A 72,089-nucleotide genomic window follows, 5' to 3' on the forward strand; every position below is an offset into this window, starting at 1 on the left:
CGATATACTCTATGCACAAATCAAAGATTGAGTATGCTGTTTGATCTGCCCTCGGCTTCTCTTTTCTGTCAGATTGAGTTGCTCCCTATGCAACCATACTCATTTGGATGTTCGGCGGCAAGCACCAAGCAGGACTATTGAGCTATGATCGCAAGATGGATCTAGGAGAGAGAAGAGGAGAGGACAGAGCAGCGAGTCACCCTGGTGGGTTCTACACGGAGCAAAGGGAGTGAATGAAATGAATCAAGGGAGACTACGAGAGGGATAAGAACGAAGGGGGATAGAGTCGGACGTGAAAGGATAGATAAAACTGGGGTGCATAAAATATTCAGGCCCATTCCTTTCCTCTCCTTGTTGTGGGCCCGATGGAGCGTTCGACGCATGTTTCTCATCGGACGTTCAACTCTTAAGCATTTCCATTTTTTTTTTTGCTTCAATTGGTTTGGTGTTGTTTGGTTCTTCATGAAATTATGTTGCCTTTCTTATAATTAATTTTTAATGTAACCTAATATCTAAAAATCTTGCCATTTGTTTGTATTAGCGGCAATGTTTTACATGCAATATAATGGTCCGTTTTATCAACAGTACCTTTTGTTAGATACTACTCGATCGGTGAACAATGAAATCCAAATAAAATAAAGCTGGTCCTAAAATTGATTGTGTTTAGATTGAAATAACGATTAGCTAGAAAGGGTAACTCATGATAAAGTCTTATGCGCTACAGAAAATATTAGCGCTAGCTTGTCATTGATGGCTGAGACCAGGGCTGTCCTGGACCTGTGCGTATCCTAGGGTCCCTAAGTCCCAGTGCCTTCCTTCTCAGCCTAATGAGTGCAGCAGCTGATCCTCGTATGACCCCAATCACTCTGCCCTTGTGACCCCAGCCCAGTAGCTACGGCCCAAATCAACTTGTTTGCCCATATTCAGCCTAATCTCACAAATACATCGGTGATCAAAGTTACCTAACGCAACACGAAGCACGCTGCCGCCCTCTCGCCTTCTTGGTTTCTTCCCTGACGTGAAGAACGCAACATGTGGCCGTCGGCGCGTCGCCGAGCATCCAGCAAGCAGAATCGGACCAATTGTAATTGCAAGTAACTACTGATTCAATGATTTGCCCCAAAGCCGAACATCCTTCCAATTTCTAGTCAAAAGAACCAGTGAGGATATTGTGATTGATTATTAGGATTAGGATTATGGAAACAATCTTTTTCTTGAGCTCCACAGGACCACAAATCATTAGGATTAGGGAAATGATCTTTTTTAATTGAAGGATCTTGCTGACTTGCTCACAGGCAGATGAAAGATTTGCAAAACTGAACATTGTTACTGAACTTGTTAAGGTGATGGTTGATACAAATAAACATATTGCCTCCCCATTGGTTTATCAACTCCTGAAGCTTGTACCTGTTTATCAATTTTGCTTTCTCCTATTGTTACTTATTTACTTATTTTATTGAATAATTATATTGATGAGTGTACATGTGCATCTAGCGTCCGTTAATTTTGTTCTTTTTATCTTTTGTGTACATGTACATCAGTTGATCTAGTGTTTCAACTTGCAAGTCATGTTTTCTGCAAATCGGGTTAGAAAATATGATTCTGATCATCAAAAGCATAAAAAGAAATAAAGAATAGAGGATCTAACTCAATTTGAGAAAGGAGCCATGGATATGTTTATTATAAAAGAATTACAAGTTCCTTTTGATTAGACACTTGATCAGAGCCCTGCACTTGATATTAATGTTGCCAATGATCCTAATGATGGTGAGACAGAGACACAAAACATGGTTGAGGGTGATATGCTGGAGAAGATTGATTATGAATATATCATTGAAGATTTTATTTCAAAGAACACTAAAAGAATGATGATTTTCAAGTGAAGATTATGCAATAGGTATAATCATTGGTCTATCCTATTACTATGTAATACATTTACATTATATTATATATTGTTATTATTTTATTTTGGTATTTAAGTTTAGCCCTCAGTTTAGAGTTTGGCACAGGGTCTCGGAATTTTCCGGGATGCCCATCCTGGGGCCATCAGGCGAATCTCATTTGATACACTATACATACACAACAATTGACAAACTACTTATGTTGCTATTAATTTGTAGAACAAGAACATAAACTAAGCATAAAATATCACGTGAAATATTCATAGCTGTGTTCTTGCTGTCTACATACAGATTTTAGAAGAAGTTTGATCAGTTCAGCCCTGAACTCGCATTACTATCCAGCTCCGTCTGCAATAGATTGTTCGGTTCTGAGAGAGAGAGAGAGAGAAGAAATATGGTAGTATTAAAAGTTGATTTGTTCCCTCGAATTATTACGTTTGACAATTAACCCCATGAACAGTTTTTCATCTCACGCACGCCTCAAACTACTATAACCGGGCCAGTATAGTCTGTAATGACATTAGTTCTTTTTGTTTATCCTTATACGAGTTTAATTTAAAAATTTTGTGCGGTGGTAAATGACATCATACGCTACGTTACAAAATAGTTTAAGAATTTTTCATGACTTATTTGCATATATAAGTTATGAGATTTGGGGTCATTGCATCGATATTTTGCTTAATGCTTCTCGTGTATACATGCGAATCTACTGCTACTAATTAGTGGCAAACTGGGCTCCCAATGATATGTTTTATTATGTATCTCCAGATGTTTGCTAAATCTAGCTGCGGTGGAATTAGTAACTACTGTCGGATTCTTTTCAAGTCCTTTTGTGGATGAATGATGATGCTAGTCCTTTTGTGGATTCTTTTCAAGTTCTTTTGAGCAATTTGATGATCGTCTCCGTTGGAGTTTCAGATCGACTAGCGCGCAACGCTTTGTAGTTTTTAAAGATGCAGTAGTCTAATGAAAGTTGAACTGCCAATTGGTCCTAAATAAGATTTCCAACACAGAAGGCTTCCAAATCATAGGGTTCATTGCAGAGTAATCCCCAACAAACTGTAAGATTGACGAAGTTGCGTCTGTTCTACATATAAGAAAGTGTATCCCCTCAGGTGGCGTTTGGATAAATGTTGGGAAAGGGATATGGAAATGTGGTTGGATATGAAGTGCTGGGTTTGGGTTTAGAAAATAAGTTTTTAACCCTATCTTTTGTTTGGATCAATCGGGTTTGGGACTGGCATATAAAATCTTCCGGACCAAATTGCCCCTCATCCCAATAGACTTCATCAGCAAACCTCTCCAACGAGCAACAATTGAGCAGCTATGTCCAAGTTTCATATCCCAGCCAAACCCACCTCCCCACTGGGTTACGATCAGTGGGATATGAGCCCCTCATTTTCCTTTCCCTAACCCAGCTCTTATCCCATCCCCTCTAAACAAACATGGCTTTAGATGTATCCCAATACTCATATCCCTTTCCCACCCCTCATTTCCCTGTATCCAAACGCCACCTTAGTTATCATCTCCCAGAGTGAGGCAACCGAAGCAGGAGGAAGAGGCAAACTTACATGTGGTTTGCAGCCGCTACAGTGCCCATATGGGACGCACCAAGGCTCAACAAAACAGAGAGACCCTCCAAGTCCCGAACGGACGAAAAGCTCCCAGCGAGCAGCAAACCGACGTCGGCCGTGCACGTTGGTGAGCGCGGGGTTGGGGCGCAGGAGGGTTGAGACTCGAGAGAGGCGGTCCCGGATTTTGACGGTTGATTCGCATCTGTGGCGACCAGCGAGCGGTGCGGCACAAATCAGCGCGTTCATTTAGCTCAGTCGGTTAGGTTCGGGGACGGCGGCACGCTGATGGCCAATTTGCCAGAAAATAGGCCGCAACGCACGCACTTGGGCCTCGATGTTAGCTGGGTCGATATGGGCCGCGCGGGGCACATGGAACGTAGTTGGGCGGGAGCCTCTATTTCTTTTTCTTTTTTCAGAATCAAACCATGAGCATTCATTAACTCATAACATAAATACAATCCTATTCATTACAACGAAGGACTATTCCAGGCACACTCTGAAGTAGAAGAAGTAAATTTAGCAAGTTTATGAGCTGCTTCATTTGCTTCCCTTTTAACATGACAAATTTTAAAACAATTGCATCCTTCAATAAGCTCTTGGATTTGATTTATAATCGGTAGAATACTAGCTCGATGGTTCTTGGATTTCCAAAGTGATATAAATACCATGAAATCTGTTTCCATTACAACTTGAGATATGCTCCAAATTTTCATCAATTTTGCTCCATCTCTAGAGGCATATGCTTCGGCTGTCAATACATCAGAGACAAATTCATGCCAAACGTTGCTTACCGCCACTATGTGCCCCTAGTCATCTCTTATTATTACTCCAGATGCCCCCATTCATTTTGTCTGCATTATAAGCAACATCAACATTTGTCTTATAGAAACCTTCCTGTGGTCGTTACCAGTGAACTTGAGTTTTCATTTTCCCACTTGATTGAGATGCTCTTGCACTCAGAATGAGATCTGTTGCTGTATCATGTACCCATCTACATGCTTGATGTAATTTGCTTGAAGACCCACCATGTAGTCAAGCATTGCGTGCATTCCATACCACCCACATGCCACATTATATATAACTAGCTTTTCAGCTTCACAAATGGAGGTGTCTAAAATATCTTGTGCCCACGTTAATTGATGTAGTTTGGGAGCTTTATTTTGTAGAGGTCCTTGAACATTCTCCATAAATTGCATGCATAAGAGCATTCCACAAGAGCATGAAAGATAGTATTCTCAGTAGCTCCACATTCTACACATTTACTTTGCATTTCAATATGTCTCTTATGCAGTATAGCCCGAACTGGAACAAAACCTTTAATGCCACGCCACCAGAAAGTACGGACTTTTAGAGGGAGTGAGATGCTACACACCTTCCTCTAGATTCTATTGTTTTCAGAATCAGAGCGCAATGCAGTATTTCTTCCATGGTGGTCATCATACCTTGATTGGTTTGCTAGTAGCCTATAAACCGACTTGACTGTATACATTCCATGTTTTTCTTCATTCCAAGCCCAAAGATCATGATTGAGCTTCCCCAAGGGAATTTTTAGAACATCATTGGCATCTATGGGTAACAAATTGTTGTTTACCTTATGGACATCCCATTAATCCCTTTCTGCATTCAGAAGTTCGGATTCCATTGTTACATTTGCTCCTTCTCTTTTGCAAATGGGTTTACCACCTGGAACAATTGGTATCCATCTATCTTCCAAGATATTAATTGAGTTCCCACCTCCAATTCTTTTTATTAAGCCCAGTTGTAGTGTTGTTTTCCCTTTTAAAATTGCTTGCCACACGTGTGAACTGTTCTTCTTCTTTTTTTTTTGCCCTCATAAAATCTGTGTTGGCCAGAACCCTAGCACATAAAGAGCTTGGTTTGTCAATAATTGTCACGAGCCCGACGGCGTGATGGAGAAGAGAGAGAGAGAGAGAGAGAGAGAGAGAGAGAGAGAGAGAGAGAGAGAGAGAGAGAGAGAGAGAGAGAGGAGAAGAGGAAGAATGATGAGGTCTAGAGGACGGAGGAACTGTATTAGGAGGGTTTCAGAGTTTAGTTTTGTTCATGTCTACCTCTGCCTCACACATTCTACCCGGTTATAACACACCTCAGGTTCAGATCATCAACTACAAGCTTATTACACAACCCATTCGAAACTTGGGTAATGGGAGTTGGGCTGGCGTGCTCTTGGTTCATTCTTGCGGCTCATCAACGTGTTCACGCCACAGCTCATAGCTTCATACCTCTTAGTGCCTTCATGTTAGGTCTGAATGTCACTGTGACATCCACCCACCCCCCCCTCCCTTCTGGAGAATCGGCTTGTCCCCAAGCCGCAGCTGTCGGAAAGCGGTGACGTAGTTTGACTTCATCTTCCCAAGTAGTCAGGGCTATAGACATGCCTTCCCATTGAATAAGTACTTGCTTGGCGGCTTTGAACCTCGACGGTAGAGGTGATGTTGCAAGACCTGTGCTGGACCTACTGCCACATCGACTTCTTCACCTCAAATGTCCGGCAATGAAGCATGTATGGAAGTAGTAAGAGGCACACCACACTTGAGCTGCGACACATGGATGACAGAACTAATACGGCTTGCCTAAGGAAGCTTGAGCTTGTACGCCACCTCTCCAATACGTTTATTCACTTGAAATGGTCCATAATATTGAAAAGACAAGTTGTGGTTAGTGTGATTAGCAATAGATGTTTGGATATACAGCTGCAATTTCATGTAGACCTAGTTGCCAGCTTCAAATGATCATTCAGATCATTTCTTGTCCGCTTGGTCCTTCATTTGCTGTCATGCCCTCTCCAAGTGGTGTTTCAATTGATTGCTCTTCAGCTGCCTTTCTTGGATCCACTGCTTTAAATCCGGCAAAGCACAGGTAGAAGTATTTTCAATACCAAAGTGTCGAGGTGAATGACTGTATAAAGCCTCAAATAGCGACAAAACCGAGTGTTGAATGCAAAGTTGTGTTGTACCAATACTCAGCGAGGCCCAGCCAAGAGTACCATTTCCTGGGACAAGTATGAACAAAACAGTGCAAATACCCTTCTAGGCATCGGTTGATGCGCTCGGTTTTCCTGTCATTGTGGATGATATGTTGAACTCAAGTAAAGTTTAGTGCCAGCCAAACGAAACGATTCTCTCCACAAGGTGCTGGTAAACATACGTTCACAGTCTGAAATAATTGACTGAGGCATTCCATGCAATTTATAAACATGTTTGAGATAAAGTTAAGCAATCTGACCTGCTGTAAATGGACGAGTAACAACCAAAAAATGGGCATACTTAGTCAATTTATCAACCAACACCACCACACAATCATACCCAGCTGAACGTGGCAACCATTCGATAAAATCCATAGAAACTATCTGCCATGCAATGTTGGGGACTGGTAGAGGTTGTAACAAACCTAGGTAACACACACGTTCTTTTTGGATTGGAGACATATTGTGCATCCAATAATAAAAGCCTTGATCCCTTTCTTCATTGCTGGCGAGGCAAATAGCTTTCGCACTCGAGCATATGTTGCTTGGAATTCTGAGTAACCATCCAAAGCACTCGAATGAAGCATTGTAATGATAGTGTGTTGCATAGCAGTGTTATTACCTACCCAGACACGACCCTTATACCTCAACAAACCATCTTTGAGGTGAAAACCTTTGTATGATGTCCTGGTGGTTGACAGCCGAGCCAATATATCTTGAGTAATTGAATCTTCCTTGTAACCTTTAGCAATACTAGCCAACCAGGTAGGAATGATAGTAGAGATTGCATTTACTTCAGGTGTGGATGGTGAAATACAACGAGAAATAGAATCAACAGCCTTATTTTCTAGGCCCTTTTTGTACACTAGCCTGAATTGCAATCCTAACAATTTAGTCATGAGCTTCTACTACCAAGATGTGGTTAAACGCTGATCTTTTAAATGAACCAAGCTTCTCTAATTAGTACACAGCAAGAACTCACCATTTAGCAGATATTGCCTCCAATAATGTACCGCCATTATAATAGCCAATCCCTCTTTTTCATAAGTAGATAACCCTTGATTTTTTGGTCTTAGAGCTTTGCTTAAAAAGGCCAAAGGATGCCCTTGCTGCATGAGGACTGCTCCAATGCCCTTATCAGAGGCATCAATCTCAATAACAAATTACAGAGAAAAATTTGGCAAAGCTAATATTGGAGCAGTGATAAGAGCTTGCTTCAGTGCTTGAAAAGTCTCTTGATGTGTGTGTGTGTGTGTGTCCCAAGGAATATTGAGTGCTTTTTAAGGAGATCAGTCAAAGGCTTGCATATTATACCAAAACCACGCACAAATTTGTGGTAATAACTAGATAAACCCAAAAAACCTCTAACTTCTCTCACATTAATAGGTGGCGGCCAATCTGTCACATTCTGAATATTTTTAGGATTTGTACTCATACCTGCAGCACTAATCACATGGCTTAAGTATGTGAGACTATCCTTGGCAAAGGTACACTTGGACCTTTTTATCTTCAAGTTGTGTGATTGCAATATATGAAATACTTGTTGCAATAGTTGATAGTGACTTTCCAATGATGTGCTATAGACTAATATATCATCTATAAACACTAAGACCCCTTTTCTAAGCAATGGAGACAAAATGATGTTCATAATGCTTTGGAAAGTAACAGGTGCTCCAGTGAGACCATAAGGCATTACCTTGAACTCACAGTCACCATGATGAGTCTTGAAAGTAGTTTTGGCTTCATCCTTTGGATCCATGCGAAATTGATGATATTCATCTCGCATATCGAGACTATAAAACATGCAAGCACCAGCTAGTTCATCAAACAACTCATCTATGGCAGGTAGAGGAAATATGTTTTTGATTGTGATAGCATTCAATATCCTATAATCTACACAAAATCTCCAAGTATTATCCTTCTTTTGTACTAACAAGACAGGTGAAGCAAAAGGACTGTTATTCCTTTGCATGATCCCTTGTTCCAACATATCTGTGACTTGCCTTTCTGTCTCATTCTTTTGAGCTGGGCTATATCTGTAAGGTTTGAGATTAACTTGTTGTGCTCTGGAAGCAGTGGGATCTGATGGTCATATGGTCTTTGTGGAGGAAGCCCTTCTGGTTCAGCAAAGAGGTCCACAAAGTTCTGAATAATGATAGCAATTGTCTGTGGAAGCCTTTCAGACTGCTCTAGTGATTCAATGATGCATAGCTGCACTATGTGGGCAATAGCATCTCTCCTCATCATATTGTAAAACTCACTAGTAGTGATCATATGGCAATCTCTATCTTCTAATTGATTCCCTTGCAGAGTGACCCATGTACCATTGTACTCAAATGACAAAAGCTTGTGCTTCCAATGAACTGTCATTGGGTTGTGAGCTTCAAGCCACTCCACACCTAAAATTACATCATAACCCCCAATAGGTAAAACATTGAGAATAGTACAGAAGGAGACACCTTGGACCCATCATTCACATTGAATCATTTCTTGTCGACAATGTAGAGTGACCTCATTTGCAATTCGAACAGTCATTGGTGACAAACTATTTCTGTTGACGGACGGATTCCCAGCGAAATGCTCACTCACAAAATTGTGGGAACTCCCCGAGTCAATCAACATTAATACTTCTTTCTTCTATATCATACCCCTCAAACGCATGGCCCAGGGTCCTTCAACCCCATTGATCGCAGCCACAAAGAGAGATATCATATTACCTTCAGTATCTTGAGATTGTTCATCATCTGAAACTGGGTTGTAATGCTCTTAGCCACTCCAGAAATCTAACATCTCCTCAACAACATGTAACTGCACAGATGAAGAACAACGATGATCTCTGCCCCACCGTTCTCCACACTTCATGCACAGGCCTTGAGCTCGTCGGTGAGTGCGCAGTGCAGCAAGCCTGTCTTCACTTGTGGCTGCCTGTGCGCCCTCAACGCCCTAGCGGTCATCAACCTGTGGTGCTCTAGGCTCGTGCATTGGTGATGGTAGGGGCAGTCCTGTTCGCATGTGAGCCTTAGACATATGAGAGTCCAATCATCGATAATCCTTTAGTTTGAAAGCATCCACCACCTCTTCCTCCAAACATGCCAAAGACATAGCAGTATCTTGGCTGATGTAAAATTACTGGGGGTATAATCTCTTCACTAAGACCATCCAAGAATTGAGTGACAAAAAACTGAGGATTCCATGAGGGGTGATGAGCGACTAGGCTATGCATCAGATTATTAAACTTCTCTGTATATTGTGCTACAATACCTACTTGTCTAAGATGTGAGAATTATCTTAGAACACTCTAGAACTCTCCCTTCCCAAACTTCTCACACACATCATACACAAAATCTTGCCACTCCTTGTCCCTGATTTGAGGATTAGACTGAATCCACAGAGCAGCACTACCCCCATAAGGCAAAATGGCGATGCTAACCCAGAGGTCTTCATGAACATTGAACACCCTGAAATAAGCTTCGCAATTGAGTTGCCACGCCCGTGGATTGTCTCCATCGAATTGGGGAAAATCCATATGGGGTGGTGTGACAGGTGAATACCCTTGCCCAAATCGATATGATCCATCCCCTCGAGTATTAGAACCACGATGAGATTTCGGCAAGAAACACATACCCTTCTTAAGAGGAGAAATTAGGGAAATTTTTCCTCCAATTGTCATCCCCTGATTCCCAATATCATATCGGTGGCCGTCCAGCGTAGGCGCTTGATTCACCATGTGGACGAGATGATCTCCCTCTTTTTGCCACCCAATTGGCGTGGGAGGTTGTAGTGGAGTGGGTAGCAACGGAGGATTCATGCTCAGCGATGGATTCTTGATGATCTGATCCACTTGCGTGCGCAGGGCCCCGAGTTCATCCCGCACCTCGTCCACCGCTGCTTCCACTTTTGGCTTCCACCCCATTAGGTCTTGAATCGATTCCAGAATGGTCTTGTTCGACTCTTGAAGAGTGACCAAGGCCTTCAAATTGATCTGATTCAAATCCTGGAGAGCGGCCAAGGTCTTCGAGATCTCCATCAGTTGCTTGTCCGACTCCATGGCCCATCGCTGCTCGCGCGTATGGTATTGTGGCTTCTTGAGGTAATCCGGCGGCTCCAGGACATTGCCTCTAATACCATATGTCATGAGCCTGGCGGTGTGACGGCAAAGAAAGAGGGAGAGAGATCAGAGAAGAGGAAGAACAATGAGGTTTTAAGAACGGAGGAACAATATTAGGAGGGTTTAAGAGTTTTGTTTTGTTCATGTCTGCCTTCGCCTCACACATTCTTCTTGGTTATAACACACCCCGGGTTCAGATCACCAACTACCAGCCTATTACATAGCCCATTCGGCACTTGGGTAACAGGAGTTGGCCTGGCACACTCCTGGTTCATTCTTGTGGCCTGTCAACGCATTCCCACCATGGCTCCCAGCTTCAAACCTCTTGGCACCTTCAATGTCAGGCCTGGGTGTCACTGTGACAATAATCTCCATCCTTGCTTCCGCAACATGCCTATGTTGAATAGATGTATTTCTCTAAACCTCATACCTCCTACTTTCTTTGGTTGTGCTATTTGTTCCCATCTTCTCCAATGCATTTTTTGTTTATCTCCATCTCCTCCCCACCAAATCTATTTCGATGTCACCCTCAGATGCCCGCCACGTGGTGCTCCCTTCTTCCTCCTCCACCTCCATAACTTTGGTGCACAAATGCGTTTGGACCAAAAAAATCGCCTGAGGGTGGTAACTGTGCAGTAATTTGATGAACCGCACAATAATTCGGTGGAATTCGATAGAAAATGATCAAATCTTGTTAAATTTTTTATTTTTTTTAATTTTGAATTTGAGTTTGGTCGATAACCGCTTGGTTTATGAATGTGGTGCGGACCGAATCTTCCAGCAACCACGATAATCGAGTTGCTACCGATGATAAATTGAACCCTGGTGACTACTCGAGCTTTCAGACCAAAAACTTCTGATTCAGACTAGAACACTTCCAAAGCTTTCGATTTGTGAGCAGCAACTTTCAATTCGAAGTCAAAATCTTCCAATTCGGAGTCAAAACTTCCAATACAGACCAAAACACTTTTGATTCAAAGGCCCAAAACTTATTGAATCTAGCCAAAAAGTTTTTTGTTTGGAGAATAACTTTCAGTCTAGGGGAAATATTCGATTTGGGGAAAGGCTTTCAATTATTGATGAATAACTTTTGATTCAAATCCAAAAGCTTTTGATTCGGGCTATGAAGTTTCAATTGAGGCGAGCAAGCTTCCGATTTGGGGTAAAATTCCTATTCACAATCAAAACTTTAGAAATCGGGGAAGGGGAGGAGATGGAGAGGGAAGGCTAAGGGCCGCGAGTGAGGGAGGCGTCACTGGGGTGTAGGACACTGGAGGGATGGAGCGGGAGGTGGCTCGGAGGGGACACAGCGGTGCCAACGCTACACGGTTGAACTTGACGCGAGCGGGAGCGATAAACCAGAAGGCTCCACGTGTTGGCATTATGTTTTATGTGGGGAGGTTTAGGTACGACGTGTCAATGTTGTTGTTGTGCGGTGTCAGCTAGATAGGCTTCTAGGGGGTGACCTCAAAATAAGAAATATGTAGTTGGGCTGTGCCGCGAGGAAGATCATCGGCTGAGAGAGGGCACGTGATTCGTATGGGCCTGCAGACACTAGATACATACTGAGCAATAGAGATATCCCTCACGGATAAAAAAAAATAGAGATATAATAATATTTCCCTAAAACATAGACATACATATATATCTTCCAAACAAGGAGCAATAGAGAGCAATAGAGATATCAAAAACAATACAAGTTCAACGTAATAAATACCAATCGACTTCCAGTACATCAATAGAAGCTCAGAGTTCACACTTCTGATTTCTAATGAGAAGAATAGTGCGCTACAAAAAAAAAAAAAGAGCAGTAGAAACATCCAAGTTTTGCAATCAGGACAACCCATGGCACAACGCTCATCAGAGTTTAGCTTTCAGCACCGGTATCTGGCTTCTCGACGGGGTGGTGGTTGCTACATCCAAATACAGTCAATCTGACTTGCCCTCCTGCGCACCGACCTCCTGTAGGTAGTGCTCAGCGTCCAAAGCGGCCATGCACCCTGCACCATCCACATGTAGATACAGAATTATATGTTGGTCACAAAAAATTATATATTTGCTCAGCCGAAACCACTAAGTGCCAGCTTCCTAGGATGATCTTGTCAAGAGACAGTAAGACACTGAGACACAACCACCATTCATAGACTGACGGCTCTAGCAATAGGATCAGAGGTCAGAGTTTTAATCGCACTTCTGAAACTGCCAGCAAGAATTCCTCACGGATGCACAGCTATATTCGCACACACACAGAACTTCATGCTAGTATGCTACCATGCTGAACATGGATCAAGTAACACCAAATATTGGGTAAAATTCAAACCATAAGCAGACACATGTACAAAACAGATGCATCTCATATGCAGACTTTTTTTTTGGACTAAATAGGAAACCGTTAACTCTTTCTGAAGTGCAGGAGACACTGCACTGGTTTTATTCCCTACTTCGACAAATCAATCATGCATCAAGTAGATATTCGCAAAGAATAATCCTTTTTCGCTTTTCCCATTATTCGAGTTTACAAACCACATAAGTAAAGAGACAGAAGTAGACGATACAAGAAGCAACAGAACAGCGATTCGACAGCCTCATATCAAAAGGCTAAACCTAGACACAGAACTAGGAGACCACCCACAGTTGTGCAGGTATAATCAGTTCTCTTTTTAATTTGGAATCAGTAGATATAATCAGTTGTGCAGTTCATGAATAACATCAATGCCTCAATGGAGCACTTTGACGAGTAGATTTCATCATAATTCCAGTCCTTCAATTTAAAGCTTATGCACTAAAATCCAGCTTCATTATCTCATATGATTTACATGACGATGTGACTAGGCATCCCTGAAAAATCAACGCAAAAGAAATACAATACCATCTATCCTATATATGTTAATATGAGACTGTCAACTTAGAATGGCCACTGCCTTGAGATCACAATAACACTCTCCAGTTGTTCAGTTGCTCGATATTTAGGAATATTTGGTTAAGTACAGCTCTGAAATAAAAAGTACAGCATCGCAATCATAGTTATCATGGTGTTGCCATATCGTCGCCATAACGACGATATGGCGGCGTGGCGGTATTTTGGGCCTCGCCACGGCGCCGGCGTCTATGGCGTCCGCCATATCGGCATGGCGTCGCCATGGCGTCTATATGGCGTAGTTTGGTGTCCAATGGAATGTGGCGGGCGCCATAAAATCCAGTGGAGGGGATTAGAAGGGGAGGAAAGATCGAGTGGGTCCGAGAGTTCCAGACCTAGCGATAGGCGAGACCGTGCGCCGTTCGCCGTCCACCGGTCGTGCTCCTCGTCATCGTCGACTGGCCCGTCTCCGTCGGCCCGCCTGGACATCCGCACTCCGCAGCGGCGCCGCCTCCACCTCCGCCTCCGCCGCCTCCACCCTCTGCTTCGGCTGCCCTTCGCCTGGACGTCCTCCGCGGCGCCGCCTCCGCCCGGAAGTCCTCCGCGCCCCTCTGCTCCAGCTGCCCTTCCCCGGGTTCGTCGCCCATCTGCTCCGGCTGCCCTTCCCCGGGTTCGTCGCCCCTCTCCTCTCCTCTCTAATGTGTGCAGTGTGCTGACTGATGAGTTAGGCTGAGCTAGTGCCGAGTGCCGACTGATGAGTTAGGCTGAGCTAGTGCCGACTGATGTGTTGCCCTATGAACTTGCTAGCAATATGCAAAGGAAATAGCAACACTTCAAAGTTAAAGTGCTAAGTGCTGACTGCTCTAGCCTCTAGCTGTTGCATTTCATCTTGCTCTAGTTGCTGAAGTGTTGAGTGCTAACTGATTCTAAGTTGTTGCCACTTTTTTTTCAGAACATAGCTACTCAAGGGACTAGAAGTGCGGAGGCCTCGGACGCCACATCAAATTATGATCCAAAGACTGATCCAAAGCAGAAGTCGAAAAGGTCAAATGATCCTGGATGGAAATATGCATTTTGGCGGACTATTGGTAATAGAGATCTCTTGCAGTGTTGCTTGTGTGATAGAACTGTAACCGGAGGAATTACATGGCTCAAGGAGCATCTTGTGGGTGGTTATGGAGATATTCTGAAGTGTGGCAAAACCACACCAGCTATCGCTCAAGAGATGCAAGCTGCTTTGAAGGGCAAGAAGAGACCACTTCTGCTTGATGATGAAGGAGGGCTTCAAGGAGAAGATGATGATGTGATTGATGTGACAGAGGAGTCCCAAGATGTTACTAGAAGCATTGTGCATCCTAGTTCAGGGACAGCTGCCAAAAGGAAACAATCTACCTTTTTGAAGTTCAATGCACCAAAAGAGCCCAACACAAAGTCAGTCGCTTCAATGCTTAGGAGAACTTCAAAAGAGGTTGTGGAAGAAAGAGATTCGAATGGTCCTTCTCAGATTAGCATCCAAGCTAGCATGAGGACAAAAGAAGAAAGAGATGCTGTCAACTTGGAGTGGGCCAGGTTCTTTTATGAGTGTGGCATACCATTCAATACCGCAAATTCTAGGCAGTTTGAGATTGCTATAGAGGCCACTACACAATATAGTTCTGGGTACAAGCCTCCTACCTACCATGAGCTTAGGGAGCCATAGCTCAAGAAGGTTGTTAAGGAGACGGATGATTTGAGGAAGAGGCATGAGGATGCATGGAAGCAATATGGTTGCACATTAATATCAGATGGATGGACGGATAGGAGAGGGCACCATTTGATCAACTTCCTAGTCAATAGTCCGGAGGGGACTTTCTTCTTAGAGTCGATTGATGCATCAAGTGAAGTTCATGATAAGTGATGCTAGCTGATTTGTTAGAGAAGAGAATAAGCGACATTGGCGTAGATAAAGTTGTGCAAGTTGTCACTAACAATGGGGCTAACTCTAAGGTAGCGGGCAAGCTTCTCATGGAGAGGTTTCCTATGCTTTTTTGGATACCTTGTGCTGCACATTGCTTGGATCTTATGTTGGAAGATGTAGGAAAGTTGAAGGCATTCAAGAAGCCTATCTCACGTACCCGGCATGTCACTACTTTCATCTATAGGCATGGAAGACTTCTTAGTGCAATGAGGGAGAAGACAGGTGGTAGGGATCTTGTGAGACCAGCAACAACTCGGTTTGCTACCACATTTCTCACCTTGCAAAGTTTGCACAAGCACAAAGATGCACTGAGATATCTATTTACCTATAATGATTGGACTAGTTGCAAACTAGCAAAGACAGAGATCGGGAACAAAGTGTATAATATTGTGCTTTCTAAGGAGTTTTGGAACTCCGTTGAGGATTGCCTTAGAGCTTCTCTACCACTTATCATTGTGTTGAGGGTGGTTGATGGTGATGAGAGGCCTGCCATGCCAGAGGTTGCTTCTCTCATGAATCATGCAAAAGAGAGGATAAAGGCTGACTTCTGTACTGAAAACAAGAGAAGCTTGCTCAATAAGATCTTACAAATTATTGAGGGTCGTTGGGATAGGCACTACTCTATGGTGCTGCCCTCTTTTTGAACCCGGAAAATTCTATGCCATCCAAAAAGAGAATGATGAATATGTTGGGCACCTAAGGGGTTGCTTTAATGATGTGCTTGCACGAATGGTGGAAGATGAGACCCTTCGAAACAAAATTGAAGAACAATCCATGCTCTACGAAGATCAACGTGGAGGCATCTTCAAGAATTGTATGGCCCTCCAAACTATGAAGTCAAAAAACCCTCATAAGTGATTTAAAATTTTAATTACAGCATGTTATTTAAGGCTTAATTCGTAATATATGCATGTTTATTGTCAATTTAGTTGATTGGTGGCGTGCATATGGTGGCTGATCCACTGACTTACAAAGATTTGCTAAGCGTATTGTTAGTCTTTGTGCTTCATCATCTGGTTGTGAGTGTAATTGGAGCACTTTTGAATTTGTAAGTGAAGTACTCAAGTTCCACATTTCAATTAGCAAAATTAATAATATATTTTTGTCAACTTTGCTTGCTTTTATGGTTGCTTGTAGATTCATACAAAGAAGAGAAACCGGCTAGAGCATAAAAGATTGAATGATTTAGTTTATGTTGCCTACAATCGAAAAATGACTAGTAGGTTCCAAAAACGTCGTGAGGAAGCGGGTAAAAGCGATGATCCTTTGGTTATGAAAGACTTTGATTGGGAAAATGAATGGGTTGACCCAACGGCCCAACCTCAATGTTCTAGTGCTTTGGACATCACATGGGACCAAGTTGATGAAGCAATTGGTGCATCACATGAGCTTCGAGGTCGTAACCTTCCTTAGGACCTACGCTCGTCATAACCTTCAAGAGTGGTTGAAGATGATGAGGAGGAGGGAGAGGAAGAAGACATCATTGTGGATGATGTTGATGTTGATGATTTTGGTGACAAACCAATGGATGCTACTGAAGATGATGCGGAGAACGTGGATGCTTCTAACGATTTTGATGAGTTTGCATTGGATGACTTTTGAGAGATGAGAGATTTGAAACTTTGAATGATGAGAGAGTGCTATGTCTTTTGTGCTACATTTACATTGCTATTTGTCTTTTGTGCTACATTTACATTTCCTAATATCCTAGACTATAACTATTGGGCTACATTTACATTGTCATTTGCTAATATCCTATACTATAATGTTTATATTCACCACGTGTGTATGGCGTCGCCACGCCACGCATCATGTTGGTGTAAAGTTGTGAAGGTGATGGGTCGCCGCGCCTCGCCATGCCGCCGTAACAACCATGCTCGCAATCCTTTTTCTTTGATTTTTTTTAAGTTCTTTGATGTTTTAGAAACCGTGCAGTCAAATATTCTGAAATTGGACCATTGATATGTGTAATATTATCATGATTGGAAACCACATTGCCATTAAAATACTTTATAGTATTATTTTATTATTAATTCATAATATTTTAAAATTATAGAAATAATGATAAAGTTCACATCTTAGAGAACGTAAAAGTCAATAACTACAGCTAAAAAAGAACGGGGTAATCTCACATGACCAGAATGGAGTCCATTTCTTTGTTCCTACAAATACATAAAGACACCATAAACTACCTACATGAACATCCCATTTTTATGACAAAAGCTTCAAAATAGTGACAAGGGAAAAATCACTTCTAGTTCAACAACTCCTTGATCAGATATGAATTAACAGTAACTGTATCCGGTCAAGTTGGAAGACAATCTTAGTTTATATAGTTTATATGCACCTGCACCATGATTTAGATTCTGTAATCAACCTCCGATGCCGTTGCTTGAAATAAGTAAGGTATTATACATATTCACACGGTAATGGGCAGCAACATCCGAGAATGTCTCAGTCTCAGTTGCCAATAGTGCTGCAATTGTTAAATATAGTCCGGTTTTTAAATGTCTAATACAACCAGTCAACCACTAGGATGTATTGCAGTGAGCAGAAAGCCTCTTATTAGACATTTCCGAATAGGATGTATATTGGCTCCTCATCTTTCATACTGAATTGGAATATAGCTGACACACAAGGAACTAGTCATGTTGTGCTATATAAATAATCAAACTCAAGAAACTGAAATGCTTCAAATCCTCAAACACATCTGATTGTCACATGGAAAGCAAGACTAATTCACTGAAGTGCAATGGTTTCTAGGAGGAGCAACCTGTCTGGAATAGCTAGGGTTGTATCTGGTAGTTGTTGATCAGTTCAGTTTCTGTTTCTGTGTTCAGGAAATCGGTTGCTGTAATGTCTGTAATTTAAGTTACAATGCTTAGGGTGGTTGTTGTAATTCTGCTATATGCAGCTCCCGTGCTCTTGAGAACAAAAAATGTCCTATTTTAAACATCAATACATGCTCACTCCAGGGCCAAAACCAAAACTAAACTACTGAACGTTGAAGTTCATGATTTCTACTGCAATGCACACAAGCAATAGAAGCAACTAATCCCTCATGCATATGTATGAACACTGATCATCCCTGATGCATATGTAACTCAAAATCATCTATTCATATAGCAGTAGAATAATACCTGATCCAGCGGCAGTAATGGCCTGGCGATATTTCTTATCCTGCACGTCCCCAGCAGCGAAGACCCCCTTCACACTGGTGTGCGTGGAGCCCGGCTTGGTTGCCACATATCCATCAGAATCGAGTTCGAGCTGCCCACCAAGGAACTTGGTCGCCGGCTCGTGCCCGATGGCGAAGAAGAGGCCGGCCACCCGAAGATCCGAGACCTCACCGGTCACCACGTTCTTGACCTTGACGCCAGCCAATGGACCGCCGCCCGCGCCGCCGTATGCCTCGACGACCTCAGAATCCCATACGACCTGGATTTTAGGGTTGTCAAGCGCCCTTGCCTGCATGATCTTGGAGGCGCGGAAGGTGTTCCGGCGGTGGATGATGTAGACGTGGGAGCCGTACTTCGTGAGGAAGTTGGCCTCCTCCATGGCGGAGTCGCCGCCGCCTATGACGGCAATGGGCTTGTTCCGGAAGATGGGGGCAGCGCCGTCGCAGACGGCGCAGGCGGAGATGCCCCGGTTCCAGTAGGCGTCAGAGCCGGCGAAGTGGAGGCGGCGCGCGACGGCGCCGGTGGCGATGACGACGGCGTCGGCGAGGACCGTGGTGGAGTCGGAGGCGATGCGGAAGGGGCGCGCGGAGAAGTCGACGGCGGTGACGGTCTCGGAGAGGATATTGGTCCCGAAGCGGAGGGACTGCGCGCGGCAGCGGTCCATGAGGTCGGCGCCCATGATGCCGTCAGGGAAGCCCGGGAAGTTCTCGACGTCGGTGGTGGTGGTGAGCTGCCCGCCCGCGGCGATGTCGTTGGCCATCCAGCCCTCAAAGAGCACGGGCTTGAGCTCCGCACGGGCGGCGTAGATGGCCGCCGTGTGCGCGGCGGGGCCGCTGCCGATGATGCAGACGCGCGTGCGCAGCGGCGCGGCGGCAGATCCGTCCATGGCTGCTCGGCTCGGCTTAGCGGCGGCGGTCAAAGGGGCGCTTGGAGACTCTGAATTCTGAGGCTGAGGGTTAATTTTTTTTTTTTTAGTATACGGACTTAACAAATGACACATACTCGAGCTGCAGTTTCCGAATGACAACCGGTCCCCACGGGACTTTCTCATTGCCACTCGATTTTCGGCGTCACCTGGCAACTTTTTTTGCGTTTTCCAAGCTGTTCCGACGTGGCATATCAAGCAAAATGACGCCCATGCCCCCTATTCTTCCCCTTGTTCTTCCAATGCGCCAAGCTCTTCTCTTTTAGCTGCCTTTCAAATATTTATTATTTTGACATAGATGTTATTGATACAATTAGCCTTATATGTTATTGAGAAAGGGGTGATATTTTATTGGAACGTAGTTAAATTAGTAACAACAGAGCAAATCTCCCTAATCCACCAAGGGGTCCCCATCTCCGCACTCCCTAATGAGCTCGTCTCCGAGTGTCTCAACCATGTCTCACGTGCCTCCCTCCCGCTGCTCCCTGGCATCTACTGATGCTTCGTGCCTATGGTTGCCTCTGTCTCTTCCTCCATGCCATCTTTGTCGTGGATGTGGAGGAAGAGCTCAAAGCTAGCGTCATGTTACAGCTTCTCGTCGACGTATGCTACGGCCTTGAGCACGGAGGCACACTCCTCACTGGTGAGCCCCAGGCCCGAGCTAGCTCTAGAGTGTTGTTCTCCTTCTCGGTGTCCCTCTTGATTGCAACGGTGGCACCGCAGAGGGTGGAGATGGTGATAGGGAGGTCTCACAACCGTAGCCTCCCGATGGGCGACTCCCACAACACTGTGTACTGCTAGACATAAAAAAAACCTCGTTGCTCAATTGTGTTGCCGCCGTCTTCACCCACTGCGTCACCCGCCTTGCTGACCAACATCTCAACTTCATCTCCCTCGAGGACAACCTCTTCTCCCTTGCCCAACCCCACTCCTACGTTGCCCACAATGACCCTACCAACACCGTCGACGCCCTCGTGCTTGGACTCTTCTGCGTTGCCACCACGCTCGATATCGTACCTGTCATCAGGTGCCCACACAACATCCTTGTAGATATGGTCATCGCCGCCTGCCTCTGTGACCATCTCCTCGCTAAGCCCAACCTCTTCATCGAGGTTGTCTCCACCTCCTCGTGCTCCGCCTCTTTGACAAGAACTTCGAGCTCTCTGTGGGATACAATAGGACTTGGGAGGAAGAGGATAGAATCAACATTTCACATGAACTGCTATGTCGAGAACAATAAAATGCTAAATGGTGGGGAAAATATGTTCAAAGTGGCAAACGAGCAAAGTTAGGTATCATTTAAAAACTGCAGCTTGAATAGGTGCCATTTAGAAAGTTATCTGAAAGAGTGACAAAAAATTAATTAACACAGAATTCTGAAATTACATTTCGCACCTTGTCGCTGGTCGGACTGATATTACTCTTTCAGGAAGCCAATCAGCAGCCACGTTGAGTCATCGACACCAATGTTGATCCCGCATATGCTAGCATCAAATAAAATAATTTCTTTTGATTGAAATGCCACTAAATCAACAATTCGAAATTTTGATTGAAATGGCACTAAATCAACTACTACTGCTTGTTACGACTGTTCATTCTGACACCGTCTCCGTGCACCGCTGGTTACGAGGATCAGTGGTGCTTCCTTCGTCGTTCACTTTGAAATCCAACGAGTCAACGATTGGAAGCTTCCACTGCGTGGTACTCCACAAAGCGCACGCTCAGATACTTATCATTGTTCTTGTGATCCGTTTGCGCGCTTTATTATGATAATGGCGTACGCGGTTGTTTATTTTGAATTGTGCCTTCTAATGATGCCCTGCAACTTTGTTGAACGAAGTAGCTCGTCGATCTTTTTTTTGTTTCAGACAGGAGAAACACAGACACACGCATAGGAACACGCTGCCGACTGTCCACTATCCTTTTTGCTAGTGGAGCAGGATTGCTTTATGTTTGTTCGCACTGATAGTTCAGAATTCAGGTGCAGTGAGAACCATGTGGTGATAGAGTAGGACTCCACCTGTGGTGTCTCACGTGTGAGTTTTTGAACGGTATTATTTGTAGTGATGTGATGGGAACGCACTTGCATGTATGGATATGGTGTATATGTGTAGTGATGTGTACACGTTGTAATCACAAAAACAGAATCAGATGCAGCGTTTTGTTCAAATGGTCAGGATAAAAAAAGGCGATCCCCTGCGCCCATTTGTAGATTGCTCCTAGCTAATCCACGATACGAGTTGTGCACTGGGCTTTTTCTATTACCTGTGGGCCTGAACTCGTGACCCATCTGATGTTCGGCTTTTTTTTTATCAGGGGTGGATTAGTTTGCATATTTACCATGCGTTTAGCCCTACTTATCGTGGAAACATGATAACATTTTTACATTATTGTTTTCTGGAATGACACAATGGCGCCTAATGAATCATGCCAAATTGCCAGCGAGAATCATGATGCACTGGTGACCAATAGAGATCGAGTAGCTAGGACCAATGACAAGCCAGTATTATCCACAACACTCGCAACTAATCATTTGATTATTCAAGAAACCGGTAAGAAAACAGAGTACTCACAGGTGTGACGCAAAGCTCTGTTAGGCCAGACTTGTTATTTGTTTCTGGAATTTGTTGGAAACCACCCCATTGCTAGCTCGGCACAAAAAAAATAAAATAAAGAAGCTTCGTCAAACTCACTCTCATCGCTGCTTGCTTTCAGCGAACGAAAAGAAAAAACACACCGGATAAGAGGAAAACCAAGAAATGGCACCAGCATCGATCGTACTATCTCCTTTTATATCTTTGAGCAAATCTTGTTTGAATATTCATCGATTATTCTTGTCCCGTCCTTTTCTCTCAAATTAAATCCCTGAGACCTAAACTGTGGCTCGCTGAAATAGCACACATACAAGGTCTACTCTTTCTTCTTCTGAGATCTCAAGGTCTACTCTGACATGGGATTAAGCACGGCAAATGGAAAATGTGGTACGGTGCACCAAGGAACATGTCAAAAAAAAAAAATCAAAATATGTACCGGGGGGGGGGGGATTCAACAAACGCAACTCGAATTCCACACACCGTGTCACATCCTTGCGGACGTGCGTGTATCAGCACTACTAGTTTCACATCTTTAAGTTCCATTTGGGACACGTTACACTCAAATTTTGTAGCAACAGTTTTTCCTTGTTAAAAAACGGAGCCTCTAATTAAGGCCTATGATCTCCTGGCGCTGACGCTGCGGTAGTCTTCAACCGGCACGGAGTTGCGCTTGATGAACTCGAGGCAGTCGGCGATCGCCTGCGCGTAGAACGAGTTGGACCGCACGAACGACGGCGCCTCGTTTGCCGCCGCCGAAGCCGCGTCTTTCCCAGCCCCGACGAGAACCTTTCTGCTGCCGCTCCGTGAGCAGCTGTTCCTGCCGCTGCCGCCGCGGCGCGACAGCCTCCTCACGAGCAGGCGCACGTACCGGCCGACGATGCCCAGGAACGTCAGCAGCTCGGACCGCAGCCGCCGCACGGAGAACCGGTTCCTCGGGCACAGCCGGAACCCCCTCGCCCCACGCCGCCACCGCCGGCCCTGCAGCCTCACGTAGCTCTCCCGCGAATGCAAATAACCCATCCTTGCTTGCTTCTTGCTTAGCTTTGTCTCGCCTCACTCGCACGCACAGCAGCTGCGTTCGTGTGTACCGTGCGCGACAGCTGCGCGCGTTGGTGTGCGTTTCTGCTCTCCTGGCCTGCGTGAGTAGTGCGTGCGTGCGGCTGGTGGGTATATATAGAGCGTGCTCGGGGCCAAGGGAACGAGGCCGGAAGGTCGGTAGGTTTGGATCGGGCCTTTACTGGTCGTGACGGGGGATCCCGGGACATGACAGGATTAGCCTAAGGGACTAACGCCATGGGGTGCCGGGGCGAGCGCGTTACGGACATGCAAAGGCCAGGGACAGTGGCCTGGCCATGTAAAATGTGAAACGGGCGAGTGCACTGCCACTGCGCCAGGGTGCCGTATAGCTCCTTCCGCGTCATTGGTAGGGCGATCGACCAAACAGGCACCGAGCAGTGGCACAGTAGAGGACATGTATGCATGCGCCCTGCTCGATCAGTAGTGGCTTGTACGTACCGGCAAGGACTCTACGTAACTGCATTACGTATTGAACAGTGTTGCAATTTATCGTTCGTTTGCGTAGTAAAAGGCAGAGTACTGGATTAATGAAGTAGGAGTGCGTGCTGAAGTAACTTCAGTGTGCTAGCAGCGAGTTGGCAGAAAGTTTGTGTTGGCACAGTTTTTTTGCGCAACGCTTTAATATTCAACCTTCAATTTGCAAACAGTGACGAACAGTATTCGGAATGTAGCACAACCGCATTTAATCCCCAGGGGCGCGCAGGACTGTATCGGCATTGTAGCACAGCCGTATTGGCCGTGCTACTGTAACATCAGATACGCCAGACCGTATTTGATTGGTTTCCAATAGGAAAAAGTAAATATATGTCATATCGGTCACATCTGCATATAATATTTGATCTGCTAAATTTTGTTACCAACACATGTTCTCTTGCTTTTTTGGTAAAGATTATTTACCAAAAAATACATGCATCTCAAAATACCTCCAAGCAATGGAGTATTGATCATTGTACATTGTCTTAGAGTGATGATTAATCCCATCGGTCATATTGCTTCTTATGAAAATGGTAAATAAAATATCGGCCATATAATTTATGTTTCTTTGGACGATGGTAAACAAAATATTGGCTATATAATTTATGTTTCTCGTGATGATGGTAATCAAAACATCGGCTATATAATTTATGTTTCTCTGGACAATGATAAACAAAACATCAATCATATAATTTATGTTTCTCAGGACAATGGTAATCAAAACATCAGCCATATCACTTATTTATTAAGCTTACAACATCATAATGCTAAGTAGAGCTGCAGAAACCATGTGTATAGACATATGTATAAAATCATATTTAGTAACACTAAGATAATCATAATAAAAAATCTAAACCTGACAAACATTGTATATTATCGTGCTACCAATCAGCTGAAGCATCAGCCAAAGTAACATAAGTCGATGTGTCTGCTTGAACAACTTCCATATCATCATCGATCCATTGTACTAAAGTATGATGCAAACACAATAATTTGCATGTATCCAATCACGTCCTAATAAAATATTGTGATTACCTTGTACGTCAATGATGAAGAAAGTCGTAGGTAATATCTTAGTCTCAACAGTAAGCTCCATAGAAATAACACCCTTGACTTGTGTATGATCACCCGTGAAGTCATTAAGCATCAAGTTAGTCTTCATAAGATCACTGTACTCTCACCTTAGCTTCGTAAAAATTGAGTATGACATCAAATCTATAGTAGCTTCACCATCAACCAACATCCTAGAAATCGGCATTCCATTGAGATACCCTTTAACATATAATTGTTTCAAGTGTCGACTCAATTCATTAGATTTTTTAAAAATAGCCTCTTTAGTACCAAGACCCTCATCGACAACTCGGAGCTTCTAAGGTAATGTAAACACCATATTTATGTCCAGATCTTTGGGCGGTGGAGTGCCATATATAATCATTATAGATCCATCATAATCTAACATATCATCCTCATCATCACTAGGTACCTAAACTGATGTTTCAACTGACTTTACTTTCTACTGTTTTCGGACAGACACCATAGGTTTTATCTCATTAAATATTTTTTTCTCCCACCGTCCCCACTTTAGCCTCTCTAAGTTATTGCATGCGTCCGCTGTAACCTTCTCTTTTATGAATGAAAAAGACCGAGAGGACACCACTAGAGATGTGGCTTTGCCCCGAGCACCAAGAACATCTTGCTCCTGACTCACTCCACGCCAGAACCACTGCTAGGTTCGGCCATAACTGATGTTCCCACTACTTTTGGTGCCGTGTGCTGCGCCAACTCTTTGATGGTCACATGAGCATACAATTTCCTCTCCCTTGCTAGTAGCTGAACCAACACTAATTGATTCTTTTTGCTCCTCTTCTTTCCCAATAGTCAACTTCTTTTCTATTGAATTCAGATCTGAATTTTCATTTGAATTGTCCACTTCTTTGACACGATAAACTTTTTTCACTACTTTATAATTAAATCGATTTCTTGGCCCAAATCGGTCAGAGTTAAAATTAACAATCTAAACATTGGCTTTCTTGGAGCTGTCCAACCTGGATGGAATGGTCCAAAAGACATAATAGGTGGCGGTATCCATGGATCGCACCATCCCGATGGTGGACAAGGAGGAAAACGACAGGAAGAGGTCCCCATGGCATGGGCATTGGCAGCCCGAAGGGAGGATATGGTGTTGCTGCATAAAAACTCTCATGTCGATGATACCAACCATCAAACTCTTGCTTTGGAGGTGATCTTGGTCCCTTAAAATTATTAAACCTACTAACACCTTTTTGGCTAGCCTTACCATCCTCATACTTAGCCATAAGCTCCTTAAATGTGGGATTCGGCTTTTCAACCTTTTTGACAGTCTTGCTTCTACCTTCATTAAATCTCCAAAGATCAACTTATGGGCTTTTTGATTTGATCATATTTGGCCTAATACTTTGCATAACCCTAGATTCGACGTTCTTGTGCCCCCCCCCCCCTCTTCTACCACCACCTCTTGCCCTTTTTGTAGATTTGGCCTGAGATGGTTGAACAAGCACTTTCTTATTCTCAAAATCAATCACATTGACATGAAAGGGATTGTGGTCTAGCTACTCTTTTTTGTACTTTTAGCAAATTTTAATTATCCTTCATTAATGGTTGATTGAACCTGTCGATAAAAATATTACAATTATTAGTAGCATGAGAATAAGAATTATGCCATTTACAATGTGCACGCTTTCTTAATTCTTCAGGTGGTGGTATAACATGCTTATTGCAATCTAATTTATTTTTCTTGTAGTAAATAATTAAAGATTCCATCATATTTAGTAACATCAAAAATATATTTAATTTCTTCTTGATGATTTTTTTGTAAAACCGACTTTAAAGCTGAACAAATGAATGGTTTAGATTTTGAAGCCCATACCCATTCTACTACATACACATCAACACTCTCATTATCCTATGACTGGGAATCATATTCTATTAGATTAACACCGGATTGAACAACCTTATTCTTCCCATTAAACTTTCTAAAATCCCTAGAGTCTTTAGCATGCCTTTTTGAGCTAAAGCTTTTTGTAAAACTTGATTAACATCTAGGAATTTTTGTCGTTCTAACCTTTCTTTAAGAAGTGAAAGTAATCAAGAAAAGTTACCTTAGCAAGATCCTTATCAAAAATCACTAAATTAAAATATCGGTTTTTTTATCTTTAAACCTTCTAACATAATCAGCAACAGGTTCGTTGTACTTCTGCATAACTGATGTCAAATGTGATAATCTCATTTTAGTATCACCAGTATAAAAATATTCATGAATTTTGTTCTCTAACTGAGATCATGTATGAATAGAATATGGTGCATGAACGGTAAACTAAGTAAATGCAGTGGTAGATAACAATTAAGGAAATTATTTTAATTTCAAAGCATTAGTAGCATCAGCTTTACCGCATTGTGCAAGAAATTAACCAATATAGTTGTACCATCTTCCTCAGTAAATTTAACAAAATTAGGAATTCTAAATCCACGAGGTATAAAATTGTATCACAAAAATCATGATATGACTTTTGATATGGTGTGCCCTCCCTCCCCGTAGGCTCTACTCCAAAATGCTCTCTCAAAACACTAATTATTTATTCCATAATTTTTTCATACATTAAAAGTTTCTTAGCCATAGGCCGATTAGATGACACATTACCCTGTTGTATCATAAGTGTTGCATCATAAGCGTGTGACACAATATACTGCATATATGGAGTATGTGCTGATGGTGCATTAAAATAATTGTGTGGTAATTGACCATAAGCAATTACCAACCCTTAGGGTGGTATAGGAGGCACACTATATGTTGCAGTGTTATATAAAGGTACAAATATATTTGTTTAATTTTCATTTACTCATCTATGTCAATTAATTGCATGTGGAACTGAGCTAACTATATTGGGCACATTATTTGGCAATGGAAAAGTAAGCGGTGCAACATCTAGTTTACCATCATTTAGTGCACCAAATATTGGTATTATAGCGTTAGCTAAACCTGCAACATTAGTTCAGCTACGAATTTGATGCATCAGCACACCCTATTACATAGGCATATGTGGTATAAATATTGATGATGTATTAAATGGTGTGAATTCTAGCTGAATTTTACTATCGTTATTAGAATTTGAAGCACTGGCATCATGCAATAAATGTTGATTTTGATCCTTTTTCATTTTGCAGTTAAAGAAATATAGTCCTAACACGACTAGTCAACGAATGATCAAGATCCTTCACTAGTCTTTTAAAATTATTATATATAGTAACACCAACGGATTGATCAACTATATGAGTAAGTTGTTCTTGAGTAATAGATGAGCTACTTACAACGAGTTTTACCTTAGACTTGATATAGATAGGTGACAATGCACATTCCTTTAGGAAGTTTGCGCTTGTCTTCTGTAAGTACAATAACATCATCTTGTCAAATTTTAGTTTATGCTTATTGTATTCTTGATGTTACTCATTGGGCAGCTCACCAATAATAAGCAGTTTGTGTTTCTCGTGCTTATCTTGTTGAATTCCTATTTGCGCTTCTTGTACTCTTGATGGTACTCTTGGGGCAGCTCTTCAAGATATGTTGCAACATATCTTCTTTTAGAATGACACCTTATCTTGTCTTCTAGAAGCATGATAACATCATCTTGTCGAATTCCAGTTTACGTTTCTTGTACTTTTGATGGTACTTCTCGGACAGCTCATCAATATTAGACGTAATAATATTGTCAAGATTAATCTTAGATCTGTCCTTAGCCATAATTAGATCACTTCGATTTTTCAATAAAGTCGCTAATTTGTATTGGCATAGTTTTTTCCAACACCTTAATATTCAAGTTCCTATTTACAAACAATGATGAACAGTAAATACATAATCTCTACATGTACGCACTACTGTACTGACACTGTAGCACCGTATGCGTAGCACGGCACCAGGCGGTTGACTTCCCTGCCACACGGTCACATTAGGCCTTCACGTGATGTTTGGGTCCCACAGCAACAGTACCTAGGAGGCTTGCGATTTTCTTCTTGTGACGGACGTTGGCACTAAAGCCGAACCAACTGCACCGTGACTAACGGATCGACACAAGTCCCGTTACTGACGGCCTGGCCTAAACACAACATGGCTCAGCTAAGCGCCGCTCGTCCTGCGGCCCGCCCGCCGTTCTGCTCGCCCCGCCACCACGTCGCTCCTCCGCCCTACCCTCGCAGCCACCCTGTTACGCTGCCACCGTGCTATGTGGCTCAGGAGCCGTCTCGTGGGCCACGTCTCTAACACGTAGGTCAGCATGGGTCTAACAGAGCCAGGCCATGTCTAGCCAGAACCGTAACGGGCTGGCCTGTTAGGCTCCGTTGGCCATGTCTGGTTAGCACAGCTGCGCGCAGCACGTCGGCAATAGTAGCATCAACAGTACGTGTTTTGATGAAGAGATATGCCGCGGATAAAAAGGAAAACGGCCTCCTGTTCACATCGAGCTTTTGCTAGACGAAGGACCCGGAGACCTGGCAACGCAGCAGGGCGCGCGGATCTAGGCGATGAACACCGGCGGCGCGTGGTTGATTGGTAAGAAGAAAAAGAAAACAAACTACTCTAGCCTAAACCTGATGCAAAAAAATAAAAAAATAATTCTGTTTATTTATGCGCATGTGAATTGGCCGTGCTCATGGACTTATATAAAAGATTAGTCTGCGTCGAATCATATTGGGATTGTTTTCTAATCAGAAAAAAAATAAATATCTATCATATCGGTTCTAACTGGACATAATATTTGACCTGCCAAATGTTGTTATCAACAGCTTATTTGGTGGCTGACCAGTTATACACAATTAACTAGTGCAAACCATGGGGATCTGTCACGAAACAGCTGGGCATACGGTATATGAGGACGTGGTTTTGTGCTGAGAAAGAGGAGTGTTCTTGTTTGCAGCATCCTGCTGCAGATAATTGGATTCCCTTGCCTCTCAGGAACTGATAAATTAGAACGAGGAGTTAGTATGTGATGAAGCGGTGTGTACCGATACACACTATCTAGCTGGTTTGACTTTAAGGAGATTCTATGATTTAGAGCTAAATAACTTATCACGTTTCTTATATGTTATCGTTGTATCAATAATATATAAATTCAGTTCTTATATACTGTGAATTTATCGAACCAAATTTTTTGATGTGATGGACATTCGACGCTGCTGCTGCATGCCCTCGGTCTCATATACATGTTCTGCTCAACGAATTTGTTTTTCTCCAGGGTACGGGAGAGAACTGCTCAACGAATTTGGCACCAACCAACGCCTCGTCGGGTACACAAAATCACTCTTATTGACATTTGACACCCGCTCTAGAATTTTCAAGCACATTGCAAATCCCACGCTAAACTAACCTTAATCCAAACTGGTAGTCTGGAGGTCACAGGGGAGCCACACTGACCACTGCCACTGCCACGGGCGCCCACCGTCCGTAACAGCGTGGCCGCTCGCGCGATCAGAGTTGTCCCAAAAGGGTGGGAGGGGGGTTTGGTACGGCGAGGCGTGAACATCTGAACAAGTGGCGCCCAGCGTGCGAGCGTGCCCCGCACGCAGGCGTGGCGAGCGCGAGGGATTTCTTAAGCCGAGACGACTACGATACGAGGAGGCACGCGAGATTTCTCTCCTCGGGGATCGCGCTGCTTCCCAGGCGCTGCGCCGAAATCTCGCGGTTCGGCACGACCGCGCGTGTACCGCCGGCCGCTCACCTACGACTGCGCGCGCGCACCTTCGTGTGAAGGGGCACGCCTTCTAGGAGAGGGGGGAAAAAAGAGCACCGAAGAAGTGAGGGGGGGCTCGTGCGGTGGTGGCGCCACGTTTGCCTTTCGTTCGGGTGGGTTGTTGCATTGTTGGGTTAAACTGTTGTTAACGCGAAACAAAGCACCACCTGTTTCTCTGGCGACGGATGGTTCAGGAATCAGTGCAGTTCAAATGGTTGTCTACTGGATCCATCCAAAACACGATATTATACATACGACTCAAACATGACACAGCTCGAGAGTAGATGGGTTGGATCGATACGACTAGTCGTGTCGTGTCTGATCAATGTTTTGACAAGCACAACCTAGTTTAGACAGGTCAGCCATCCCACCTCGTCACTCGACCTCTTCGTCCGCACACCACCGCCTCGCCTCACCATCCTGTTGTTGTACCAGCCCACCCCCAGCCTCCCCGTGTTGCCCCGCCCTCCCCGCCATCGCGCCACCCTACCCCCGGCCTCCCACCTCGCCCCGCCGCCGGGTTGCCCCACCCTGCCGCCATGCTGTCCTACCTCACCTTGCGCCACCGTATGGTCGCCTCGCCCTGTTGTGCCTGCCAGGCCTCTAAGCTAGCCGTGCTGCAACAATGCTCAGACTGGCATGTTATGGCACGATGACTGACTAGTCGCGTCGTGACCATACCCTAACACTGTATGACCCGTTAAAATTACCGGACCTATTGGGTCGTGTCGGGCCAACCCGATATGCCCATTTGAATAGCTTTATTCAGGACTTTAGCTGAACCAGTAGGCAACTTATGGTTGCCACGTTTTGCATTTCTAAACCATTTGGTCAGAATTTTAGAGCCAGGGACGTATCTTTTTAAGTAACGAAGCAGCAACTCGGCTGTTTCAATTAAGTAGGAGCAGAGGAATACAAAGATGCTGCACAGGCAGAGACTTCTTCTTTTTTTGAGAAGAACCGGGTCTGGTTTTCAGTTATGAAGCATAAGCATTACAGCACAGTTACAAAAGGACCCTGAAAAAGATCGAAATTACAACTCAACCCATAAAGACCTTATCTTATGCTTCATCTCTGATCTATCTAACCAAGAGCGGCCACATCTCACCCGTGCTGGACGGTGAACCACCCCAAGGAAGGAGCCGGAGACTGCGCGCTCAACCGGCGAGGACACTTCACATTTTTGCGCCACAACAATCGACCTGAAACAAACATATCTTGTACACGCTGAACGCACGGGCATCTTGAACCGGCCAAAGGCCAAAACCTCACCGGACTTAGAGTGAGCAGACGCCTCCAACTTCGACAGCAGAGTAGGAGCCTCCAATGCCGACGAGGGAACAAAAACCATAACCAAAACCACAACCCCGATCACAAACACTAGCATACCTCGGAAATGCCTTGCCATAGCCGTCGTTGGATCTAACGCAGATGCCAACGCACTCGCCGACAACAAGCAGGACACACAACCCCGGCAAGAAAACTCCCCCAAAAACCTAACCCTAAACTAACTAAACTACATACACTAGTAAAATACTAACCTAAAACCACCGGGGCCTGTGAACTGGGGATCTTGGAAAAAGAACTTTCTCAACTTCTACCCTGACACCGAAAAGACGCCGGAGGCAAGGGGGCCGGCCAAATCGGCTCTGAGACACCTCGTGCTACTGTAGCATGGGTATGAGAGGAGTTGAGAAAGTTCTTTTTTCCAAGATCCCCAGTTCACAAGCAGAGACTTGGTGATAGTGTTGTTGTAGTGGACTTACAACTTTAAGGGCTAACGTTGCAAGTTGCCAGAACTGATACGATTGGATGGTTAGGAAGTCAGTCATATCTTCATGGGTTTAGCTGAAATGCACCGTATGGGCCTTTTGAGCCTAGCACGACTTAATAAGCAATTACCCAATGCATTTGAGAAGACCAGCGGATCAAAAGCTCGTACCTTAGTACATGGAACAAACAAAAGGCCCATAAATTTGACCTACAACATTTTGAGTTTTCGACTCCAAGTCCAGTAGATTTTTTGGCCAATAAAAAGTAGAAAGCGGGAACACGTTCTACTACGAGTACTTTTCGGGCGGCTCGGCCCGTATCTGTCCTTTTAGGCTCGAAACACGAGCTGGCGGAGTGTGCTGCGGGCCTGCGGCGCATGTCTCTCCAGCAATGGCCATGGGCGACGTGGCGAGGCGAGATGAGGCAGCAGGGTTTCCACCGGAGGCAGAGGAGGTGCGCCGGTGCAAACTCAATTGTTGTGGAGCGTGTGTCCGGTAAATGTTTTATTTATTTATTTTTAGAATGGTGACAGGAGATCTGTCGTTTTATAAGACTAGGAGTAAAAAGGGAGTACAAAAACCAAAAAGAAAATTAGGGAAGGAGGAAAAGGGAAAGCAAAAAAAAAAAAAAAAAACTAAAAACCACTCAGTTGGCCCAAGCAACGAAAAGAAAAAATCACGAGAACAACTAAAAAGGCAATATGGAACTCAACAGGGGATTCAACGCATGGATGAAAACGCCTTGTGGAGTTCTTCAATATGATCTTTGATTATTTGAGCAACCTTGATGGCTTCCTCTCTTTTATCTTGAAACATTTTTCGATTCATCTCTTTCCAAATATTCCACTAAAAGGTAATCACGATTCCGTTGAAATCACACCTAAGTTGTTTGTCGATCTTGATTGATGCTGCTCTCCACCAGCCTAAACTAGTCTGGTATTGATTGAATTGAGGCAAAGTTTGAAAGGAAACCAATGTGAAATGTGCATCCAAACTTTCTTTGTGAAAACACAATCTTTGCACAAATGAATGGCAATTTCGTTCTCTTGATCGCACAGCTGTCAAATATTGTTTCGCGGCCAATTTCACTTCGTTAAATTGTTAGCAGTTAGAATTTTGTTTCGCATGAGGATCCAAGAAAATATTTTGCTTTTTGGTTCTATTTTGACCCGCCAAATCTTTTGCATGCTATATCTCTTGAAACATCCCACAAACTGGATGTCATAAGCACTTTTAGCGGTATACTGCCCATTTGCTATCCACTTCCACGAAATTTGGTCCTGGACGTCGGGCTGCAGGTTGACGTCTTGCAATTGCTGCCATAAAACGATTAGCTGCTGAAGCTCTACCTCTGATTCCAACATTTGAACATATCTCATCCATCTTTGATTGGTAAGTCCAAATTTGACATTGAAATTTTTTCTCAAGGATTTATCAAAAATGAGGGGTGCAATGTTACGAGGGGCAGTTCCATTAGCCAACTAGAGTACCAGAAGGTGACCTTCTCCCCATTCCCCACTGATACTGTGGTTGAGGCGTTGAAAAGTGCCTTATCTTTTTTATTGCACGGTACTAGCATACCCTTCTATGACAGATCTTGATCTTGCCAATTGAACCAAAGCCATCGCAGCCTCAGTGCCTTTGCAAACTTTTCCAACTCTAACATACCCAAACCGCCTAAGCTTTTTGGTTTTGTGACTATCGACCAATTAACCAGACAATGCCCCCCCCCCTTCACGTTTTTGGGAACTTCCCCTCTCCGCAGGAACCTTTTCCTTATTTTGTCAATCTTCTTTTGGAGCCATTTCTGTAAGGGCAAAACGGTTAGATGGAATATTGGTTGGGTTGAGAGAATAGACTTGACTAGGGTGTCACGGCCTGCCAGCAAGAAGAGCCTTCCTTGCCAACCAGAAAGCTTGTTGCTAATCTTGTCAATGAGAGGTTGTAAATCAACCTTGTGAAGTCTTCTTGTATGAAGTGGCAATTATAAATATTTGCATGGAAAGGTGCCAATCTTCCCAAGGAAGCCTTGAAGGATTGACTGGAGCGGCAAAACTTGGCACCAGATTGGGTACACTTCAGTTTTGGATAGATTTGTTACTAGACTTGTGCGCTGACAAAAAGCATGGAGGATTTTTTTTGTAAAGCCTGCAACTCTTCTTTGTCAGGATTTGCAAAAATATTAGTGTCGCCTGCATACAAAGAACATCTTAATTTTGTCGATCTTGGCACAAGAGGCTTTAAGATGTTTTGTTCTATGGCTCGATGATCTTCTAAAGCGGGTTAATGGCAAGGATGAAAAGCATTGGCAACAGAGGATCCCCTTGCCTCAGGCCCTGAGCATGATTAAAAGGTTTCCCTGGTGTTCCGTTTAACTGAACCTGTCAGTAGGAGGTGGCCAGAAGGAAGGAAATCCAATCTCTCCATCTTTAGCCAAAACCGAGATTGTCGGAGGATGAACTCCTGTCGCAGGGATCCCGAGAGACCCCCTTTTTAGAGATTCGGCCGGGGGATGATCCTGAGCGAGCTTGTTTAGGAAATAAGCGGGAAACGGAAATAAATGCGGTGGCTGGTGGGAGATGATCGTCCTAGTGCGAGAAAGATGGGTGCACCGGAGTTTAGACAGGTTCGGGCCGCACGGGGGCGTAACACCCTCCTGTGTGAGTGCTATATCTATCCTCGAAGGGAATTCTTCAAGGATGTATCTGGTTACAAGAGAGAGCAGCTTACAGAGAGCTTGAGGCTCTCGTGTTCTAGCTTGGCTTGAATGGGTTCGAGCATCTGCGTCCTCTTTCTTGTTCCACACACTTTCGGTCTGTCTCCCGAGAGCTTCTTCTCCTTTTTTCCATCCTTTCCTTTTATAGGCGCGCCGACCTCGACTTATCCAGAATGGGAAAGAGGGGGAGCAAATACCAAAGCGCCACGGAGAAAGGCGCCATCATTCCGTTTTGGCGAAGTGACAGGGGCGGTGGAAAAATGCGGCGCGCATCCGACCACCCGCCACTGTGGAAGCCCTCGGGCGCCATAAAGGGGGCCCATCGGGCAGCCTCAGAGGTGCCCGGTGCGCCCACCCTGTCTTGTCCTCCTGCCAGGGCAGGGTGGCAGGCAGAGCGCTTCGATTTTGGCAACGTTATCCCGAGGCACCCGGATGAAACGGGACGGGACCCGTGCATTTAATGGACCCACGCCCCCCTGCCTGTGCATGGCAGCGTCTGACACTGGGGCGTGGGCAGCTGAGAATGTCAGAATGTCAGGATGTCAGGCCGTGCGTGCCTATTAAATGCGGCATTGGGCCTTTGACTGGCTGACACCCCGACGATGGGACCCTTCGAGTCGTCGGACGATCTTGCACGAACCTTCGGGGAACTGAGTCCTCGGGGGCTGCCACGTGCAGCCCCGAGCACTCTTTCCCGAGCACTTCGGTGAGACCTTCGGGGAACCGAGTCCTCGGAGGCTACCACGTGCAGCCCCGAGCACTCTCTCCCGAGTACTTCGGTGGGACCTTCGGGGAACCGAGTCCTCGGGGGCTGCCACGTGCAGCCCCGAGCACTCTCTCCCGAGTACTTGGGTGAGACCTTCGGGGAACCGAGTCCTCGGGGGCTGCCACGTGCAGCCCCGAGCACTCTCTCCCGAGCACTTGGGTGAGACCTTCGGGGAACCGAGTCCTCGGGGGCTGCCACGTGCAGCCCCGAGCACTCCCGAGCACTCTCTCCCGAGCACTTCGGTGTTTGGATCATCGGGGGACTACAGTACTCGGGGGTAAGTGAGAACCCTTCCGAGCACTTCCTTCCCGGTACTTGGACTCTGCGGATCATCGGGGAACTGGGGTGCTCGGGAATCTTAGAGGCTACGACCCCGAGCACCTTCCCCCGGGACTTAGTTTCTTCTTACCCGGCAGGGTGGACCCCGCGGGATGGTGACATGTGGCGGATGGCCGGTCCGGTCTCGGAACTCAGGGACCCCTGGTTCCTAATACACCGACAGAGATGGTGGAGCATATCAAGCAAGTATGGCCAACTTATAGAGTCGAAGGCTTTGGAGATATCAAGTTTGATAAACAAAGTCGGGTGCTTGTTCTTGTGCAACTCTTTGATCACGTTTTGCACATAAAGGAAGTTATCATAAATCGACTGTTTCTTTATGAATGCACTTTGCCCCCTCTGAACAAGATCGTCAAGATGAGGAGCAAGCCGGTTTGCAAGGGTTTTGGTGATAATTTTATCAAGGCTGCTGATGAGGCTTATTGGACGGTAGTCTGCGACTGCCACAACCTCAATCTTTTCCGCGGGGGGGGGGGGGGGGACTATGTTGGTAGTGTTCACCAAATAGAGCTTATCCGAACCCATGCAATATAAGGTCTGAATAGCTTCCATAAGATATTCCTTTATTATTTCCCAGCATCTTCTCTAAAACATGCCTATGTAACCATCTGGGCCAAGAGCCTTTTCTGGATGCAGCGAGTTGATAGTGTCCCATAGTTCTTGCTCTTCAAAAGGAGCTTCTAGGCTTGAGTGGTCGTTCTGTTGATATCCTCGCTTTCTTCTCTTTCTCCAGCACTGTACTTCCAACACCCAAGTCGCTTCATATGTTATGCTCCCATACTTTAAATTTTATTTCTACCATTGAACCAAGGCCGGCCCTAGGGGTAGGGCAGAGGGGTGACTGCCCCAGACCCCAAAATCTAGGACCTCTAGTCCAACCAAAACTTGCATGAAGTGTGTATATATACGTAGGCCAGCTGCTAACTAATGATTGAGATCATATGTCTAATCGGCAACATTAAAAGCATAATTACAAGCATACAACATTAAGCCATTAAATATCCCAGCCAACTAAGTTAGTGTAGTAAAAAACAAACTCTGTGACTTGCTTAGGTTCCTTTCAAGTGTTGAAGCCATCCCTATCCTATTCGGTTGTTCTCCTGCCGAAAAACAACTATGTCACCTACTCCTCTTGATTCCTAAGAGGCAAATCCAAAAACTCTGATGGAATTGGTGACAGTTGAAGTTCTATTTGATGAGAAGGATTTGAAAGTATATTACCTTTTAGTTATGTTTGACATGGTGAATACTTCATCAAAAATAGATATAAAGAAATCTTAGTGTTCAAAAGTACAACCGAACTAAGCTCAAGAAACCTGAAGTCTTTAAATGATGCTTGGAGTAGTCACAGATAAAAATTATCTTTGTTACGTACCTATAAATAAACTAAACATTTACTTTATAGCTCAGGTTTAACTAAGTGCCTCCACTTTTGTTTCGCCGTAGGGCTACGATATGTCAGGATCGGCCCTGCATTGAACTCTCTCTCTCTCTCTCTCTCTGTTGGTAGGTTCACGGACGCACGGTGTGCACAGCTTGGTTTCATGCCCTACGGTGTTCGCCGAGTCGCCTCAGCGGGCACCGTTCTGCACCCCAAGTGCACATACTCCGATCCCGTATCAACACGTCAGCTTCCTTCCGTCCACTTCGGTCGATCATTGTTTATCTGTCCAATGGCGCCGTCTTCGGCCGCCATATGACTATCAGAAAATGTACATGTTTGCCCGTACCGACCGAACTCTGACGCCAGCGTATCAAAAATCAATCCTGCGCAGCCATGCGATACGTACATGAACTCGATGCGTAGTACTACTGTACTAGTGCGCTGCTTATCTTATCTCTGCACTTTGAGGTTGGTCGCCAACATTGACGTCTAGCGACTTCGATTCCTTCGACTCTTTGGACGCATTTAACTACAAATTGACATCAGCTTTATTGGAACTGCAGCATAGCCTTTCTATTGGTTGCTGGACCCAACTGCTCGATCATTTGCTCCGTTTCTTATGAAACATTAGGTGATGTACGGTGCAAATTTGCTATTTGTTGTTTCAGTAGGAGTAGACGATGGCTACTTTTGCTATTAACTGAGACATTAGGTAATGCACCAGCTAAAATCTATTGGGCCATGTAAGATACGACCACTAGGCTACTAGCTTTTCGTGGTACATTCGTGACACAACTTCCTTACGCTTGCAGCTCTTACATCAATTTTATGTCAACGTTTGCCCGGTGACTTTGAATGTTGAATGCACGTGCTTGTCCCTACTCTCTTGTATACTCCCACTTGAACAATTTTCATTTTGTCAAGTGAGAATGACAATCAACAACTCTTTTAGTGAGTTTACTTTTTTTTCTTCATAAAGCGGAAAAATTATGTATCATTATATTAAAAAAAGAAAAAGAAAAAACCCCACAAGTCTAAACAAAGCAACACGCACACTCTGTTCTTTTCTCAGCAACCAGACGCGCCACAAACTAGCTAGAACGACCGGCATAACCAGATCAACACTTGTCAGCTAAAATAGATCGACATCCTATCATAATCTCCAACTCTATGTTATCGCATTTGCTCCTCACAGATGAAGGGACATCCTTTACCTATTCTATGCTTTTTTTACTTGTATTTTTATCATGTCACGAAGCCATCAGCCAATGTACAGGAGCATTCTGGATGTACTTGCACAACGTTCGGTTCATATACATCTTTCTCTCTAAAAAAGGAAACCGTGTGCAGATTTCATTTTATAGCTACGTTGAGTTTTTTTGGATAAATTTTTATTTCAGAAAACACCTTTGTCAATAAATAACTGTCTGCTATCGTTGCTGTAATTTTGCTTGTGATTACCAGACTTGATCGTGATGGGATTGCTGAAAATTGTAGTTTTATTGTTAGATGCCAAAAGCACTATATGACTGAATACTTGTTCAGCTATAGATCTGAAGACGCATTTGTTGTGTATCTATCGCATCATTACAGATACTACTTAATTAAATATGTTATACTTGTTCAAGTGGTTCTCGTAGTTAATAAGCTCATAGCATAGTTTCCCAGAAACTTAAGTTGGACTGATAATGGATCCTTTCTTCGGTTCGTCTCATCCTGCATTGAGCAAAATCAGCTGAATCTGAATATATAGAATGTTGCTTATTACAATATCACGTTAAAAATGCAGATATATAGTATTGTCTTCAAAAGGAAAGATGCTTGTTATTCTAGTAAGCAAAACAAAACCTGCTTGCTGGTGTGTGGTGTGAAATTCTGTTACTATTTTGAAAAAATGTTTTGTCAGATGTACTTTGAAAAATGTTGATATTGGCTGATAGCAATCAGCAAATGATTGAAGCATGTAATGGTAGCTGGTCATTTTATTAGCAGTCATCTAAAACTATTTTTTCCATTCTAATAAGAGATTGAATGCGCATGCTTGCGTTCATTTTTCTTGAGTTGTTCAATAAGCAGTCCATATTCTGTATATTAGGTGCTTCTAGTATTGTGAGATGTCACTGGCTAAATATGAATTATTGCTGTTGTATCTGAACTGTTATGGTTGATTCTTTTGATGGAAAGATATACAATCCTCCTACGGATTCTATAACAAAATGTGCCTGATTGTGTTGAATGGTAAACCATCGAGTAATGTATTGTCAGTTTGTTACTTTGTTCGTGTGCAAGCGTTTTGAGAATGAATACCTTTGCTGCGTATGCTGGAAAGTCTTTATACATTTTTCCTGATATTAACTGAAGTGTACTGTGTTTGCCTGCTAAAGTAGGACTACACCAGTTCCTCTTGATGTAATCAATCTTCCTGATAAACTTAAGGGGCTTGTTTGTTGGTATTCGAAGGTTGCTCAAGTATATTATTCTAAACAAACTGACGCGAGTCTGAGTTGGAATGGATTTGTTATGATACAGTTGATAGACTTTTTAATTGTTCTTTTGTTGTCGTGCAGGAGAAGCAAGGTAATTTGTGAGAGAATCAAACGGCATTAGAGATAGATAAGGAGAAGCATCCTGAATCTCTGGTTAATGTTCTCATGACGCATGCATAGTCTGAAATATGGTAAATTAACAGAGGGGTATTTGCTCACTCCACCAAACCGACCAGATGTATCTTGCCTTTGTTTTGACATTCAAGGTATATTTTACCTTCGATAGCAACCTTACTTGAAGAACTAGATGGATATACTGTATGTTTGATCGAATAGTGAATCCAGAGCTATAAAATAGAAGGATTCTCCTATCTTTTTATCTTCTTCCTCCTCATCCTCCTTTTCTTCCCTTCTTTTTTCCTCTTCCATACCTATAGATTGGGGGAGGAGGGCCCTCCCAAGTGCACCTGAGGGTAGGAGGTCGGAGCACCCCTGTCCATCAGGTGGATCCGCCGCTAGTTTAGTCGTAGGCAGAGTTTTTGAGGGAGCCCTTGCAAAAAAAAAAAAGAGTTTTTTCAAAGATGAATACACTCAAACATTTAAGGACAAATTCATATGCGAGTACAAGGAAAATACCTTATATTGATCCGCTTCACGCCTTATATGTAGTAGCGTGTCGGTCGGTGCTTGGGTCTGCCTGTAGGTATGCTCTAAAAGACAAACTGTTCACTGGACAGTAAAATGGATGTGTTCTAAAAAATATAATCAAAAAATGGGTAAATTCAGGTTAAACATGTAAACATAGTGCTAATATAAAAAAAATGTCCGACAGTGGCTGCTAGGCAAAAATCCAAAAATAGACAACAAACGTCACCATATTTACCAAAATAAATAATATATCGACGTATCTGTAAATCTAGCATCTGTATTTGTCACCTCAAATAACGAAAAATCGATTTCGATGCTTGAGGCACCGAAAAATGACAGGTCTAACCTATATCCGGCACATGAGGTGCCGAATATGACACTGTTCATTGTATTCAGCATCTCAGGTGTCGAAAACTTCTATTCGGCATCGGAGGTGCTAAATACGGTGCACAGTGTCCTATTCGGCACCTCATGTGCCAAATACAGGCTAGCGTGGTGCTACCATCCCTTCATGTCGTGTCGCGTCATCGCTTTCGATGCGTCGACCTTTTTGGCTTTTGTCGGTTTTGACAACATCCCACGCACTGTTGTCCCCGCGTGTTCGCATGTCTTAGCTCCCGCGTTTTTGTGTTTCGCTATAAGGAGACGCAAGCTGGAAAGGAGGCACAGTGCTGCGGGAAGAGAGGAGACGAGCAACACGAGCAAAGGAAGAGGAGCAGCAGCATCACGAGGTGAGGAGAGCAGCAGCAGCAGCGCGAGGAGAGAAGAATTAGCCCAAGACGAGGAGGAGTAGTAGCGTGAGTTACAATATATACTCAAATTATGTATTTAATTAATACTTATATCAATAATAGTAATTAGAGCAAGTAGATTGTTTAATCCGTTCAATTATATTTTTATAATTATTTGCTTTATCTGATTATATGAATTTGATTATTTGCTTAATCAGTGTAATAGTAATTAACATAGATTTGTATAATAGTAATTATTTGCTTAGTCAGAGTAAGTAGATTGTATAATAGCAATTAGTGTGAATTTGATTAGTCAATGTAATTAGATTATTTAATTAGTTTAATAATATGATGGTCTAGTAGTGGTACTTTGTACTAGTAGTGCCGTAAGGTGATGGCCTAGTCAGTGTAATTAGTTTAATAAATTTTAGAAAGATTAAAAAAATTGGTTGGACAGAAAGATTCGATTAAAATCACATTGCACCAAAAATTGTTAAATTGATTTTTTTAATTAATAGTTGTGTGCACATGTTTAATTAGTATTTTAATTCAATATATTAAAATAGTGATGCGCACCAAACAACTGCACGGCCAAAGAGGTAGTCAGAGAGCATGTTTAATTATTTCATTTAAATTCAATATTGATGACTTAATTAGCATTGTTGATTACTTAAATATTTAGCATTGTTAATTACTTAAATATTTAGCATGGTTAAGTACTATACTATTTAATTTGAATCATTAATATATTTATTATTTATTAAGGGGCGTAATTAGTTATGTATTTTACATATATCTAAGTAGTTATTTTATTAGGTGTACTTTTATTTAGCAGATACAATATAACTTTTTATATTTATTATGTAGAACGTCTCACGGTTTTGCACTGGAGGCTCATAATAATTCAGAATTACCAACACATAGAGAGTTCGGTTGAGATACCTATTGACCTAGATGGTATGAAATAACATGTTATGAGTTTTCTTTGTGTGAACTAGCAATCCCATACTGTTGTTTTAGAGGATGTGCTACCACAACTTATTCTAAACAGCTCGGTCGTTGTCCATACGTTATTCGAGATGAGAAGGAACAACGCATAAGCTTTGTACTCATGTAAGGCATTGGAGAAGAACTTTGATATGTAGGTGTACGTAAACATAGTGACACAACTAGTGCAAGGTGATGCAGTGACTACCGTGGAAGGATCAGACCAGCAGGTGATGCATGAAGAGGATGGAGGGCATGTCGGAAGGGTAGTTCCGGTAGAGAGGGAGCTAGAGTGGACCCTTTCTAGGTAGATGCACAATGCATGGATGATGAAACCGATGGTAGTGAGGATGAAGAAACTGCTGACAACGATGATCCGATGCCGGCGATCCAGTACTTTCGTAGTTCTGGGCTGCTGGATTATGCCATTGTTGAGTACATAACACCTTATCTAACTGGGGATACCAGAATAGCGACATCCAGAGAGGTCATCCACTTTATTAGCAACTATGATATAATGATAAGAAGGGAACACAAGTACGTCCGGTCTAACCCTACAAAGTATGAGGTCAGGTGTATGAAGCACCCAAATTGTCCTTACTTTGTGCAAGCACATAAGCTAAAATATGAGAACTATTTTGTGATCAGTAGACACACCCCACATACATGCAGTGAAGAGACTATTAGGAATGTGAGTCACGCTGTTGATGCGAGGTTCATAGCCCACCTCCTCATCACCCTTGTTGGCACGAACATTTGTTTGTCGCAAAAATCCATTATGAAGGAGGTGCAGACTAAGACGGGTATGTTGATCAATTACCGCACCGTGTGGCAAGCGAAGCAGAAGGTGTTGAAGATACTATTTAGAAGCTTCGAGGGGTCTTACAACTATGCTTCGAGACTAATTCAGAAGATTGCCATGAAGAATTTAGGGACTCAGTGGGTCGTGATGGATGAGCCAATCAAGCTAAAGGATAGGTCATACAACACCACTGACCAATATTTCATTAGGTTATTCTGGTCCTTTGAACAATGCATCGAAGGTTTCAGACATTACAGGTCGATTGTATGCGTGGATGTCACATTTTTTAGCAGCAAGTACCATGGTACCCTTATGACAGCGATAGCAGTGGATGCAAATAATCAGATCATTCCTCTTAACTTTGCAATGGTTGAGAGTGAGAACAATGATTGCTGGTTGTGATTTCTCACTTTGGTGAGGACACGTGTTGTGGGTAACAGGGAATGAGTTTGCATCATCTCAGACCGTAATAAGGACCTCATGCATGCGTTGGATATGCTGCATGATAGCACAAACTACTCAATTGCATGGCCTGATGTGGAGAAAAGATGGTGCATACGACACTTAAGAGTGAACCTGTACACAAGGTACCGTAACAAGTCTCTTGCAAATAGATTCAAAGGGTTGTGTCTGCAAAACCAGCAGACGAAGTCCAACGAGATATGGAGAGAGCTAAATGAGACCACTCGCAAGATGATGACAGATCAAAAGCATAGAACTATCTGTGAACGCAAATGGTTAGAAGACAAACTATCGTTAGCCGTTTACATGCTACATTTAGTCAGTGGATAGTGGGGAAGCCGACAGAGTGTTGGGCCATAATCCATGACACTCACAGTGATAGGTTAGCATATAGAATTTAAATGATCATAGTGTACCCTTTCTTATGCAAATATGCATTCTAAAATTATTGTATCACATGTTAGATACACCATCATGACGATGAACGAACATAGCGAATGCGTTCAATAATATCCTAAAAGGAGTATGAGGCCTCTCGTTGTGTGCCATCATGCTAAAGCGGAGGGTCTCGATACCCTGCAGAAAGGCAAATATCCTAAAGGCACTTAATAGAGAATATCTATTGTACTTTGGTCTATTTTTATTTCCTAAAACATGTTTGATTTAGCAGCGATATACTATTAAGTTAGTCTTTAGACGTACCATACATGCCAATGTTTGTTGTCATCATCTATTTATAGTTAAAGTCCATTCGCATAGCGACGAAAAATTACACATCCCATGTAATATTTATCAACGTATATAACTTCCTTACATTGTCATATGATAATCGTACTTCAGAAATATTATTGTTCGATAATTAAAATTTTTATCCTCCTAACGTTATTTCACTAAAAAGTTACCTACATAAATACATTAAATAAATAATAAAATATCGATAAAATTATGTTGAAATAAATTTACACACGACAAGACGACGTGAGCTATGGAACATGTAGACCTGTATTCGACACGTAAGATGCCGAATACAGTGAACAGTGTCGTATTTGACACTTTAGAGTGCCGAATATAGGTTGAACCCATCGTTTTTTTGGCATAAGTACCGAAATAGATTTTTTATATTTGAGATACCGAATACAAATATTAGAATTGCAAATACGTTAATATATTATTTATTTTAATAAATATGGTAACGTTTTTATCTAGTTTTGGATTTTTGCCGTGGCTGCTATGAAAGCATCTGCCATCATGAGCTTCGTCAGATTTTGCAATTTCTTTTGCAGTTTGCTGACGCAAGACATGCGCCCAAACCATGAAAGGCACCTCCGGCCCCCGGTGAGATTAAAGACGTCTAAATGGGCCGTGCTTATTAGGCCGGCCCGAGGCATGGTACTGTAGGCACGGCCCAGGCACGGCACGACCCGATTACCGACGGGTCGGGCCGGCACGGCACGACACCATGGGCCGTGCCTGGGCCGAGCGTGCGGCACGACGGCACGGCCCGGTCAAGTCGGGCCGGCACGGCCCGGCACTATTTTCTATTTTTTATTTATATTTTTAATTGTTTAGCTATTTTTAAATATTTTTAATCTATTTTTTTATATTTTTATCTATTTTCTACATATTTTTATGTATTTTTTTTTCATTTTTTAAATATTTTTTTTATCTATTTCGGCCCGTCGGACCGAAATCGTGCCCCGGCACGGCACGGTCACCGACGGACCGTGCCGTGGGCCGAGGGGAAGGCACGCGGACCGGCACGGCACGGCCCGTTACTGTATATGGGCCGTTTGGGCCGTGCCGTAGCCGGGCCGTGCCGAGTCGGGCCCGTGCCGGGCTGGCACGAACGGCCCATTTAGCCATGTTTAGGTGAGGTGAACCTCGCAGGAAAATGCTAGTGCCGCAGGCTTCGCAGAAAGACCCTGACAAGGAATTTTCCTCGTCCAGGCTTTTAAGGTAACCGGTCACATCAGAACCCACAAGTTACCATTGGTTAGATTTACTCGAGTATCCTCATGTGTCGTTAAATATCTTCGTCGCCTAGTTCTGGAGAGTTCCCGAACGGAAGCGATTCGGAGGCGTCGTCAGGGCGATCGGTGTTCAGCTGGCCCCTCGTCCCGACGGCTTGTCGGTCTCGGTGAAGGAGGGTTGTTTTTCTGGTGGTTAGTATTTTTTAATTAATAGTTTGTTTTTTTTTCAGTCTATCTGTTAGGTTAGTTTGTAGTTCTTTTTAAGTAGACTTAGGATAAAACAATTGGTGCTTTTGTTTCTCCTTGATTTCTCCACCGATGAGGACTCTATGAGGTTTTTTTATTCTTCGAGCTACTGATTTGCCATGTTGGTTTTTAGTGGTATCGTTGTCTCTACTTCCTCTAAAAGAGGAAGGTATATCCTACTCCGTCTGACGGGTCGTTCGATTCGTTTAGTATTCTAATAACATTTTGCGCTATTATTGGTGGCTAAAAAAGTTTATTAACTTTCAATGACACTATCTCGTCGGTGGTGGACATATCAGCATCGGCTCCTCCGATCCAGCTTGACAGCGGTATTCAGGAAAATTTCGAGGTGTTGCTGATTGGAACCTATGTGCAATTTGCTATATAATTCTCAGGTTTCTAATTGTACTGTTTTTTTTATTACTGATGAAAAAAGTCAACCCATTTCTTAAAAAAGTTACCTTTGATCAAGTCTTCTAGCATCTCGTCCGTTTCATTTATGAGAGTGATAGGAACGAAGGCTAACGCATGTGTACTTCAGGACGTAGAAGCTTCTATGCCGGATATCTCGAAGCCGCGCTCGCAGAGAACCCTTCAGCGTTGAGGTTTGAGAAAGGGAGAGATGGTGTGCAGAAGGTTTTGACCCACGATAGGGGAAGGGGAAGGCGCAAGGCAGGAGAGCGATGAGAATTCAACAATTGACTGGGGCATTAGAATAAAGTACAATTTGCCCATCTCTTCCGCATGGAACAAAAACATCGCTAACGCCACACCTGTACTCTTAATCTAGCCTTGATGGATGAATTTTTTAATGCGAAGAACAAATGAGACCATGCGCCTGCTGCCGGTGTTCGCTTTTTTCTTGTGCAAGCTTTGTGTTCTCTCTAATCTTAACTGGTAATACCTGAATTTTGTCAAACTCCGAAGCAATCGTACGGTTGCATGTCCTAGGGGCCTGCTAACTTTGGTTCTGACGTAGCCACTGTCTCATGGGTTATTTGGGTTGTGACCCTGTCAGAGGTGAAACAGTCCACATCAGTTTTATTTGACATTTTGTTGGCGGTCCAGTAAAATGTGAAAAACTAGTATTTCAGACCAGTCATTACATCACAGGTCAGGTGCACCACTAGGAAAGTGAGAAAGCCAGAATTTTGCAGACAGAGAACCAAATCTAAGCAATAAGATAACATAAAAATATCATGCTTCCTAGAGTTCAGTGAATGATTTTACGCTATTCTTTATGTGATCGTGTGAACACAGTGATGACGATGACTTCTTACTAAAAATTTATCTGCTATTAGATTTAGAGAGAGGCTGACGGGCGTGAGGACGGGTGGCAAGATGGTGGGGATGTAGCCGGTCACTCGATAGAGGATTGCCGGATGGGCCACTGCTGAAGTGATGAGGCAAGGATGCGGCTTGATAACATCGAGTTAGCACAGTGGCAAGCAGTGACAGTAGATCTGACAACAGGAGCACTGCTAGAGATGGATGGAAGAGGACAAGTGGGGCGAGCGCAGCCGCATCAAGGATGGGTGGAGGCCAGCAAGGTTGAAGACTGAAGATGATGTTTAGACCATCCAATCATAATTGGACGGTTCAGATCCATCTACTAAAGACAAGTCTGTTTTCAAGCGGCTGTCAAATAGCATCGCCCTAAAAACACAGTTCAAATGGAGGAGGGAATCCATTAATAAGTTGCATTGCAAACCGAAACAATCCCCATTTCCCTGGCACGCATCGCCAACAGCCTCCCTTTCTCCACCCATCGCCTTCTCCTCTGCAGCTCTGCCCGTCCTCCCCTGCAAGCTGAACCCATGGCGGGGCCTTCCCGCGGTGGCCACGGCGCCATGACCAGCCTCGCGCTCCTCATGCTGCTGTCGTTCGTCGTCGTCTGCTCCCTCCCCGCTGTGCGCGCCCAGTCCACGATTTTCACCAGCACCGTCGCCGGTAGGGAGTCCACAACCTTCTCCTTCCCCAGGTTCAACAAGAACCTGCTGAAGCTCGCCAACCTGACGTTCTCCAGCAACTCCAGCGTCAGCTCGAACGCGCTGCAGATCACCCCGGACACCGGCAACAACCCCGAGAGGTTCCTCATCAACCAGACCGGCCGCGTCTTCTTCGCCACCCCGTTCGTGCTCTGGGCCGCCAACGCGTCCAACTCCACCGCCGACGGCCGGTATGTCGCGTCCTTCTCCACGGCTTTCAAGGTCAACCTCTACCGCGTGAACAAAACCATGAAAGGGGAAGGGTTTGCGTTCCTCGTCGCGTCCGGGGACGACGTCGTCCCGCCGCCCGGCAGCGATGGCGGGTACCTCGGCCTTACCAACGCGTCCACCGACGGCCTCGCCACCAACGGGTTTGCGGCCGTGGAGCTGGACACTGTGAAGCAGTACTACGACCCCGACGACAACCATGTTGGGCTCGACGTCAACGGCGTCCGCCACACCGTCGTCACCCCGCTCGCCCCCTACGGCATCCAGCTCGCGCCCAACGACACCAGCACCGGCAGCTACTTTGTCTGGGTCGACTACAACGGAACGTCGCGGCACGTGTGGGTGTACATGTCCGCGAACGACAGCAAGCCGGCCACCGCCGTGCTCAACGCGTCGCTGGACCTCTCGACGGTCCTCCCCGGAAAGAAGGCCTACTTCGGCTTCTCGGCGTCCACCGGCGTGGAGTACCAGCTCAACTGCGTGCTCATGTGGAACATGACGGTGGAGAACCTCGCCGACGGCAGCGTCCCCAATAAAGGGCTGTCCGGCTGGAAGCTCGGGGTGACAATCGGCGTGTTGTGCGGCGCCGCCGCCGCCCTGGCGCTCGGGCTGCTCGCCGGCCTGTACATCAGGAAGAAGAGGAAGAAGGTCGGGGACGACCCGAGCTCGGTGTCCAGCAACCCCATTGACCTGAGGAGCATCCCGGGGGTGCCCAAGGAGTTCGACTACAAGGAGCTGAGGAAAGGGACCAACAACTTCGACGAGAAAACGAAGCTAGGGCAGGGCGGGTACGGCGTTGTGTACCGCGCCACCGTGGCCGTTCTCGGGGAGAACGGTCAGAGCACGGAGGTGGCCGTGAAGCAGTTCTCCGGGGCCAACACCAAGGGGCAGGAGGACTTCCTCGCCGAGCTCAGCATCATCAACCGCCTCCGGCACCGAAATCTCGTCAAGCTCGTCGGTGAGTAATGCTTCTTGCTCTGGTCATTGCAGGTTCTTAATTTTATCAAATCTCCTATAGCTGTTATATTGTTATCTTGTTAGCTAGAATTTTTGCTCAAAGAATTTTTTGAGTTGGATATTCTTAGCTCTAAACTTTTTTCAAACCGAAGCTAAGAACAAATTACACACCTTTGAATGAGGCCTTTTGTTTACATATAATATTAAAAATAAAGGTATAAATCATTTTATTTTAACTTATAAACTACATATTCAATATAAATCCTGGTAAAATGCTGATTGTTTTAGTTTCTTTGGTTTTATGTGTATACAAGATGTTTTTTTGGGGAGGGGCGGGGGGTTACTTAAATTTTATCGTAACATTGATTTGCAATATTTCATCAAGCACTTTACCGCAAACTCCAACCCAAATCACAATAGCACGGGGTTTGCTATAGCTTTCATTTCTTGCTATGGACGGTTCAAGGAGACGCGCGCTTAGCTGAACTCGTAGTACCAGTAATAGAGACAGCAATGCTTTATTCCCATATTACATGCTCAACAGCGATTTTCTTGGATGATTGCGTGAAAATGAAACCCTTCCAGGCTGTCAGAAATGTCAAACTCCATCCGTAAATATACAATTATGTCAGATTTTTCGTACGCACCAATAGGAGGACAACGATGTGAGGGGGCGGCTATTTCAATTGGCACAATTCTTACACACGTATGCGTTGAGAATAAAGAATACTGTAGGATCGAACGGTGCCAGTTGGCGCCTGATTACAAAAGTAAACTAGGACTACTTCGTAGCGAAGGTTTTCATGGTATATTACTCCCTCCGCTCAATATCTAACGTCTTGCATATGGTACAGTTTTTTATGCATATATTTGATCATTATGTTTTATTAAAATATATTTATAAAGTTTAATAAATTTCTAAGATTATGAAAATATTTTTAAGATAAATTGACACATATGATTTTAATGTTTAAAACCAAATATTTTAAAAATTACTGATGATCAAAGTTTTAACAACATGTATTTATGACCAGAGTAATTATGTTACCTTCGGATTTGAGATATGATTCGATAGTGAGCCATGCATATAATATCACTTGCGATAGCATTTTTATACAGCAAATTTTGACCCGCCTACTCCTTGCTTATACTGATTTAGGAGAAAAATATATTTGGTATCCGGGCAAACACTAATCTCTGGCTTGAACTGCTGAACAACCACTGAAGACTGAACCGCAGCTGCTGTGCAAAAACTAATCTGCTTCAATTCATTGTTCGTTCTTCACGTTTCGAAATGATCAATCAGCTGGTGAAACGACAAAAAATTAATTTGAATTGCACATTTGCAGGCTGGTGTCATCAGAATGGCGTGCTGCTGCTGGTGTACGACTACATGCCCAACGGCAGCCTGGACAGGCACCTCTTCGGCGGCAAAGACGCCTCGACCCTCGACTGGAAGCAGCGCTACAAGGTCGTCACCGGCGTGGCGTCTGCCCTGAACTACCTCCACCACGACTTCGAACAGTTGGTGATCCACCGCGACATCAAGCCGTCAAACATCATGCTGGACTCTGAGTTCAACGCCCGGCTCGGTGACTTCGGCCTCGCTCGCGCTCTCGAGTCCGACAAGACCTCCTACACCGACAAGATCGGCGTGCCTGGCACGCTGGGGTACATCGCGCCGGAGTGCTTCCACACCGGCAGGGCAACGCGGGAGTCCGACGTGTACGGCTTCGGCGCCGTGATTTTAGAGATCGTCTGCGGCCGCCGCATCTCCTGCAGCAACCCGGCCGGGTGCAGCCAGCTGCTGGAGTGGGTGTGGAAGCTCCACGGCGCGGGCCGCGTCCTCGAGGCCGTGGACCCGAGGCTGGGCGCGGAGTACGACGAGGAGGACGCCGAGCGGCTGCTGCTGCTGGGCCTGGCGTGCAGCCACCCGAACCCTGTGGAGCGGCCGCGGGCGCAGGCCATCCTGCAGAACCTGACGCGCTCCGTGCCTCCACCCGTCGTGCCCGTGTCCAAGCCGGTGTTCATGTGGCCTGTGTCGCGCGCTGACGGGGAGTACGGCGACGGCGACACGCCGACGTCGCACAGCGGGGTCTCCAGCATGGTGGTGACCTCGTCGTCGCACTACGCATCGTCGTACTACCAAGTCAGCAGGGAGGCGGCGGAGAAAGACGTGACCACGGTGTGAGCGAGGCGCGGGACCAGCATGCAGGCGCCGCGGCTGAGCGAGCAGACATGACGAGTCAATGGCTCACGTGGGCGGGATCAAGTGGAGGCTCGGTCGGATTTGGCGCATTGAACAGTCAAAGGCCGCGGAGTTTGGTGGTGTCAGCGTGGCAAACGAAACGAGAGAATAAAAACGTCGAACCTGAGCGCGCGAAATTGCCAGTGGGGTTTGCGTTTGAGAGCCTTTTTCATTTGCCGCGATGTGTAAGTAGATGCTCCTTTTTGTTTTGCAAATGTTCGTTGATTGCTTTTTTCCCACTGGCGTCGAGCTCTCATGCCTGTATCACCGCTGTAAATAAATCACCTCCATCTATGTGCTCTGTGCAGTGCTGTCTTTCAATATCAGATCATCTGGTATGTTTTCTCGGTCGTACACCATTTTTTTACCACGTTAAGGTCTTCTCTGGCAAATGCCTCCTGTATCGCCGTAGTGGCTGGATTGCCATTTCGGCTGTCTCGGTTTGCTCTTCTATATCCACTATGCACTATCTACAGTGAAACGGCTATGTCATATTTGTTAATTTTATCTGAGCTCCATCACTGTTTACAGAGTATGTACGTGGGTTCGACGAAAAGAGAAGAATAATGTAGTTGTTGGAGATAGAAAAAATAACTGTAATAGTATTAGTGGATACTATAATAGTATTATAGTGGATAAAATTTTAAAGTATCTGCTGAAGATGATCTAAATCGTGACTCTTCGTGCAATGGCACAATGCGTGACCCCTCTCCCGTTCTTTTTTTGGATGCGGAGTGCTTTCCCAATTCGTTATGCCGTTTCTTTTGTTCTTGGCCATAGGGTCCAGTCGCTACATCCTTCCTCCTCTCGCGGTGTTGTGCGTCCGCCCCATCCTTCCTTTTCATGTGGCGTCGTGACTTGCCCCATCCTTCATCCTCGCGTAGCGCACCGTCCCTCTACTCCTGTTCTTCCTCCTCATTCGGCGCAATAGCTCCACCCCTACTTTTCTACTTCGTGCAATGTTCGTCAACCGTCGCCACTACTCTTTGCCACCTCACCGTCGCGAGGGCCAGCGACTCCACGCTATCCCGGTCTCTACCTGCATCTTTCTTCTTTTCCCCTCCACAAGTCGTCCCTAAAACACATTGTCATGATTTTCTCGTGGAGCAAGGTGCGACGAGTTACTAGTAGATATCTTGAGTAAATATGCAGTAACAACTTTTAAAATACGTAGCAACTCCAATAAGTATTATTAGTAACTTATGTTCAGAAAAAAAGACTTTGTAGCAACTTCAGTAAATGTTCAATATCAATTTACACACGAATTTGTCTAGTAGAAATTTTGATGAATGTTGAGTAGTAATTTATGGTGAGACTAGTAGCAATTTCAGGGAATGGATATTAGTAAACTATTTAGAGACAATATAACAACTTATGTAACAACTTCAAATTTGAACTTATGATAGCATCTTATGTGGAGTGTGTTTAGCAATTTCAACAATTTTTTGATGTCAACTTCATGGAGTAAATTGTAGCAACTTTAGAGATGTTTTAGTAACAATGTGTAGCAACTGTAGTGAGTGTATGTTAGCATCTTCAGTGCATGTTTTAGCAACTTATATGGAGATTGTGTAGAAACTTTAGATGAGATAACAGTATTCATTAAACTATTTTGTAGCAACTTATGTGGATAATTTATTAGCAAGTCTACATGTAAGTTGTTAGTATCATTACATGTAACTTGCCAATGCATATAAAATATCTTCAAAATATATGCAATATGGATTTCAATTTGTTGTGTTTAATGTAAGGAACGCAATGGTGCAAATAGGATAAAACAGACAACAAATGAGGGAGATGTGGTCATTCAAAAGTAATTGAACGCACTAGTAGAGCAAAGCAGAACACAAGTCACTTGCCCACTTGTCCATGCCTTGGCTTAAAAGTTTTTATTCGTGAGTGTCCACCCCACCGGCCCGCGTCACAACAATCCTTTATCCCGCTCGGTCCGCAAGCAAGCCAAGTCCTGTGTCGTGCGCTAGTCTTTGAGCGTGACGGGTCGGGCCGTAGACTTTCCGTTTATTTATAATTTCAACCGTACAACCTTGTTTGAGTTTTGAAGCAAATGTTCGTTCATTGCGGACTACTCCAGACCCACAAGACACGAATTCTTCTCCTCAGCCCACAACGTCTTGTTCTTGGCCCAAAATGTCCCCTGCTCGTCCCAAGTCAGCCCACAACGATGCTCGCTTCTTCTCCAACTCATCCTTGCTTTGTTGTCTATTTGCATCGCATTTTTGCTGCCGAATGGATGCACAGCGGCCGCCAGACAGGATGGGAAGGAGGAAGGAAGGTGTGGCAGAGACTTAGGTCGGGCGTCTGCCCATGCTCACCCAAATGGAAGATATGTGTAATACCTAGAATAATTGTTGTCTTTAGTTTTTTCCCTTCAAGTCGCAGCGAAAGGAAGAAAGAAAGGAAGAAATCACAAAAGAAAGAAAAGAAGAGAAAAATCAGTTTGGGGGTTGTCTAGGCTGCCCATGGGCTGGCCCTAAAGCCCAGCCGCCCTCCCATGTACCCCATGAAACCCTAGGCAGCCCCTCCTCCCTAAACAACCCCTTTTCCACCCCCTCTTCACCCTTGGCCGCCCCCCTTGCTGCAGGATGCCTGCTGGGCGTCCCCCTCTCTTCACCTTGCTGCTGCAAAGAAACGAGAAAGAAGAAATAAGGGGAAGGGAAGAAGAAGGAAGAAGAAAAGAGAAAGAAAAAGAGGGATTTGACCTCGTGCTGCCCTAAGTTTTGGAGGAGATCAAGGTGGTGTTACGTCGATGCGTGTATGTCTTGTCTTCATCATCGGTAAAGGCAAATGAGCGTGACGGTTGTTGCCATGACTTTAACTTGTTATTTTTGCTACCTCCACTCATAATAATGCAGCACACATAATTATACTTATTAATTTGGAAGATTATACCTACTTGCTCTAGATCTGTAAGTTTGGCTTAATCTTTTGGTTATAGTTGATGGAGTCGTATACAATAGTGATAATGCCTCGTCGGTTTAGTCATTTGTAGCATAACCTCACCTTATGTCTAATGTTATGTTTACTTGAGAATAATGATGTCGGTTTTGTAGAAGCTTATAGTAGAGGATATGCTTGACTTGTAAGTGGGAAATTAATTCTTTTGGAGAGCTGTTTCATATGTCTATAACTAGTTAGAATATAACCCTTTTAAAACCCTCTGCATGTTAAATGATAAGCTAGTAGAAGCATAGTTGTTATCTTTTTGTAGCCTACATATAATTAAACTTGTAATATGTGATTATGAAATGGGGTTAGCCTTGCTCTTTCAAAGTAAGTTTATTGTTGTTGTATGTTTTATGTTCATGTCATCTGCACTTTAACATGAAGAAGTAATGGTGGATATATGTGGATGAAGGTGGCTTATATGAATTATCTACAAAATGCTTTTATATTGATGTATGTTCACGGTTGTGAACTATGCTGTTTATATTTTGGTATTTGAAGTATATCATGTGCATTGAAAGTTATGTCGTAAAGATCACGACTGTACCTGTCGGAGGATGAACTCCTGTCGCAGAGATCCCGAGAGACCCCTTTTTAAAGATTCGGCCGGGGGATGATCCTGAACGAGCTCGTCGGGGAAATAAACGGAAACGGAAATAAATGCAACGGCTGGTGGTGGGGGATGATCGACCTAGTGCAAAAAAGAGATAGATGCACCGGGGTTTAGACAGGTTCGGGCCGCACGGGGGCGTAACACCCTACTCCTGTGTGAGTGCAATATCTTTCCTTGAAGGGAATTCTTCAAGGATGTGTCGGATTACAAGGGTGTATTGTCTACAGAGAGCTTGAGGCTCCCGTGTTCTAGCTCTGCTCGAGCTGGTTTGTGATGTTCTTCGTCTCTTGATCTGGGCTTCTGATGATCCCTTTTTGGCTTGGGACTGGACTCAACTTCGTTCCTTGTCGAACTTGGTTTAGCACTTAGTCTTCTGCTAGACTTAGTGTGTCTTCATGTGTTCTCCATCATTTCCTTTTATACACACGCCGACCTCGACTTATCCTGAATGGGAAAGAGGGGGCGCGAGTGCCAAGGCGCCACGGAGAAAGGCGTCATCATTCCGTTTTGGCGAAGTGACAGGGGCGGTGGAAAAATGCGGCGCGCATCCGACCACCCGCCACTGTGGACGTCCTCCGGCGCCATTGAGAGGGCCCACCGGGCGGCCACAGAGGCACCCGGCGCGCCCACCCTGTCTTGTTCTTCTGTCAGGGCAGGGTGGCAGGCGGAGCGCTTCGATCCTGGCAACGTTATCCCGAGGCACCCGGATGATACGGGACGAACCCCGTGCAATTAATGGACCCACGCCCCCCTGCCAAAGCATGGCGAGGACTGACACTAGGGCGTGGGCAGCTGAGAATGTCAGGATGTCAGGATGTCAGGCCGCGCGTGCCTATTAAATGCGGCATTGGACCTTTGACTGGCTGACACCCCGCCGACGGGACCCTTCGGGTCGTCGGGCGATCTTGCGCGAACCTTCGGGGAACCGAGTGCTCGGGGGCTGCCACATGCAGCCCCGAGCACTCTTGTAGGACCCTTCGGGGAACCGAGTCCTCGGGGACTGCCACACGGCAGCCCCGAGCACTCTCTCCCGAGTACTTGAGCAGATCCTTCGGGGAACCGAGTCCTCGGGGGCCACCACGTGCAGCCCTGAGCACTCTCTCCCGAGCACTTGAGCAGATCCTTCGGGGAACCGAGTCCTCGGGGGCTGCCATGTGCAACCCCGAGCACTCTCTCCCGAGCACTTAGCTGTTCGAACCATCGGGGGACTATGGTACTCGGGGGTAAGTGGGAACCCTGCCGAGCACTTTCTTCCCGGTACTTGGACTCGGTGGGTCATCGGGGAACTGGGGTGCTCGGTAACCAGAGGCTGTGGCCCCGAGCACCTTCTCCCGGAACTTAGATTCTCCTCATCCTGCAGGGGGGACCTCGCGGGATGGTGACATGTGGCGGGCGGCCGGCCTGGTCTCAGGATTCAGGGACCCCTGGTTCCTGATACACCGACAGTACCGGTACACATTGTATGTTGCTCGAGGAGGGGTGCGATGTAAAAGAAGGCATGCCATTGCATTCATGTGCATTACTATATGGAATGGATTGTTGGTTATGTTGAAGTTGCATTGGAGGTCATTATGAGAAGCGACACTTCTCTATGGATATATTTACTGTGGAATGATATATGGATTTATGAAGGTATTGAAGTGGACTTGCATTGCATAGTATCCATATGCATCATATTGTGTTATAGTAATCTTCCATATACAATTTGGTTGTGATAAATGGTGTGCAGATGTTTGAGTAATCTTGCTAATGGTAGAAGGTATGCAGTGAAGAGTAAGTTATTCTTAAAGCTATCATTTATTATTAATATGACTTGAACTCTATTTATGATGCCTTGGATGATGATTTTTTTCCTTATAAGTCCTATTTAACTCTTAGAAGTTGAAGTCAATTATTGATGTTGAGATCATGTCATGTGAGATAGATAGTTTTTTTATATATTGCTTATGTTATAGTTATGTTTGCTATGAACATGTATTTATCGATCTTATTTTAGAAGTAGCTATTTAACTTGTTTAAAAATGAACATGATGAACAATGCAATACCTTTTTATACCTGTTTAAGTTTTAAATTGAAACTTTAAATATTGTTGTTTAGATAGCTTGTTAAAGTAGTTCGCTTGCTGAGATTACCCAATCTCACCCTTGCATTTTCCCTCCCCAGGTTGTCTTCTTGAAACTAGCTTGGAGAGAAGGGCTTAGCAGCATATCTTACATGCTCATGACATTACATACACCATTCAAAATAATTTTGCAATAATAATATAATAGATGCTGGTGTCACTGCTTGACTATCTTAAAAATGCCCTAGAGTTGTCAAACGCTTGTTCTTCTCTTTTACTAGAATATTGTTAGATGTTAGTGTGGTGTTATTTCATCATATATACCTCTATCTGATGTTGCTTCCGCTTTGCCTGTCGTTTCAAGAAAGGTGCTGCCGAATTTTTTTTATATAGTTCAGCATGCTTAAAGCGTAGTTAAGTAGCATTCCAGATTTCTGTGGGACCCTAGGGTGTCACAATATGCCCCTCTATGTTGCCACAAGCTATCCTCTGGTGATTCCCTCCGACGTAAGTGGGCGAGAAGTTTCGCTGAGATGAGCCCATCTCTCCTTTTTGAATAATGCGCCTCTATCTCTCACGTCTCCTATTGTGATAGTCCAAAATTCTTAAACATGTCATTGAGCATTCATAAGCATCATAATTAATGTTTTGAGCAAGAAATTGAGTGCATGTAAATTTAAACAATAATTGTTAAATTTAATTTTAAGTAATGTATTATGAAGGAACTCACAAATATGCTATGCAACATAGGGTTTGAAATAATTTTAGATATTATTCCATGGCATGTAAAGAATATTAGTGAATTTTTCCAAATTTTGGGATTTAAATTGAGGCCTTAAAAATTGAAGCAAGTTTGAAAAGGTTGCAAATTTGGTGAATTTTCATTTAATTTTGGCTCAAAAGTTGCTTATGATTTATAGCATCATACAAAAGTTGTCCTAGAATTTTTGGAGCTTTGAAAGATCTCCCGATGGCTCATATGGGACCCACTCATCATCCCCTTCGCCCCTCGCCCTCTCTTCCTTGGACAGCTGGCTCTGCAGTCGGCTGTCGTCCTTGTTGACCGGTGAAGTTGGCCAACACATCACGCCACTAAGCCACGTCGTCGGCCACCGAGCTGCTTCCAGGGGTTTCGACCGACACCCTTATCTCTCCCCCTCTGCAGCTCTCGCACTCTCTCCCTTTGCTCATTCTTTCTCTCTGTCGCCCACAAGCACAAAGCAGCCGAGCACATCACACCGCCACCGCCGCCGGCAAAATATTGCACCTCCGAGCCAAATCCACCCAAGCCGAGCTGCGAGAAGAGAGTAGAGAGGTCCTCTAGTCCATCTTCTCTATTTCCTGCGTGAGCCCCATCCCCTCCCGGCCATGCACCATGGCCTTAGGCCATGTTGACCCGACTCAACTAGGCCAACCCCACTTTCATGACTAAGGCTGGCTAGGTCTCGGGTGCAAAAAGTTTAGGATATTTGAGTATTCGAAAATTCTAGGAAAAAGCGAAATAGATTTATTCTTACACTATTAAATTGACTGAACATTATAAAATTTATAGGAAAATAAATATAGCTCCAAAAATAGTGAAATCAATTTTGTTAGCTTTGTATGATCATGATCTACATGATAAAATGCTAGGGGTCATGAAATATGTACTAAATTTTCTTTAGTTAATGAAATGTTTTTAAGCTTCATTATTCATAATTAATTATTGGTAATCTTATTAATTGATGCCCTGTTCATTAAAAATAATCACCCTCATTTTAAGTATAAATTAATTTTCCATTTAGGTATAAGCTTTTAAGTTAAGCTTAATTAATCCAGGAAATTATTAAATTCTTAACAGTAATCATAATTAAGAAAATTTTTGATGTTATAAATTCATGATATGATACATTGCATCTCCACTGTTGCCTTGTACTATGGAGCATGTTTCGCTGTCTGTCATCATACTCATTATGATGCACCATCCTTTATTTAGCAAATGACATTTTGGAGAGTCATGAGTTTGAACTCGAAGGCGAACCAGTGGATTTCGTGAGTGAACAACGGGCAACATTAGGCAAGCATCTATCATATTCTCTTATATTTTGGTGAATAGTTAGTTAATTTGTTAGATTTTTCTACATATTGTATATGTATGTTTTAGCGAGTCTATGTTGTGAATCAGGTAGATCCTATTTGTTGTATAGTACCTACCTTGACCAAGTTATTAATCCTGATCCTTGTAGCCTGGGTATAACGTATCATGGTCCAACTTAAAAATGATACAAGAATTGCTTAGCCTTTGCATAGGTCATCAGTAGAAGTCGAGCGATGGATGTCATCGTCGTGCATGAGCTACATGGGTTTCAACTACTGTTACAAAGGAATGATAAGTTGGGATGATGAATTGAAAAAATTGAGACAAGATGTGAACGGGTGTCAGGGGCAGTTTGGGAGAAGAGACCCACATGACATAGACCGCTTGCATCATTTAAGCACTGTTTGTGGTGTCATTTGGCTTAAGCACTTCCCGTACTTACCACATGTCGATATAATGGTAAGATAAGTCAATTTTCATATTCCATGCTAACACTTGACTTGCGGTCCTATGATGTGTAAGAAAAAATGATGAGGAGATGCAAGGTAGCGGGGAGTCGGAAGCGTTTGGGACACATTCGCAGTAACCCTGGTGTCATAGGGACATGTGCAAGTGGGTAGTTTTGGGTATGAGAAAGGTTATCTCGGGGGTCAAGAGTATGAACCCCCTGCAGGGTGTAAGATCAATTCGAATTATCGCTTTCTCGATTATAAGCATGCTTATGTCCATTAGGCAACATCGTACAGTTTCATTTAGTTTGGGAAAATGGAAAATATGTGGACTTCTGGAAGAAGCATGTGCAGGTACTAAATTGAGTTAAGCAAGTTTACCTTATTGAAGATTATGTTTATTGTTAGTCAATACTAGTTGTTCATGTTATTACATTAGTTAAATTGACTTTCTGCTGAGTCAACTTAACTTGTGACATATTACTTGCTATTCAACTCAATGTATATACTCATACTGTGTAAGTCTTGCGAGTATCTTCATACTCAGGGTGATGCCCTTAAGTTGATGCAGGTAGTGACGAATTGATTTGCGGAAACTTTTATCCCGCTGATGCTAGAGATGGCCAAGAGTAGAGATCAAATGTCCGAGTTAGTCCCGGTGGTGCCTTATGGGCAATGGCGCCATTGGCCTTTTATTTTATTAATACCTTTACGCTACGTACGAAAACTCTAATTTTAAATAGACATGGTATTTGTAAACAAGGTCTATAATAAAATTAAAATTGTTGCACTCTGTTCATATTTTGTGATGAAACTATGTTGTAAACGGTATATATTGTGATCTTAGTCTTTGTTGAGCATATATCAGTAATGGCAGAATTACTCCCGTTTTAATCGACTTAATTGTCGATTAAGCCAGGTGTAATTTGGATGGGTCTGATACCTACCTTTTCTCTTGTGGGCACGGGGAATACGGGATGGCGAGACGGCTACTCTGGCCAACAGTTCGATCGAAGGAGCCATGATGGCATGGATTCATGTTGATGTCGTCACCGCCACGGTGGTTCGGAGCTTTTGACCTCAATCAGCACTCCAAGCATGTCATCCGATGGCAATAGGTTACCTACCTAAGGGTTGAATGCAGCCATCAAATTTGCATAAGGCCCCTTCATTTGGGTTGCGAAAATTAATCGCAATCTAATATTTTACATAAAAATCTTTAAATTGAATCGCAACTTTTATTTATGATCCAAATATTTGCATAAAGACTTTTAATTTGGATCGTGATCCAAATATTTACATAAAGACCCTTATTTTGGATCATGGCTACTAATCACAATCCATATATTTGCATAAAGACCCATACTTAACATCACAATTAATTATCGCGGTGCAACTTTTTGTAGAAATACCTTACTTTGAACGGTGGTTATTATGCATGACCCTTCTTTTTTTGTGAAATAGTCCCTCTCTTACGCTGACATCCTCCTAGTGCCAGCCTCCATGGCTCATGGATCCATATCCTCTGCCTTTGGAAGTGTAAAGGCAAAGAGCACAATGTTTTGCAAGAAGAGCTACAATGGTTTGTCAGCAAAATATTGTAGCATTGGTACTGCTCTTGGAGCACCTCGATGATTTTATTGTATTATGTGTACTATAGAAATAACCCTTGTTCTTCTACTGGTACTGTAGTTCTCTGCCTTTACCCTTGCAAAGGCAGATGATATGGATCCCTCACTCATGGCTTCCCCTACCCGTCCAGTGCCGACAATGACTACCTCATCATGGCGAATGGACTCCCGATCTTTATCAGGTTATTCTCTCTCCTTTCCTGACGGATTTTCCCTGTCATGCTCCCTTCTACTCCATCTCCCACCACTGTGTGGTGACTATGGACGGTGCAAAGAATAGCTCAATGCCGATGGAAAGGGATGTAGCTCTGAGCCAAAGGTCTGTCGATTGAGGAGTCGACATAGAGGACGATGAGGAGGAGGATCAGGTGGCATGAACACACCTCCACCGCTGCCATGAAGTTGAAGAGGACGAGGTCGACAATGACGACGAGGAAAGAGAGGGAGTGCATTTGAGGGGATGGGAGAATGACGAGGAGCATACGCTTCGACCACCATGTCTGAGGCTAGATTGTAGCAGGGGCAGGTGAGGACTAGTTTGGACTACAGCAGGATGGAATAGTCAAAGTATGTCGAAGTACCATTTCCGTTGAGGAGGGAGGAGAAGTTGGATGCTGGTGACCCCTCGTCCACAGCCAATGCGCATGGTGGTGCGCCAAGGAGATTGTGGCGGTCGAGGCCAGCAAGGGCATTTCAAAGGTTATGGAGGCCCGCCGTGCACAGCTTGACCACAACTTTTGGTCGCTCAAAAGTATCAATAGTATACAAATTGTGACTCAAAAATCAAAATGTGATTCAACGATCATAACACTCTACAATTTCTTCTCTCCTTTCTCACCCCGGCATTTTGTCCGGGGTGGAAGTGTGTAATTTGGAGCTTGTGCGGCTGTGTTCTTGCCTATGCTTCATGGTTCTTCAATGTGTTGTCTTCTCTATAGCTCATTTGTGTTCTTCAGTGGGTATGACATTTCGTCTATCATGTTCTGGGAGTGCTCTGTTTACTTTCTTGTGGGCCAACTTCTAGACGTGCAGATTTTTAGCTATAGATTGGGGCTGTGTGGTAGCTCAAGTGACCAAAGGAGTGAGCTTGACAGTACAATATTGAACAATTCCTATGGTCTCTTTATGAAGGTAGTTCATCTTCCATGGCTGCATTGTTTATTGCAGAATTTTTCTTTAATTTTGAAGTCTATATTGCTTTTGAAGGTATACAAAAAGGACATGCATACACTGAAATTTATATATTGAGTAAATTTCATAAATCTACAACTATTTGTACCTTTTTAACATATAATTACAACTTATGATACCTGTTTCACAAAATTATAGCTATATGTGCCCTTGATAACACAAAACTATAACTTTTTAGCCTGATCCCACCCGTCAGCCACATATTTTTCAACCTAGGTGTAAGTTCTAGATGAACTTCACCCATTAGAAAGCTCTTAGCAGCTATAGGCTTTTGGATGTTTGAATAAACATCAGAAGCTGACAGCGAGAAAACTCATGTGTCCATTTTGTGCTCGTGTGTGTGATTTCAACCCATCTCTCGCAGGATCGAATCCAACAATTGGTATCAGAGCTAGGATTGATCGATCCTAGTGATATTGGCTCCTATGAGTGGTGCAACTTTGAGTCTGCATAAGCAATTCACCTGTCACAACTCCCCATCGCCGCCACCACGATGATTGTGGAACTGAGACATCAGTGGACGTGGTGTGGTCGTACAACATGTGGTTAAGGAGGCTGGCAATGCATTGTACCCAATCCTCACACGGAGCAACTACGTCTACTGAAGCCTACTCATGAAGCTCATGCTGTAGGCTCGCGGTCTCTGGGATGCAGTGGAGTTTGAGGATGCAAATTTTCTGCAAGATTGCATGGCGCTAGAGACCATCCTGCGTTACATGCCCTAGTAGATGATCATCAGGCTTGCTATTAAAACGACTACCAAGCAGGCCTGAGATGCCATCACATCAATCCGTGTCAGCGACGATCATTTCCTCAAGGCCTCAGCGCAACAGCTGCAGAAGGAATTCAAGGTAATTTCCTTCCGTGATAGGGAGATGATCTATGATTCACGATGCGTCTCTCCAGCCTTGTCACCAACCTCGCTCACGCTGGAGGAAGTGACTGGAAGGCTAAAGGCGGTGGAGGATCATCTCTTCAGCCTCGTCACCAACCTCGCTCATGCAGGAGGAAGTGAGTGAAAGGCTAAAGGCGGTAAAGGATCGTCTCTCCGGCCTCGTCACCAACCTCGCCACGCTTGGAGAAATGATAGAGGAACAGAAATTGGTTGAAAAATATTTGCAAGTAGTTCCAAGAGATTTTCGTAGATTGCTCTGTCCATTGGGACTCTTCTCGATCTCTCGATGTTCACATTGGAGGAAGTGACTAAGAGGCTAAAGGCGGTAGAGGATTGTCTTGATCCGAAAGAATCCCCTGCCATCAGCGAAAAGCTCATCCTCACCGAGGGGGAATGGCTCGCGCACATGAACGAGCGGAAGCAGGGTGAAGGGTCCTCAGGCAGCAGCAATATCTGTCACCATGCGCGTGCACCACTGAAGAAAGGGGGAGGCAGCGACTCCGATAGCAAGGAGGACATGCACGACAAGTGCCGCAATTGCAGTTGCTATGGCTATTAGGCTAAGGACTGCTGATCAACCAAAAAGGCACAAGCTTATTTGGCTCAAGACGAGCATGCGCTCCTAATGGCACAGGTGTGTGCTCTCAGTGATGTACAGGTGCCACCATCAAGTCACGTCCACATCGACGAGCCACACGCGCAAGTCCATCTTGGTGCCAACAATGGTGGCACCCACCTGGAGGGCTGGTACTTCAACACCAACGCCACCAACCACATGACAGGTTTCCATGATGTCTTCGCAAAGCTCGATCGAGGTGTGGTGGGCTCCATTCATTTCGGAGATGGCTCAGTGATAGACATCTATGGTTGTGGCATCATCCTGTTCGCCGAAAAGAACAGAGAGTGCAAGGCGATCTTTGGCGTATACTTCATCCCACGGTTGAAGAACAACATCATCAGCGTGGGCTAGCTGGACGAGGATGACTCTAAGGTGCTGATCGAGGATGGTATCTTGTGGATCTGGGACCTCCAGCGCTACCTCCTAGCCAAAGATCGTCGTAGGCCGGTGGATGATGCCAGCTGTTATATGTGGCTAACGCTCTTGGCTGCGAAGAGCGACGCGATGGTTGTGATGAAGGCGGTCTAGGCGGAGGCAGAGGTGGAGAGTAATCGAAAGCTTCGTGTCCTCCGCACCGACAATGATGGCGAATTCACGTCCATTGAATTCACGCGCCACTACATGGATTGCGGCGTCCAATGACACTTCTTCGTGCCATACAACCCACAGCAGAACGACGTGGTGGAGAGGCGCAATCAATCGATCGTCGTTGCGGTGCACGCTCTCCTAAAATAGATGGGCATGTCGATGGAGTTTTAGGGTGAGACGGTGAGCAATGCTGTCTTCTTGCTCAATCGCACACCGACAAAGAGCTTGGATGACATGATGCAGTAACATTAGTGAAGTGGAATGTTCACACTTTTTCTGGACGGAAGGAGTGTTTGCATGGTAATATAGGACTCGCATACAGTTAAGCTAATAACCAATGCCACCAAGCTGGTGTTATATGCATTTCTATTGTTTTGTCAAGTTAATTTTCAATGTTTTCATTGTATTTAGGATGCTTTGGATTGGTAGTATTTATTAATTGGGATAAAGAATGTCTTTCAAGATGCTAGAAGGCATACAGAAAACAGTTTGAATCAGTTTTGACGTATGTCTCTCACTTTGCTTTGGTCGTCCAGGATATCTCAATTCTCAATAGGTGAAAAGACAAGCATAATGGTCTAGAGCCAAGGGCCAACGATAGAAGCTCCCATGTGTTGAGGAAAACATTAGTGAAAACGTGTGCTCAATCAACACTACTTGTTGCATACATTAAAGCCCTGGGAAAGATCCTGGTGCATCGGGAACAAAATCCACGAACCACTCTTGCTTACTCATTATGAGATCTCTACCAGTCTATGGTCTGATGCTTTATCTGAGTCATTGACTTCTCTACCTTTAGTTAATTGTCAGATTTAGACGGACCTGTGCTGCTAGGCTCTTAGCGTTCCCTTGTATCAAATTTTTAGTTGATTTTTTTGCCTTGTCTTTTCTCTTGTATCAAAATTTTAGTTGATTTTTGCATGATGCTCGATTATATCATGCCCTGTCTAAATAATTTTCATTTATAACTTTTCATGATTATTTGAATGAACTTATTGAACTGGTACCGTATCACCCAAAGTTTGGTACTATATTCCTCCGCAGATCGTATAAACTGCAAGGATGGACCTACCTGGGCTAATGCCAAATGGGCCCGAGTAAGAGGCCTACTTCTCTTTGTTCCAAGAGCTATCAATTCGATTGGTGTTCAGCTAGCAGGCTGTGAGCCCAACGTTGCTTCAACGCAAAACCGAAAACACCCACCTCGACGGGGCTGAATGGACCCCCAATGATTGAATCAATTCTTTTAGAGAGATGATATATATCGGGTTCATGAGAATAAAAGAAATCTCATGATCAACACCATCTCTTTCTTCTTCCTCCCAATAGAATCACCGACTTCTTCTTTCTCCCGATACCGACAACGTCCCCACTGTTAGATCTGGGCTAACCTCTCTGTCGGTGTAGATAATAGTGGGTCCCTATTCTGAGGGCTCACACCAGTCAATATCTAGTTGATAGGCGATTCTTTTTTGATCAGGAACCACCACGTGACTAGTATACATCTTTGTAATCAGGATCCTTACCACATAAGATATTTCTACGACCAGCCTTCACTGGTCGTGGGACAGGTACTAATCAAATCAGTCCGTTCTCATTAAATGTATTCCACTTAAATATTTTCCTTCCCTAGGTACTCCTTCCCAGCGAACGGGCCGTTGTCGACGCAGTGGTGCCATGCCCCGCCCCGTAACATTAAATGTTACAAGACGTGCACGCAGACGTGTCAGACTACTTCACAAGCACGCGTGGGAGACCGGTGATGGGACGAGGCATACCGGCTAACCGAGGTGGCGTATGCGTGGAGGTGTATAGCGAATGGGATGAGATTGGCTGCTTCATCGGAAGAAAAAAAGGACACATGCGCAGCCTATTTTAATAGCCAAGGGGTGAGAGGTTTAGCTAAGATATGGGTCAGTAGAAAAGGGTTCACTTATGAGTTCTCCTTCTCTCTAGTGTATAAATAGAGGACGACCCAGTTTGTAGAGGGGGAAACTCATCTGTAACCAGTTCACAAACTCTGATAACAAAATATATAGGACGTAGGGTTATTATCCTAAGGGAGGCCTAAACCTATATAATTCTTGTATTCTTGAGTTCATGACACACACAAACACACATATACCGCAAGCGTTGTTCACGCGTCCCTTGACTAGTATACCATGAAATCATTATCAGGGATTAACCCTCAACAGTTGGCGCGCCGGTAGAGGGTGCGCGTTTCTGCGTTTCGGTAAATGTTGAAGATTAGATTGAGCTACATATGGCTAGACCCACAATAATCGGTGAGTCCCATTCTGTGGACCCCGATCACAGCAGGGTGTTCATCATAGGATACGACATGATGAGCCTAGTGTGCTCCAGGAATAGGACATCGAATTGGAGTCCAAGGGCTCTGAGGCACAACGGGAAAGTTGCATGATAATTAATGCAACAGGGAGCGCTCAGAGACCCCTGACGCGTCGGGGTAGCCATCTCATTGACCTGTGTGAATCCATGCGCCAACGCGGCCTCTACAGCGTGATCCAAAGCCATCAGTCAGGCAAAATCCTCAAACAGGTAAAAGGGTACCCTAAAACTAATCGGATGTGTAGCCTTTTTGGGCAGGATTATCTCGAAGACAGGAAAAAGGGTTTTTCGCTCTTCAAGCTTCTAATAGAAAGAATGATCACTTCTGGCGGATTCCAGGAACGGGGGCAGCCATCTAGGATCTCAACAGGTGACCCTTTTTCTCCTCCTATATTGACTACTCTTTGACCAGATGAGCAGTCGTTGCCCTATTTGTAGCTACCCCCACAGGTCACAGGAGCAGTACTAGTCATCGAGCGGTGCGGGTTTTCTGTGACCAGAGACGAATAGGCACATGACCACACATGTTGATAGGTCGTGCACGTTGAATGGACTGGGGGCTGGAGCGATCTTGACCCCACACGTCAGCGACATCTTTAGGCACACATTTCAATTAATTTTTTAGGCTATCAAACAATGTTGCAGAGTATGAGGACCTCTCATCTAGAATACGTGTAGCGTCCGCACGAGGGGTAAAACGTCCACTAGTGATGAGGGACTCGCTACTGGCCATAAACCATACGCAGAGGGTTTTCTGTGATCAGATCAAACGATGGCAACATACCTTTCCGAATTGAGAAAGCTAGAGTGACGCTCCTTCAGTTTGAAGTCTAGCACGTCCCTCGTAAGGACAACTTCCTAGCCGATGAGATGGCTCGTCTAGCCTCTTCTTGCGCACCTATCCCGGTCGGAGTTTTTGAAAAAAGACACGCACGGTCACCTACTGCGGTCTCAGGCCAACGTGGAAGGGATGCTTCACTTAGAAATGGAGCACCAGAGGCAACACCTTTGGAGATGACACCTCCTCCGGCATCGTCGACCTTGGGTGGCCATCATGTGGTCGCGCTGCTCAATTCGGGTACGACCTAGATGGATCAGATCTTGGGCTACCTTCAGAATCTAATAGTCCCTGACGATGATAGGTCAGCAGAAAGAGTCACATGGCAGCACCACAAATACGCCTTGGTAGGCGGCGCCTCTATAGCAAAAGGAGCAACAACCTTTTACTAAAATACACACTCAGGAAGGGGGAGCACAACGTTCTCTGACATCCTCGGAGGCATATGTGATAGCCGCGAATCATACCGCACTCTGGTCGGAAAAATATTCTAAGGATTCTATTGACCCACAACCCTCCAAGATGCTTGCGAGTCGTTGAAACAGTGTGTGTCATGTCAGAACCATGGTCGATATGCCAAACTACAGACCCAAACATAGCAAACTGTATCACTCTCTTGTCCTTTCATTGTCTGGGGGTTCGTTATCATGGGATCGTTCCCTAAAAGCCCTAGACGGTTTTGAATTCGGTTTGTGGCAATCGGCAAATTCACCAAGCGGATAAAGGTCGAACCCGTCAAGAAGATCACCATCGCAACAGCGGTTAAATTCATACTGGAGCTGGTGATGCGGTTTAACAGTCCAAATCGTATAATTACGGACAATGGGACTCAAGTCACCAGTCAAAGAATGCATGTCGCCTCGTACGACTAGGAGGCGCAGCGAGAGGACAATACAAACTCGAGTGAAGAGTCTCATGAACATTCTCAAAATTCCGGCAGCCCAATGCCAACAGCGCCTCGAGCGCTACTGCAACTACATGGCGCAAAAGTAGACACTGATCGTAGGTGACCTCAACCTCAGACGAGTCCTGAAATAGGACAAGTCATGGCAGGCTCTTCCCTAAAGGGAGGGGTCCTACAAAGTGGTATGCTTTTCCTGACCAGGCATGGTCGACATGGCCGGAGGCCAGCTACAAATTACACAAACTCGTGAAACACAATTTCTATGTGTAAGGCTGCTCGAAGATGATCCTGTTTTTCTATTTTGCAGGATCTTCTGGATGAGCGTGGAACATGGCTTATAAGTTTTTTCAAATTCAAAAAATAGACTCTATTTTGTAAGATAACCAGAATATGAACGGTCTCACCAAATGGTAAGTTTTTTCGATTCAAAGGCTTAACCACCTGGTCGATAGTTTTTCGACCAACCAGACGGTCGGGGGCTAGAGCTTTTAGGATCTATAGTTTGTTTTTGTGTAGTGTACATATATTAGTTCTACCCGATCGATTGTATTGTTAGGGTGGGGTCAAAATTACTACTCGGGCAGTGTCAAACGTATAGGCGTCCAAGGGATGATGACCACGAGACCACGAGAAAGCTTGGGGGCTACTGTCGGTGTAGAAAATAGGGGGGTCCCCTGTTTTGAGGGCCTACAATAGCCAATATCCAATTGCCAGACGATTCTTTCCTTGACTAGGTCCCACCGCGCGACCAGTTTGCATCTTGCGACCAGGATCCTTACCACATAAGGGACTCTCTCGACCAACCTTCACTGGTTGCGGGACATATACTTATTAAACCAGTCTATTCTTATTAAATACATTTTACTCAAGTGTTTTCCTTCCTTAGCCACTCCTTTCCAGTGGACAGGCTGTGACCGGTGCAGTGGTGTCATGCTTCGTCCTGTAGCATTAAACATTACGGGATGGGCTCGCAAACGTGTCAAACTGCTTCACAGACGCGCGTGCGAGATCGGTGATGGGACGGGACATACCGGCTGACCGAGGTGGCGTAGGCGTGGAGGTGTACAACAAATGGGATGGGGTCGGCTGCCTCATCGAAATAAAAGGAGGCACGTGCGCAGCCCAAAGGGTGGGAGGTTTAGATGAGTATGGATCAGTAGAAAATGGCTTACTTGTAAGTTCTTTTTCTCCCTAGTATATGAAGAGAGAAGGACTTAGTTTGTACAGAAGGGAACTCATATGTAATCAGTTCATAAACTTTGATAACAAAATACAGATAAAGTAGGGTTGTTATCCTGAGGGAGTTCTGAACATGAATAACCCATGTGTTCTTGAGTTCATCATACATACAAACACACATACACCGCAAGTGTTATTCACGCGTTACTCGACCGGTATACTCTAAAATCACTGTTAGATATTAACCCTCGACACTCTATTTTGAATCTCCCCTGCCCCAACATCGGCTACCGGTGGTCTATAACCTATCCCACGACCGACGATAGCCCTAGTGCTTCGCCGCTCTGCCCCATGCCCGTCAACCTCCCTATAAGGCCACAGAGTACAAATTTCTCGCTAAAAAAGCTTGTCAGCGGAAACTCGGAACTCTAACTAAGGAAGAAAATAATGTTATCATTAAAGCACGACGATAAATAAGGAAAAGTATAATGGTATTACTTAGTGTTGGTTGTATGTGCCAAATTTGGTTCCACCTTGAGAAGCTGCGGTAATCGCCAGCCCACTAGCCAGGCAGCCACCGTTACTACTTGCCCCAACTCTGGGCTGGCCATAACTCGCCAGCCTTGACTGCTGCCTGCTGGTTCGAGGCGCGACCTCTATCAGTCGGCGCGCGTCCACAAGCATCTCTCTCCCCTTCCCTCCTCTCCCAAACCGGCCGGCCGGCCGGCCGGCCCGACCGATTCCCACACCACCCAACCTCGTCACCTTCCTTCACCCCACCTCAGGTGAAGGGGGAAAAGCATGGCGTTGGGGCAAAGGCCAACCATGAAGTATAAGCAAAGAAAAGATGCGGGAGGCGGCAGAGGCAGAGGAGGCGCGTCGCTTGCCAGCCGGTGCGTGGACATGAAGTTGTTCGTGGCCTCGCTCGCCTTCCTCACGCTGTTCGTGGCATTCTGGCAGCTCCAGCCCTACGGCTTCTTGCTCACGGCGGCCCGCTCCTCCTCCCCCTGCTCCCTCCTCGCCACAACCGCCGCCAACCTCCCGTATTCTAACGCCACCGCTGAAACAGCCACAAACACGAATCAGCCGGCCACGACTGCTACCACCACTACCGCTGCTGTCCCCGTGCGGTTGGCAACGGCAGCGCGGCCGACGCGTCCGGAGGACCCGAACAAGTGGGTGCTCCGGCCGTACGGCAGCGCGGCAGCGCTGTTCGTGCAGATGGGGGCGTACCGGGGCGGGCCGCGGACGTTCGCCATCGTGGGGCTGGCGTCCAAGCCCACCCACGTGTTCGGCACCCCCTACTTCAAGTGCGAGTGGCTGCCCAACCCCACCGCCGGCGACCCCTCGCCTCGCCCCGTCAGGACCAAGGCATACAAGATGCTCCCCGACTGGGGCTACGGCCGCGTCTACACCACCGTCGTCGTCAACTGCACGTTCCCCTCCGAACCCAACGCCAGCAACGCCGGCGGCAAGCTGCTCGTCCACGCCTACTACTCCACCAACTCCCGCCGGCACGAGCGCTTCGTGGCGCTCGAGGAGGCGCCGGGGTCCTACGACGAGTCCCGCTTCAGCCCGCCGTTCCAATACGACTACCTCTACTGCGGCTCGTCGCTGTACGGCAACCTCAGCGCCAGCCGAATGCGCGAGTGGATGGCCTACCACGCGCGCTTCTTCGGGCCCAGGTCGCACTTCGTGCTCCACGACGCCGGCGGCGTCAGCCCGGAGGTGAGGGCGGTGCTGGATCCATGGGTCAGGGCCGGCCGGGTCACCGTGCAGGACATCCAGGCGCAGGCGGAGTACGACGGATTCTACTACAATCAGTTCTTGGCGGTGAACGACTGCTTGCACCGGCACCGGCACGCCGCCAATTGGACCTTCTTCTTCGACGTCGACGAGTACATTTACCTACCGTATGGGCAGAAGCTCGATGAGGTACTCGGCAAGCTCTCGGGTTACACGCAGTTCACCATCAAGCAGAATCCCATGTCCAGCAAGCTCTGCGTGCAGGATCCAAGCAGGAATTACTCAAGGTTTGTCTCGCTGTTTCATCTTATGTGCACACCCTGGTTTGATTGGCAACCAAGCACGCGTTAAGCACACAAGAAATCAATAATATTATGATATAAATAAAAAATCATGGAAAAAATAACTGAAAAACAAAAGACTGATGATGCAATCCTAAAACTTCTCAATTAAGATAGCGAAAACATACATTTTGCATAGGGAAAAAAATGACATAGAAAGAAAAGGAAAGAAAATGGTAGGAGGTCGAGCTAACCTCTAACACATGTAGCATGACGAAGCAGGTTTAGAGTTGGATGTGACCATACAAGACATGTGAGGTGATTGATTGTTTCATTAGGGGAGGGGATAAGGGATTTGATTATATTCCATAATTAGTGAGGTTCAAAAATAAATTTGAGCCATGTGATTAAAACACGTGAATAGTAGATATCAAAAGCTTATTTATAACTCTTGCATTATATGTCTAATTATTATAGAAGATATAATCAATTCTAATTATTAGATATAGATTGAGGAAAATAATAATATATTAATATTTTTTAATACTGATAATGCCTATTAATTATATATTTTTAAATTGATTGGAG

General features: G+C 44.6%; 4 protein-coding genes across 4 annotated transcripts in view; 2 read left to right on the top strand and 2 right to left on the bottom strand.

The window, feature by feature from the left end:
* Positions 1–12,248: 12,248 nt before the first annotated feature.
* On the bottom strand, positions 12,249–19,527 carry LOC133921386 (thioredoxin reductase NTRB). Its single transcript, XM_062366227.1, has 2 exons — positions 18,521–19,527; positions 12,249–12,566 (listed from the first exon to the last, which is right to left on the bottom strand). Exons 1-2 carry the CDS (start codon positions 19,443–19,445, stop codon positions 12,496–12,498), a joined length of 996 nt encoding a protein of 331 aa, XP_062222211.1. The 5' UTR covers positions 19,446–19,527; the 3' UTR covers positions 12,249–12,495.
* A 3,103-nt stretch (positions 19,528–22,630) lies between these two features.
* LOC133922899 (uncharacterized) lies at positions 22,631–23,098 on the bottom strand. The gene has a single exon (XM_062368427.1). The coding sequence runs from the start codon at positions 23,096–23,098 to the stop codon at positions 22,694–22,696; it is 405 nt and encodes a 134-aa protein (XP_062224411.1). The 3' UTR covers positions 22,631–22,693.
* A 24,181-nt stretch (positions 23,099–47,279) lies between these two features.
* LOC133921387 (probable L-type lectin-domain containing receptor kinase S.5) lies at positions 47,280–51,461 on the top strand. Its single transcript, XM_062366228.1, has 2 exons — positions 47,280–48,867; positions 50,216–51,461. The coding sequence occupies exons 1-2, from the start codon at positions 47,511–47,513 to the stop codon at positions 51,055–51,057; spliced, it is 2,199 nt and encodes a 732-aa protein (XP_062222212.1). The 5' UTR covers positions 47,280–47,510; the 3' UTR covers positions 51,058–51,461.
* An 18,838-nt stretch (positions 51,462–70,299) lies between these two features.
* Positions 70,300–72,089, top strand: part of LOC133920400 (galactan beta-1,4-galactosyltransferase GALS1-like) — a 3,455-nt gene continuing 1,665 nt past the window's right edge. The window contains exon 1 of the mRNA XM_062365021.1: positions 70,300–71,507. Coding sequence (XP_062221005.1) covers positions 70,300–71,507 — 1,208 coding nt within the window. The remainder of the gene's footprint in view (positions 71,508–72,089) is intronic.

The sequence above is a fragment of the Phragmites australis genome, chromosome 6 (assembly GCF_958298935.1).
Source record: "Phragmites australis chromosome 6, lpPhrAust1.1, whole genome shotgun sequence".
NCBI classification, from domain to species: domain Eukaryota; kingdom Viridiplantae; phylum Streptophyta; class Magnoliopsida; order Poales; family Poaceae; genus Phragmites; species Phragmites australis.

What these genes read in the sequence shown, in the direction of transcription:
- LOC133922899 (XM_062368427.1), bottom strand. Translation starts at nt 23,098, where the DNA reads ATGGGTTATTTGCATTCGCGGGAGAGCTACGTGAGGCTGCAGGGCCGG.
- LOC133921386 (XM_062366227.1), bottom strand. Translation starts at nt 19,445, where the DNA reads ATGGACGGATCTGCCGCCGCGCCGCTGCGCACGCGCGTCTGCATCATC. An exon ending in CATTACTGCCGCTGGATCAG is followed by an intron (nt 12,567 to 18,520) that starts GTATTATTCTAC and finishes TGGATGGTGCAG; the next exon opens with GGTGCATGGCCGCTTTGGAC.
- LOC133921387 (XM_062366228.1), top strand. Translation starts at nt 47,511, where the DNA reads ATGGCGGGGCCTTCCCGCGGTGGCCACGGCGCCATGACCAGCCTCGCG. An exon ending in AAATCTCGTCAAGCTCGTCG is followed by an intron (nt 48,868 to 50,215) that starts GTGAGTAATGCT and finishes GCACATTTGCAG; the next exon opens with GCTGGTGTCATCAGAATGGC.